This window comes from Eretmochelys imbricata, chromosome 13, assembly GCF_965152235.1.
Source record: "Eretmochelys imbricata isolate rEreImb1 chromosome 13, rEreImb1.hap1, whole genome shotgun sequence".
NCBI lineage: Eukaryota > Metazoa > Chordata > Testudines > Cheloniidae > Eretmochelys > Eretmochelys imbricata.
In genome coordinates, this window is record NC_135584.1 from 26,873,000 (window position 1) to 26,945,088 (window position 72,089).

At 47.0% G+C, this 72,089-nt stretch overlaps 1 protein-coding gene across 1 annotated transcript; it reads right to left on the minus strand.

Moving 5' to 3' along the window:
- Window positions 1–13,772: 13,772 nt before the first annotated feature.
- On the minus strand, window positions 13,773–58,828 carry RALY (RALY heterogeneous nuclear ribonucleoprotein). The gene is made up of 7 exons (XM_077832142.1): window positions 58,573–58,828; window positions 47,705–47,777; window positions 33,731–33,778; window positions 31,402–31,562; window positions 24,999–25,112; window positions 22,110–22,255; window positions 13,773–13,841 (listed from the first exon to the last, which is right to left on the minus strand). Exons 1-7 carry the CDS (start codon window positions 58,826–58,828, stop codon window positions 13,773–13,775), a joined length of 867 nt encoding a protein of 288 aa, XP_077688268.1.
- Window positions 58,829–72,089: the final 13,261 nt, after the last annotated feature.

Below are 72,089 nucleotides of genomic sequence, written 5' to 3' on the forward strand. Positions count from 1 at the left end.
TTTTCAAACTTTTTTCATACATCATTAAAGAACAGCAGCAACATCCCTCCCACTTCCCTTTGTAGGATCTCCTTTAAAAACTGAAGGAAACCAGAAGGTCAGTTTTTAATTCACAGCATGGCTGCAAAGATGCACCTGCCAACTCCTTGATTCACACAGGGACATCTCAAGTCTTCCTGTGTGCTCTATAGGATATGGCCTCGTCACACTATGGTAATTCTGGAGTAAGTCAATTGTCTCCAAGGGCCTTATTCCATATTGACAATCTAACAGAGCAGGCTAAAGAAACGGGAGTTCTAGCTCTCAGACAGACACCACAGACCATATACACATTATCAATACCAACAGAGTTTGCAGAAGACAGCTCTAGGCTCTTGTTCAGACACTACACCCAGAAGTCACACAGCACCCAACAGGAATTGTTGCCTGCTTTTTGTCACCCATAAGTTTCCCACAATAAGTGCACATTGTACAACTCTGAGCTGCAGGAGAATAATGTTATAGAATAGTTACCCCATCCCTTGATTTAGCTTCCCTTCCATTCTTGTGTTTTGACTCTTTCCAATGCCAAATATGGAGAGTTTGGTAACACCACAGTCTTCTGGAAAAAAAACTTTGTATCTGCTCACAGACTGGTCACACCCTCAGTCCCACCCGCATTCACCTCTGGAAACTCATGCAGTTTTTATTCTTCTGCTACCCCCTGCCTTCCTTGGCTCATAACGAGGGACCAAACCCACTGCAATTTGGGGCATGTCTACATTACAATCTTAAATCTACCTAGGTTAGGTTGACTTACAGCCACCGCAGTAATTACTGCCATTGCTGATATTCACATTACCTTTCTGTTCGTGGTGCATGTCCTCTCCAAGCGTGCTTCCACCCACTGAAGCGTGGCAGTGTGGGGGGCTGAGAGCCAGGGCACCATCCCCCGAAGTCCCTTCCTGCCCAGCAGCCCTACCTACTCCATCAGACTGCCTAAGTTCCCCCAGCCCTCCAAACTGTCTCTGGCTTCCCACTTGACTCAGTCTTCTGAGGAGTGCAAGGAATAAGGTCCTGCCTCCCCCCACACTTGCTGCCAATGCTTAGTGGAGCCCTGTATGGGAAATCTAGGCTTAATCTGACCTCTTTCACCAGCACTAAATGGCCACATGCAAATTATTTGTAACTGCAAATTAGAGACTTGACTAAGCTGCAGGAAATGTTAAACGTGGGACTTGGCCAGTGGTGTGAGAATGTGTGTAACTCTTGTGTGCATGTGAAACCTGTCCAGAGACACACAGTCACACTATGAAATTATTCATTCAGTAAAAAAATGACTTCCAGTCCTATGAAACTCTCTTGCTTTGGCAATGATTCTACAAGCAATCTAAATAAATATTCCCGCAATGCTGAGTGAAGCTCTGAGTTGGGAAATGGTCTATACCATAATATCATGGCCGGTGAGCCATTAAAAAGGCAACTGAAAAATCATTTAATAAAACCAGTCCCTAAGTTGTTACCAAAAGCATCTGAAATTTTAGCAACAAAGGGTCAGGGTCCCCTGTCCCTTCCCCTGCTATAAATGCCACAGGCATGATAAATTAGTGAGTGATGGACAACAGAATCAAAAAAATCAAATTTACTTTTCACGAGCCATATCTATTTTCATTCCCCACGGCGAGGACGTTTGTTCAGTTCCACTTTCTGCTTCTAGTCAGTTTTACTTCCAGGTTCTCATAATCCTGCATAATTTGTGTGGGCCACACTGCAGAGGAAACAAAGTTCCTAGTCATTGGGGACTGAGTCAGCGCTGAGTTATGCTGGCATAATTGAGGTTGTTAAGGGAAATGCCAAAGGAGACGAGCCATTTCGTGGAGTATCATTTAAAAAAAAAAACCAACTTACCGTAGGGTGACTGAATTGTGAGCTAGCGCTATAAGAAAGGTATTGTGCTCCTGCTTGTGAATTGAAATGTCTTCTGTCATTGACTCATCCTTTCTTTTCTGCTGGCTTCCCTGCTCCTGAAGCTGTCTCCAAGTATTACTGTTGCTATGACCGTTTGGGACTCCGCTGGTACAATGTATGAATTCTTTGCGAGGTAGGGTTGCCAGATGGCTGGTTTTCAACTGGAAAGTCTGGTCAAAAGGGACCCTGTGCAGTACATCTGACCAGACTCCAAAAGTCCGGTTACCATGGGCCGGGGGAGGCACCAGGTCATCATCCCGTTCCAGGCCCTGCTCCGCCAAGGTCATCTCCTACCTGCAGCTCGTGGGCAGGCAGACTCCATGTTGGGCCTGCAATTCCTGTCCCAGCCCTGGAGAAGAGGGAGCCCAGCTTGGGGGGTGGGGGTGGGTGGAGGTGGAGGGGATTGAGCAACAAGGAAGGGGGAGGAGGGGAGAGCAGTGAGTGGGGGGCAGGGCCTGGGGAAAAGGTGGAGTGGGGGATGGCCTTGGGGGGAAGAGGCAGAGTGGTGGCAGAGGGGGGTTCTTGCTGTAGTGTACAGTTTTCAGACATTAGAGAGTTGGCAACCCTAGTATATTTCTTCACCAAGCTGCAGACTCCATTTTGAACACGCAGCCCTTTGTCTTCTCTTTGCTTCCAGCTTGGACTGAAATTCTAACAGGGTAGAGGGCAAAGGCCTGACAACAGAGTCGTTAAACTTTGATGATAGACCATCAAAATGACAGAAATGGCTGTCCCCACCTCCCTCCAGTAAACTAGTTTTTCAAGGGAAGATCGCCTTGGCAACAAAGTCACCTGGCAGGGGGCTGAAATCACCTGAGCAGAATGTCACCGGACAAAGGGACTGGCAGTTATAAAAGGGTAGGGGTTACTTTGCTGAGGGGGCCATTTTTCTCCAGCTCAAGATGAGGGAGAAGGAAGTCAGCAACTCAGGAAGTAGGAGCTTGATGAGACAAGGGACCTTCCTACCCATTTGGACCCAGATGGGCCCCAAAGAGCTCCTCAGGGAAGGGTGAGCTAGCTTGGGGCATTGCGGTTAGGAAGTTTGCTGTGTCCTAAATGCTATAGCCTCTCTTGTGAGTTAGCTGTTGAGTAAAAGCGCAATGGTGTTAGAATCCTACACGAAATGGCTGTGTGTGATATATGCTACAGCTACTGTGTGTCTCCAGCAAGTGAAACGAGATCCTGGAAGCCTCATACCTTTGAGGTGCGGTTCTAGGAGAAGGGTGCATTTTGGCTACTGGGGGGCTCCAGAAATCATAGAATCATAGAAGGTTAGGGTTGGAAGAGACCTCAGGAGGTTCTAGTCCAACCCCCTGCTCAAAGCAGGACCAACCCCAACTAAATCATCCCAGCCAGGGCTTTGTCAAGCCGGGTCTTAAAAACCTCTAAGATGAAGATTCTACCACCTCCCTAGCTAACCCATTCCAGTGCTTCACTACCCTCCTAGTTAAATAATTTTTCCTAGACCTCCCCCACTGCAACTTGAGGGTAACAGACTGAGAGTTGGCGCCCAGGAAATGTGCCACTGAGGCCAAGAGAAGAAAGAATGTTGTAGCCTACAGAGACCCACGGAAGCTTAAAACACCTGAGGATCCAGAGGCTTGGATTCCCTTCACAGCAAGCTTTTGGGCGGCTGGTGAGGATCCGTGACAGTTGCGTGGTGAGGTAGACTGCCTTAGTGTGAGTTACTGTGAGGCTATCATTTGGCCCATATTAAGTCTTTCCTTAAGTGAATGTATTATTATGCTTTTTGCAGAGGGGAACAATTTGCAGTGACTAGAAAAAAGTGAACAAAACTTGATACGCAAGATGCAGTAGGCGGGAGCTGTATTGTGCACCTGCTTCCCCAGTGATACAGCAGGAACCTAGGATATGTCTACACTACGAAATTAGGTCAAATTTATAGAAGTCGGTTTTGTAGAAAGCGTTTTTATTCAGTCGATTGTGTGTGTCCCCACACAAATGCTCTAAGTGCATGTAGTCAGTGGAGTGTGTCCACAGTACCGAGGTAACCGTCGACTTCTGGAGCATTGCACTGTGGGTGGCTATCCCACAGTTCCCGCAGTCTCCGCCGTCCATTTGAATTCTGGGTGGAAATCCCAGTGCCTGATGGGGCTAAAACATTGTTGCTGGTGGTTCTGGGTACATATTGTCAGGTCCCCCTTCCCTCCCTCCTTCCATGAAAGCAAGGGCAGACAATCGTTTTGCACCTTTTTTCTTGAGTTACCTGTGCAGACGCCATACCATGGCAAGCATGGAACCCGCTCAGCTAACCGTCACCGTATGTCTCCTGGGTGCTGGCAGATGTGGTACTGCATTGCTACACAGCAGCAGTTTATTGCCTTTTGGCAGCAGACAGTGCAGTATGACTGGTAGCCGTCATCAACGTAGTCCTGGGTGCTCTTTTAACCGACCTCAATGAGGTCGGGGCGCCTGGGTAAACATGGGAGTGACTCAACCAGGTTATTTCCCTTTTAAGTTGCGTGTCATGGCGATTGAGTCCTACCGGCAGTGCACTGTCTTTTAATCAGCAGCCAGCAGAAGACGATGGCAAGTAGTCATACGGCACCGTCTTCTGCCGAGCACCCAGGAGATGACGATGGCTAGCGGTCGTACTGCACAGTCTGCTGCCAGCAAGATGTATAAAGATAGATGAAGTGGCTCAAAATGAGAAATAGACCAGATTTGTTTTGTATTCATTTTCTCCTCCCTCCCTCCATGAAATCAATGGCCTGCTAAACCCAGTTTTGAGTTCTATCCTTGAGGTTTTGAGCTCTATCCTTGAGGGAGCCATTCAGTTTCTCGCAAAGCCACCCCCTTTGTTGATTTTAATTCCCTGTAAGCCAACCCTGTAAGCCATGTCATCAGTCGCCCCTCCCTCCGTCAGGGCAACGGCAGACAATCGTTCTGCGCCTTCTTTCTGTGCAGACGCCATACCACGGCAAGCATGGAGCCTGCTCAGATCACTTTGGCAATTAGGAGCACATTAAACACCACATGCATTATCCAGCAGTATATGCAGCAACAGAACCTGGCAAAGCGAAACCGGGCAAGTAGGCAACGTCAGCGCAGTGACAAGAGTGATGAGGACATGGACACAGACTTCTCTCAAAGCATGGGCCCTGGCAATGTGGGCATCATGGTGCTAATGGGGCAGGTTCATGCAGTGGAACGCCGATTCTGGGCTCCGGAAACAAGCACAGACTGGTGGGACCGCATAGTGTTGCAGGTCTGGGACAATTCCCAGTGGCTGCGAAACTTTCGCATGCGTAAGGGCACTTTCATGGAACTTTGTGACTTGCTTTCCCCTGCCCTGAGACGCAATAATACCAAGATGAGAGCAGCCCTCACAGTTGAGAAGCGAGTGGCAATAGCCCTGTGGAAGCTTGCAACGCCAGACAGCTACCGGTCAGTCAGGAATCAATTTGGAGTGGGCAAATCTACTGTGGGGGCTGCTGTGATGCAAGTTGCCAATGCAATCAAAGATCTGCTGATATCAAGGGTAGTGACCCTGGGAAATGTACAGGTCATAGTGGATGGCTTTGCTGCAATGGGATTCCCTAACTGTGGTGGGGCCATAGACGGAACCCATATCCCTATCTTGGCACCGGAGCACCAAGCTGGCAAGTACATAAACCACAAGGGGTACTTTTCAATAGTGCTGCAAGCACTGGTGGATCACAAGGGACGTTTCACCAACATCAACGTGGGATGGCTGGGAAAGGTACATGGCGCTCGCATCTTCAGGGACTCTGGTCTGTTTCAAAAGCTGCAGGAAGGGACTTTATTCCCAGACCAGAAAATAACTGTTGGGGATGTTGAAATGCCTATAGTTATCCTTGGGGACCCAGCCTACCCCTTAATGCCATGGCTCATGAAACCATACACAGGCAGCCTGGACAGTAGTCAGGAGCTGTTCAACTACAGGCTGAGCAAGTGCAGAATGATGGTAGAATGTGCATTTGGACATTTAAAAGTGCGCTGGCGCAGTTTACTGACTCAGTTAGACCTCAGCAAAACCAATATTCCCACTGTTATTACTGCTTGCTGTGAGCTCCACAATGTCTGTGAGAGTAAGGGGGAGACATTTATGGTGGGGTGGGAGGTTGAGGCAAATCAGCTGGCTGCTGGTTACGCACAGCCAGACACCAGGGTGGTTAGAAGAGCACAGGAGGGCACGATGTGCATCAGAGAAGCTTTGAAAACCAGTTTCATGACTGGACAGGCTACAGTACGAAAGTTCTGTTTGTTTCTCCTTGATGAAACCCCCACCCCTTGGTTCATTCTACTTCCCTGTAAGCTAACCACCCTCCCCTCTTCCCTTCGATCACTGCTTGCAGAGGCAATAAAGTCATTGTTGCTTCACATTCATACATTCTTTATTAATTCATCACACAAATAGGGGGATAACTACCAAGGTAGCCCAGGAGGGGTCGTGGAGGAGAGAAGCCCCAGGAGGGGTGGTGGAGGAGGGAAGGACAAGGCCACACAGCACTTTAAAAGTTTAAAACTTTAAAACTTATTGAATGCCAGCCTTCTGTTGCTTGGGCAATCCTCTGGGGTGGAGTGGCTGGGTGGCTGGAGGCCCCCCCCCGCCCCCCCCCCCCGTGTTCTTGGGCATCTGGGTGAGGAGACTGTGGAACTTGGAGAGGAGGGCGGTTGGTTACACAGGGGCTGTAGCAGCGGTCTGTGCTCCAGCTGCCTTTCCTGCAGCTCAACCATACGCTGGAGCATATTAGTTTGATCCTCCAGCAGCCTCACCATTGAGTCCTGCCTCCTCTCATCACGCTGTTGCCACCTTTCAGCTTCAGCCCTCTCTTCAGCCCGCCACTTACTCTCTTCAGCCCGCCATCTCTCCTCCCGGTCATTTTGTGCTTTCCTGCACTCTGACATTGTCTGCCTCCACGCATTTGTCTGTGCTCTGTCAGTGTAGGAGGACAGCATGAGCTCAGACAACATTTCATCACGAGTGCATTTTTTTCACCTTCTGATCTTTGCTAGCCTCTGGGAAGGAGAAGATCCTGTGATCCTTGAAACACATGCAGCTGGTGGAGAAAAAAAAAGGGACAGTGGTATTTAAAAAGACACATTTTATAGAACAGTGGGTACACTCTTTCACGGTAAACCTTGCTGTTAACATTACATACATAGCACATGTGCTTTCATTCCAAGGTTGCATTTTGCCTCCCCCCAGCGTATGGCTAGCCCCTTCCCCCTCCCCGTGGCTAACAGTGGGGAACATTTCTGTTCAGCCACAGGCAAATGGCCCAGCAGGAACAGACACCTCTGAATGTCCTCTTAAGAAAAGCACCCTATTTCAGCCAGGTGACCATGAATGATATCACTCTCCTGAGGATAACACAGAGAGATAAAGAACAGATGTTGTTTGAACACCAGCAAACATACACTGCAATGCTTTGTTCTACAATAATTCCCGAGTACGTGCTACTGACCTGGAGTGGTAAAGTGTCCTACCATGGTGGATGGAATAAGGCTGCCCTCTCCAGAAACCTTTTGCAAAGGCTTTGGGAGTACATCCAGGAGAGCCGTGAATGCCAGGGCAAATTAATCATTAAACATGCTTGCTTTTAAATCATGTATAGTATTTTAAAATGTACACTCACCAGAGGTCCCTTCTCTGCCTGGCGGGTCCAGGAGGCAGCCCTGGGTGGGTTCGGGGGGTACTGGCTCCAGGTCCAGGGTGAGAAACAGTTCCTGGCTGTTGGGAAAACCAGTTTCTCCGCTTGCTTGCTGCGAACTATCTACAACCTCATCATCATCATCTTCCTCGTCCCCAAAACCTGCTTCCGTGTTGCCTCCATCTCCATTGAAAGAGTCAAACAACACGGATGGGGTAGTGGTGGCTGAACCTCCTAAAATGGCATGCAGCTCATCATAGAAGCAGCATGTTTTGGGTTCTGACCCGGAGTGGCCGTTCACCTCTCTGGTTTTCTGGTAGGCTTGCCTCATCTCCTTAAGTTTCACGCGGCACTGCTTCGGTTCCCTGTTATGGCCTCTGTCCTTCATACTCTGGGAGATTTTGACAAATGTTTTGGCATTTCGAAAACTGGAATGGAGTTCTGATAGCACGGATTCCTCTCCCCATACAGCGATCAGATCCCGTACCTCCCGTTTGGTCCATGCTGGAGCTCTTTTGCGATTCTGGGACTCCATCATGGTCACCTCTGCTGATGAACGCTGCATGGTCACCATGTTGCCACGCTGGCCAAACAGGAAATTGAAATTCAAAAGTTCGCGGAACTTTTCCTGCCTACCTGGCCAGTGCATCTGAGTTGAGAGTGCTGTCCAGAGTGGTCACAATGGAGCACACTGGGATAGCTCACAGAGGCCAATACTGTCTAATTGTGTCCACAGTACCCCAAATTCGACCTAGCAAGGCTGATTTCAGCGTTAATCCCGTTGTCGGGGGTGTAAGGAAATCGATTTTAAGAGCCCTTTAAGTCGAAAAAAAGGGCTTCGTTTTGTGGACGGGTGCAGGGTTGAATCGATTTAATGCTGCTAGATATGACCTCAACTCCTAGTGTAGACCAGGGCCTAGAATAAAGAGAGCAACAGGGATTTGGGCCAAAGTAGCATCCCTTTCTGTGCCCAGCCATTATTAGGATGTGGATTTATTGCTGTCACTAAGGGCCACAGTTCCAAAACTGCCTTGCTCCAAGTTAGGCACCAGCATAAGTGAGCAGGTTTTCAGACGAGCTCAGTGTGCCAGGCATGCATTGGGTGCTAGGGATTTTTGAAAATGTGGTCCTTGTTAGGTGCCAAAAATGTGAGCATGAGGTTGTTCTTGTAGGCAGTTTTGAAAATCTGGCCCTTTGGGCTTTCTTGAGCCATAGGAGTAGGACAGGCTTTTCACAAAGGATTAATGTCTGTGGGACAAGTTCTCCTCTCAGTTACACCAGTGTGGATTTACAGTAACACCGGTGAAGTTGCTCCTGATTGACACTGATTTGCGTGAGGTCAGCATCTGGCCCTTCCGTTCTGGAGGAGCTCATGTACCATGATCCCAGTTTGACATCACCTCTCCTCTTGCCTTCTGGAACCTCGTCAGTGCTCTTTCTGAAGGGAAGAGGGTCACTTCGATCCTTCGCTCTATGAACAATATTTGATCTAGTGGTTCATGGATATTCTGACCACGTTATTATCACAATTACTGATTTTTGTATAGTGACCAAAAATGTGCTCAACACTTATGAGAGACTTGAAATGGACCAACCTTTGGTTCCTTCTGTCTGGTAAATCCCTTCTTAGGTGATCTTGAGCAATGCTCTTCTGGACTGTCAGCAACAGACATTTTTTTTAGATGTCATCTCCAGTTTTAAATGTTTCTTTGGGGTCTCGAATAGGATAGGACTAGACGCAGGTATGTCTCTCAGAAGGGAGGCTATTCTCACTGAGATCTGCAACATGTTCCCGCTGCTCTTTGGATGAAACGATTATCTGTCTCACTTTGTATGCCAACCTCATCAGTATTCACATTTTTAACCGATTGACCCAGAATGCAGAGCAACATTAATCATGCAATATGCCACCCTCCAGTCTATACTGTGTGATTGCTTTACCTCCGGATTTGCGTCCCTGGGGACTGGACACCTGGACCTCCAATAAGTCTCAAGAGACATGTAAGGCCCATTTCAACAGGCAACGGGCCTAATTCACCTTTGCATTATTCTAGGTATGGAATTACTTTATAAGGCTGCTCTAACCTATGCCAGGGTTGGGACACAACTGAACAGAGACTCAGAGAACTCCCTGATGCCTCCCACTTCTGGTGCTCTGAGTGGATCCCAGCCACAGCAGTGAATTTGCCCCTTAGTTTCTAAAAAAAATCATATTAACCATACAGGGCCAGGGCCTCTGCTTACCTTGCATCTTGTGCCATCATTTGCATCTATGCAAAACAGGGGATAACAGGACAATGGTGCAAGTGGAAAAAGCATTTCACACTCACTTTGCATGGGTGTAAATGATGAGACATTGTGAGGCAATGGGGACTCAGGCCCATTGCTTTCAAATTCAGCAAAGACATCAATCATCATTCATCACTCATCATCATCAAACGCAATAGTAGATTGTGCAAATGCTACTGAGAAGCCTGCATTTGAATCCCTGTTTGATTCAAAAGATGTTTTAATAAATGCTCTTTTCTGGGACATGGGGGAGGAGGAAGGGAGGAGACAGGCGAGGACACATACTTTAGATTTAGGGCTATAGCAAAAGTGTTTTTTTTCCAATTCACAACATGGAGATGGTGAGACACGACGTATGTTCAATGTGCAGTTACAATGGTTGCTTTTCTTCAAAACGCTAAGTTCTGGAGCTGACTTAAATGGTCTCCTAGGGGGAAAGCAGAGAGAAAGAATGGGCACAAAGGTCATGGGGCATGCTATTAGCAAAGAGCTGGGGATAATTCATGGGGAGGTGAGAGGAGGGACCACAGCATGAGAGATCGGAACATGGAGGAGACAGTCAAAAGGAAATTGACTTCTGGAGAGCTCAATACCCACATTTATTTATCCAGGAGCTAATTATTGACTGAGCTGTTGCCTCATGAATATTTACAGCACCTTGAGGGACCACGAGTCTTAATATTGACTGAAACTCAGTTAATGTATGTACTGTTATTTTGTGCAGACTACTACCTTGTACAAGCAGAGTATCTTTTAAGGGATGACAGCAGGGTTGTGTAGTTAGAGCTCTGCACTGCTGACTCTGACAGAGCTACACTACTGCTGTGTGACATGATTTTTAGCTCGAGCAGACATACTCACACTAGCTCTGATTGGGCTAGCATGCTAAAAATAGCAGTTTGGTCGTGGTGGCATGGCCAGCAGCTTGGCCTAGCCAGCCAAGTATTACTCTGGCTGAGCTCCGAGGTGCAATCACAACTCAGATCGTCATGGCCTGGACCTGTAAAAACTGGAAGCACTGTAGAGCCACCAGTATGCTGATGCCTTTGTGCTGTTCTGTAACAAACAAGGAGCCGTGCTGATTCAGGTTCGGTGGGACAGAATGTGTTCTAAACAAGACCATCAAAATGATTGGGCGGGAGGGGGAACCCGAGGGTTGACCATGACCAGCTAATGCATTTTTAAACACCGCTCGCTTTGTCTACGCTAAATACTAAGAAGCGTTTAAAAGCTGATTAGTTAACACTTTAGATATTTGCCAAACACTCCTAATTTTTCTAGTCTGGACAGGATGCAAAGGGCATTCCGGCCCAGCTGTCGCCAGGCAGGGAACTGCACTCTGCTGGGATTAAAAGGTTCTCCAATCTCCTGATTAACTTGAATGGGTCAGAGTCTCCTCTCACTTACACCAGTTTTACATCTGCTACGCCAAACCTGGCCATTGAATTAGGACCCAGAAATAATGAGACTGTCTTGAAAAATCATGAGATTATTAAAAATAATAATACATTTTGGGTTCTTTGTATTTGCCTTCTGGTTTCTGAACCTTTAGGTGGCTTTTAGTTCATTCACTCAAGTTTTTCTCTGCAACCCAGAGGCCTACAGACTTACTTTAAAAAAAAGCAAGATGAGAGTCTCACCGACTCATATGCCTCCAGGAGGTGGGACTTTAAGAAGAACATCAAATGTCATGAGATTCTCAATAAAATCATGAATTAGCAACACTTGCTTAGAGACCATTTGTAACCATTGCAGGTTGGCATAAATTAGAGCAGCACCTAGCCTGTCCTAAGCTGTTGGGGTTGGGAGCCGGTGCAAATGTGCCATGAGATCCAAGGAGCTGTAACTGGCTCCTGGATGGCTCCTCCCTGCTGTCCTGCACTGAGTGGATCTCCATGTGGAACAGAATCAGGGTCTTACAGACAAAACATCCTCTAATCCAGAAGAGTTTTTTTCAACCCAACAGACTATGCCTCATCCCAGGCAAAGCAAACCCACTGGCAGAGATGAAACAGGAAAGAGTGAATCCAGAAACACCAGATGGGTCCCAGAGGTCCTGAAAAGGTGAGAGAGAAGACAGCAGAGGTTGGAGTAATTTCCTTTTTTTTATTATACAGGATTTTATATACAAGGCCACCTTCTTCCCACATATTAGCATCATGGTCAGTTCATAGCAAAAAATTGCAGCTCATCTCTCAAAGCCTAGACAACAATGCTACAACGGCTCGGCACAGCACAATGGACAAACAAATAGTACCAGAACTGAAACATGGAAGGAAGAGGAGAAGGAAAAGAAAAGAATGGTCGTCCCTTTTAGCCCTCATGATTATTTCCAACGACGAAATGCAAGTAAAACGTTGTGCTTCAAAAGCCATGCTTACAAGCAGGCCAGGCTCTTTCGGGGAGGGAAGCACGGCCCCATGGCTTGCTTTCCACTCTGTCTCCCTCCTAAAGACTCTGTGAGAGGCCTGGGTTTGAGTGCTGGAGCAGAAACCAGGATGCCGCTGGGAAACTGTTCAAGCGGCTCTCTGTGGTTCTGCTTTGTTTCATCCAGTTTCTTGGAGTTGGTCAAGGAGAAGACATGGGCAGCACTCGAGAGGGTGCGGGGGGGCTCCGGTTGGCATGGCAGTGTGGACTGAGTCTCAGCCCCATCAACCTCTGAAGCCAGAGACTAGGAATAAGCCCAATAAAGAGGGAATCTGTGACCGTGCAACAGATGGGGAAGTGGGGGTCCTTTTACAGACTGTTTCATTTGAAGAAACCACCCATGTCTGCTGACCTTTGTCTTCTGGGCTGTGAGTGGGCTAAGGGCAGTGTGAATTCAGGAGTGGGGAGGGAAGTGGATGCTCTAATTCCCTCAGGCCCAGCATGCCGGACACTAACCCTCACAAGTCTTTTATGCTCAGGTGAGTTACTATACCCCCCCCAGCCCCATTGCAATACACATCGATGCAGAGTGGAGCCTTCAGGGTCTGGTGCAGGGACCAGCTCATCCCTCCCGCACCGCCTCCCAGCCAGACCTTGAAAGCCCAGAGGGAGGCTGGAGCGAGGGATTGTGTGTGACCATGTTGCCATAGGGGATTGGGCCAGAGGGGAAGAGGTGGCATCGCACCCCTCAGCCTGAACTGTTTGATTGTCCAATAAAAGGGTGTCACACTAGCCACCTGGGTCCACTTTCACCCACACCCCCTTATTCCACAGTGACTGTTTGCCTGCTTACCCTTTAGTTACACATTGTCAGTCGGATGGCTAAGAAACCAGACCTCTGAAGACTAAAGGTGCTCTGTTTCTGCTGCTCTGGCTCACCTATTCTCCTGTCGATGGCTTCCTTCTCTCTCTTCGTGCTGACATGGTGGTCCAAGGAGCCCAGTGCAGAACAAGGGGTATGGTACCAATTCCCTTACACTTGGAGGTGACCGTGCATCCAAGGTGGCTCATGGGGTAAAAAGGACTCGGAACGAGGTGATCGGTCCGAGGAGGAAAGGTGCCCCTCTGCCCCATTCATGAACATGATCATATGTGTGAAACTACAAATTGTCCAGACCAACATACTCATTTCCCCAATTAACAAACACGCCGGCCCCTTCTACCTCAGGAACTAAATTCTTTATTGGATTACGACTAGCTATGTCTTCCCGCCTCTAAGGACAGCTCTGCAACATCCTCGATTCATTTTACAATACAACCTCCATCCCAGAGAGTGGTCAGTGACGGTCATGGAGCGTGTATTTGTCCACTGCCTAGGCCAGCAGCAGGGCTCTGAGGAGCAGGGATCCACTTGGATGACTGGTTTTCTTTGTTTTTGCTTTACAGATGGGTTGAAGATGTCGGTCCATGTTTCTCCTTTGGAATGCCAGGCGGAGATGACAGCAGCCCTGCATTTTATGCTTGTCCGGCTCAGCATGCCAGTCCAGGGTATAACCTCGTGCTCTCCTCACACTGGTGTTCATCGCTGCTCTGAATGTGCTACTACGAGAGAGGAGGGAGAAAAACAGGAGCGTCACTCTCCGTGTGATTTAGGAGATGAACTTAGGGGTCAATCCAGAGCCCAGCTGAGCAGCCAGGCTTGGTGCTGGGAAAATGCACAGGGTTTGTTGGGCGACGCATCTTCCAAAGAAGCTAAGACACATAAGGGGGAAACGTTTCCCCCGAATCCAGCATGCAACCCTTGGAGACTTGAGAGCTGCGCTAGCTGTACCTGCTTACTGTAGGCTGGCGTCCTCCATAACTCTGTAATGGCTGTTCTCCTGGTGGGAGGGAAAAGGCAAAGAGAAACAGAAACAGGAAATCAACATTAGCCCCTCCTCTTGGGCAGTTCCAGCACGGGGAGTTCAATGATTAGCTCAGACCATGGTGGAAAAGATGGAGGGTGGGGAAGGTGTCAAATCATCCAGGAACATGGATGGAATATATAATGTCACTGGGAAGCAGCAACAGTTGGGGTCCCTAGCATGGATATTCACACACAGCACTGAAAGCATGCAGGGAACATAGCAAACGGCCAGATCCTACAGGTGGTTGCTTGTTGTTTATGTCCTCTCAGTCTCTCCTGTTGAAGCTGTTGCATTCTGGGTAAATTAGAGTCGTTGGAGCAGGGGGACTGGATCCTGGGGCTCCTACCACCCCAGGGAGTGCTCTAACCACAGATCTAGCTCTCTCAGGATGGTGGGAGCTTCTGAGGGCGATGCTATGTTTGTTGCATGCTGTGCACACTAACTGGGCTTCTGTTAGTCTGTGTTTGTTTCTGTTTTGTTACTTGCTGTTTCATTGTTTTAGGGGTGTTGTTGGGTCCCTGACCTTCTCCTTGGGCATCGTGGGGGTTTCAGATCAGGTTCATGGGATCGATTTCAGATGGGTTTAGTGGTTTGACCCGCAAGCACTAAGTTTGGTGTGTGCCTGCTATCTCCTGCACTGGGAAGTGTGTTGCTGAGTGTAGGTGAGGTTATTGGCCATGCTAATATAAAAAATGCCTCTTGAATGAACAAATCTATAGTGATTTTACTGGCCGAGGAGCAGTTTGTGAATAATTTGGTGCTGGAAGGACTCCGATCAAGGAATCTTTTGTTCAAGTTTTTCCCTAGTTTACTCCTGTAATGTCCCCACTTTCTTCAGAGTGAGACGCTAGTATCTGATCTCTTCCATTATGGGATGGGAGTTTCTCCTGTTAGTATGCAGATGTGAAATATGTTATGTCATTCTGCCACTAGGTTTAGGTGGTTCTAAACAGCCTTGAACCTGGTTTTAAAGCACCCTATAGATGGTGTTTCCTGTGAGGTACTGCTGGTCACTTGAGGGGTTCCTGTCCATGCATGACTGGCTCGGGGGTTCCTGATTAGAATATGGGACCCCCGGATAGTGTGGAGGGTGCTGGGACATCAATTAACTTGCATCTGTACTGCCAGATTCTATCCCCTCACTCAGCATATGTGGCCTGCCGTTGTCCAGGTAGCAGCTCCCAGAGAGGAACCCTCTATTGTGACCCTGTCAATTGCAGCTGGACAGATGCGAGTCCAGGAGATTGAGGAGCACCTCCCTTGCAGGAAGCAGAAATAGGTTCTAGAGATGGGGGTGAAGAACGGATTGACGAGATCGACTTTTGCAGGGCTGTTTCTAAATGGGCTAAGACTCTGACGGCCCTTGACCTGCTGGCAATGGCTGAGGATGGAGCTGTGTACCCCGAGAAGGAGGATAGCATTGCACTGGATGGTAGCTCAATGCCTGGAACTCCCAGTGGGGTGCTGTCTTCCCCTGGCCTGGTGAGTCCTCAAGCCCCCAATCCTGCATGCTGCACTGATGATGCTGGGTCCCAGCCTGGGACTGCACTGCCTGCCACTCTTGGACAATTGGTGTGCCAGCTGCTCCCACTGAATCTCCCTCCTTTGTGAATGGTGAGAATATTAGAGTGGTGGCTCAATGTTCTTCTGAGCTGATGGAGCATGAGGGAGATGAAGAGGACAAAGATCTCTCTGAGTCCTCACTGATTCCTGATGTCCCAGCCAGTCAGCTAGATAGGAAGTGCGCTAAGAGCCATTCAATCTTATTGGGCTCTTGCCAGTGTTGTGGTCCCCCTTGGTTGACCCAACAGTTGCAATGGGGCACCTCTGGGTTTAATGGGTTGGGGGTCTTTTTCAGATCTGAAATGGCTCCTTCCTGGATTCTCTTTTCAGGGATGGGTTTTGATTGCCAACAGTCTTGTGTCCACAGGTGGCCTGGGCTAGTGTCCCCCTGCCCCGGGCCTTTTGGATCAGATTCTGAGGCATATTTGTTTGAATAATTACCACTGGCTGCACCCTGCTTTGTTGTTCCTGCCATTAGATGCAGGGGGCCAGGGGCTCATTGATTTAGTCAGCAGAGTGGCAGCCTTTTGCCTCCAGTCTGTTCAGTGGTTGCTATATTCTGTCTTCCCGCTGGCCTGTATGTCCCTTGCTTTTTCTCTCCTCCATCCTGCTGCAGGGATGGGCTTTGACTTTCTCCTGTTTTTGTTGGACCTGTTCTAGATTTGCCTTCACTCTATAATGGTCTTTTTACCGCTTGTTGCCTTCTGCAAAGTGCATGGCCGGACCAGATGTTTTCCGTTTATGGTTCTTGTAAGAGCTGCAGTTTTTTAACCCATCTTTTCACGCTGCAACTCTCTCCTCCAGGAGCCTGTTTTCTGCCTTTACTCAGCCATCAAAACCAATAACACTATAGTATTCAAAAGTAATATTCAAAACAATATGGGTTACATTAATGTGACTGCCATTTTGGGGGCAATTACTGTATAATATCATAGCTTTTGTAAATAAGGGGGTATGTATTTTTGTAAGTTTCCCCCCAAGTCACTATTTTACAGTATATTTAACTGGCAACTCTTTCTAAAATGTAAATGCTCACCTGTAGTGATTTATATTCTTGCACATACAGTGGGGGCTAATGCTGCTGTCTTTACCTAATCTTTACTCTGGTAAAACACCCAGTCAATGCAATGGGAGTTTTGGATTAATTGAGTCTGCAGGATTTAACCCTCTATTCTGAAATCAGGTAACAATGACCCCGATGGTAATGATTACGTGCTGGGGGGATGAGTGAAAATTTCATGTGGAAAATGTAGTTCTGAATTCCCAGACACCTGTGCAATTAAAACGGCAACCTCAACACTGCATTAGCAGAGAGCCAATCCCCAAGAAAGACTGCTTCCTCACAGCTCCCATTGCTTGCAGTGGGAAATGCACCTCACAAATATGAGCCAGGGTTAGTTTGTTTTAACAGTCCTTGTTTAGTTTTTCAAAAAATAATTCTGATAATAAATAGGGAAAATGCATTTTTCCATTTGACCAAAAATTGCCTTGGCAAATATTTAGGGTCCAATTCTGATCTCAGTCACTCTGGGTATCAATCAGAGTAACTCCACTGAACTCAGTAGAGAACCAGCCTTCTAAAAGCTCTGTAAGTGAAAGGAGAATTGGGTCCGCAGTTTGCCAGAGCAGCTGCTGAGGTCTTCTCCAAACACGTTCACCTTCTGGGTTGAGAACAAACATGTTCTATTTTTGACCCCAAAGGGAGTTATTTCAGGAAATTATAAGCTACTGAAATCAGAGGCTGAGAATGAAGAGGCCACCTTGACAGTAACTAGAATCAAAACAGCAATGCATAAGTGCATTCTGGCTAGAATCAGTGCCCATTGCAAAGCCTAATGTGGCTGGTAGTGAATGCAGAAAGGTATGCAAGTGAATACACATCAAATCAGTGGTGCTGGAACTAGGAGTGTTGGGGGTGCTGCTTCCCCCCCACCCCGGCTTGAAGTAGGAAAAACAAACACCAAATCCATGGTTTCCATCAGCAGCACCCCCACTATAAAAATTGTTCCAGCCCTCTTGCATCAAATGAAAGATCATTCTTGTGATGAATATGTGATAGCAAGAAATGGTGCCACGGGATCTCTTTATCATGCATAGCAAAGGCACCAGACCTCATCAAAGTAGGCACAAGCCGGAGAGAGTGAGGCCTTGTCTACACTAAAGGGAAAAGACGATATAAGCTACGCAATTTGAGTTATGTGAACAGAATAACTCAAGTTGATGTAGCTTAGATCTACTTACCGCAGGATCCACACTATGTGACGTCGACTCTCCCGTCGACTCCCCCTACTCTTCTTGATCTGGTGGAGTACAGGAGTCAACGGGAGAGCGATCGGCGGTCAATTTAGTGGGTCTTCACGCTAAATCGACCGCCGATGCGTCGATCGCTGCAGCATCGATCCTCCGGTAAGTGTAGACAAGCTCTGAGAGAATAACTCTAGAGCTCAGTGGTCTGGGCACTCACCTGGGATGCGAGTCACATTCAAATCCCTGCTCCAATGAACATTTAAGTATTTTAGACAAAGTGGAACAAGGCTAGGGCACTCATGGGAGATGGGAGACCTGAGGTCTGCTGGGCAGCAGGGGACGTAAAGTTAGCCATTGCTAAGGTAAGCCTAAGTCCCCTTTGTGGATCTAGCCTCGAGGGCCCAAATTCGCTGTTCAAGTAAATAAGCCAAATTCCATCAAAGTCCATGGAGCTGCAGCCATTTACATCTGCAGGGAATTTGGCCCGAAACATGCAGACTGCCTCTCCCTGCATTGCCATGCTCGCTGCTTCTCTGGCACCCCAACCAAGCCACGCTGGCGGCTTGGCCGTGCAGACCTGCTGCAGGCACCCATCCTGCTCACCTTCTGAACTCTACAGGGCTGGAGATGCCTCCTAAGGCCAGGGCATCTAACCCATTCCGTGAGAGGGCCCAGTTCCATTTCTATTTGAGGTCTGTGGACTGGGGTATTAAATTTAGGGCTCGATCACCCCAATCCCGCCGGGGTCCAGGAGAAACTGGCACAAACACCACGGGCAGAATATGGCATTTGTGTAGTTACTAAACTTCTATTGTGGGATTTCCACAGGGACAAAGGAGGTAGGTGCCCTACTTCTATTGACTTTCAATGGGTGTTTGGTGTCTAACTCCCCTAGGTTCATTTAAATGTTACAGCCTTAGCCAATACCATTGTTAAATATTTCCATACGCTTTTTGGCAGTGTGGCCTAGCGGATAGCGTGCACTGAACTGAGATTCAGGAGATCTGAGTTCATTTATTCGTAGAGTCCAAGACCCAAAGGGACCATTATGATCATCTAGTCTGACCTCCCATATAACACAGGCCAGAGAACTGTCCCAACATAATTCCTAGAGCAGATCATTTAGAAAAACATCCAATCTTGATTTAAAAATAGCCAGTGATAGGGGGTCCACCACAATCCTTGGTAAATTGTTCCAATGGGTTCTATTCCCAACTCTGACCTCTAATCTTGGACAAATCAATTTACATATCTTGCCTCAGTTTCACCATCTGTAAAATGGGGCTAACACTATCAACCTCCTTTGTAAAGCATGTTTGCAATCTACTGAGGAAAAGTGCTCTATAAGAGCTAAATATTCACTTCTTAACCTATACATTACTTATGTGGCTAGTGTCGTCCGTTTTATGCATCAAATTTAGATGCATGAGCTTTTGCTCAATGAACTCCTCGCCTGAGGAGATGGATGGTCACAAGAGATGCGCCCTCACCTTAGGAGACATGCAGGGGCAACTCCTGTATTGAGCATCTTGCGAAGTCTGCAGCAATGGAGCTCCCCTCCTACACACCTTCTAAGCTATGTAATACAGGCCTGACCCAAAGCCCATTAAAGGCAATGGAAGGGATCCCATCCATTTCCATGGGCTTTGGATGAGACCCTTGGAAGATGCTTCTCAAAAGGTGTGCAGAAGGGCAACTCATTCGGCTAAAGCTTATTTGTATCTGCTGAGGCATAAAGTGACTGGCTCATAGACTCAGATTTTAAGACCATAGCAGATCATGATGATCATCTACTCTGACTCCTTGTATAACAACGGTCATAGGACTTCACCCCACATTCTCTATGTAAATGACATATGCAAAAGAAGCTACATGTAAAGTTATGTGTCAAACAAAGAAGATGCTTATTGCGGTAGAGAACAGAGGCTCCAGTCAGGATCAAGGCCTCATTGTGCAAGGTGCTGTACACACACAGGAAGATTCAGTCCCTGCACCTCACGAGCTAACAGTTTAAGATATGTGGCCTATCTGAACTGGGGTTGCATCCATCTGGCTTTCACCCAGACAATCCAGGTTTTGGTTTCTGGGTCTGGGTGCCATTTAGGGTTGCCTGATGCCTGGTTTTTGGGGACCTGGCAACCCTAAATGGCACCCAAACCAAAAGTCTGGTTATCGCAGGGGCAGGGGAGACACAGGGTCATTAACCCATGCCAAACCCTGCTCAGCCAGGGCCGCTTCCTAACTGCAGGCAGGCTCCTTCAGACAATGCAGCAAGCGATGGGGGGATGGGGGAGAGGAGCGAGCGATGGGGGCCAGGCCTCGGGGAAAGAGGTGGCAAAGAGGGCGGGGGGGGGGGAGAGGGGGAGTGGGGGCTTCAGGGAAGAGGCAGAGCAAGGGCAGGGCCTCAGGGGTCCGGTTACCAGAAATTAGAAAGGTGGCAAACCTATAAATCAGACCAGGGGTGAATAACTTTTTTAGGTATGAGAGACTTCTGAGAAAAAGTAATAAAAGGCCCCGATCTTCAGGGACACCAACAGATGAGGACTGTTCTGGTTAAAGTGGTGTGAATACCTGTATTTTTTTTGGTTCACTGGCTGTTTAAAAAAAAAAAATTGTATGTTTTGGGCTGACTCGAAACAATTGTTTTTTGAAAATTTTGGAAAACCAAAAAGAAAAATCATTTGTTGCAGGTCGAAGGCAATGTTATATTCAACATGAAACAGAATGCTTTGTTTCATTTTCCAGCTTTTTTAAACTATACATTTTTTAAAAAGAAGTCCATTTCTGAACAAAAAGTCATTTTGCACTGAAAAATGGAAACATTTTGATTTTTTTCAGAATTTTTTTAGGCTTCTTTTCAACCAAAACAGTTTGGCGAAATCAACATGAATTCATGAAATATTTCAGTTGACATGAATCTGCATGTTCAGCAAAAAAAGTTTCAGATGAAAAATTTCACCTGGCTCTAGTTCTGATGTTTGTAAGTCAAGGGATACATAGAATGGAAGGAGCAAAAAAAACCCATTGGAAGTTATTGCAGAAATGTTTAAACATTGCAATTTTGGGATTAAAATATCTTGAAAATGGCATTTGTGATTTAAAGTTTGTGCCTTAAAGTTTGTGAGAAAATGCCATCTGGTGGTAAGATGCAGCCTGACAAGTGGCAGGGCCTTTGAGAACTTTTTCACTAAGTTAGAGGACTGTGTGTGTTCATTATCAGAGTCTTGCTTTAACCTTAATTTGGGGAAACAACTGAGCTTTCTCTAATTATAATATGCATTGCAAAGGCTCCTATCACGGTAGTATCTAAGCAGGGTCCTAATCTTGCAAAGCACTTAAGTAGATGCTTAACTACTACTGGGCGAATAGCCCAGTTGGCTTCAATGGGAGTAGTCACAACCCCAGATCCATACAGCATACCGTTAAACATGTACTTCATATTAAGCACATGTTTCAATCCCACTGAAGTCAATGGAACTTAAGCACATGTGTAAAGTTAAGCACATGCTTAAGTGCTGCCTTTAGTTGGGATGGGAATAAGTGCATGCTTCAGTGCTTTCCTGAATCAGAGCCCACATGCTAAAACTTAAGCATGTGTCAATGTTTTGCTGGGTTGAGGCCCAGGACCTGTGCTGAGAAACAGCTGCCATAATTCCCCAGAGGTGGCCACATTTCAGTGGTGGGTGAAGGCTCTGCTTCTACAGATTTTGCAACCTGCTGTGAGAATTTGGGCTCTGTCTGGATGAAAGACACTCTGCAAATGCAAATCATTATGAATGTGGTGCTGTAATAACATATCTGTGCTACATGCTCCAGCACATCTCAGAATCATTTATTACGGAGCAAAGCAATTTGTACAAACCAGGGATTAATTGTTACAAAAGCACAAATAAACATGGCCTGAATATGCAAAGCTAGCCATTTTTCTACAGCATCTCTGCGTACTGCAATTAATGTAATGCTTTCCATCATGGAGGAAGGGCTGGGGTAGGGGAATACAGCTGCAAACAATCACAGCATTAAAGATAGTGATTTATTTTTAAGAAGGAAAAATGAATTTTTCCAGTGGTTTTAATAAGCACCAGTAAAATTAGAGCTGGTTGATTAATTCCCTTAGCAGGGTGGGGGTTCCTCTCCCATTGTTGCTTACCAGTTCGTCTTCACAGTCATCTCGTGTGAGTCCCTCCTCTTCTCCCTCCTCCCCGTTCAGTGGCTCCTCCGTATTGATTTCTGCCTCTGATGCTGTGTCGTCCTGGGAGATCTCACTTTTGTTCCCATCTGCCTTCTTTCGTACCTCTGAGAGACAAGAGCCGGGGCAGCAAGGTCAGGAGGATGCAAAGGAAATGGAGGCGAAGGAACAGTTTGGAGTTACACTCAAATAGTCCAATGGGGGTCAGATAGTCAGAGCCCATGAGGAGCAAGTTTATAAATAATCGGCATGCGTCTCTTCCCACACTGGGATAACTCCACTTACTCGGGTGGAGCTAACCCACGCCGGTGTGTGTGTGTGGGGAGAACTGGATCCAGTGACTCAACTCTGACCTTCAGGAACCACTTCCACAAACGAGGATGGGACTCCCATCCAATCTTCAGTGGTGATTTTGTGGGGTGGATGCCTGTCCACTAGGATCTGCACTGAGACCCGCCCTATAGCTCCTCACAACTCTCAGTCATTACATTACCAACCTGGGCTGGATTTGAACCAGCAAAATCGGGGGATAGCAGGATCCATGTCCTGTTAGCTACTCTGAGAATCACCCAGCTCCACAGCTGTGGGTATTTTAAGCATTCTCCCCCCTTTTCCATGATCCAATGTCCGTTTGCATGGGAATAAGAGCAGGAGTCTTCTCCATTCCAGTAGCTCAGGCTGAGCTACAAAGGGCCTATTTTCCAACACCATAAACATTCTCCTGAAGTTTGTACACTTAAATTCACCCTCTGCACCACCCAAGTCCTCACATAGGGTTTAAGAAGCGGTGACTAGCCCATGTGCTTGACCTCTGCAATAGGGGAGAATTCCGTGCCTTAGTGAAAAACATAATACAGCAAACCAGTCGAGTAAAACAACTCTACTGGCTGTAGCTGGAATCACCATGTCCTATCATCAGAGGAATACAAATTGACTAAGGCGCTGTAGCCTGGGCACTTATACCGCACCCTGACAGTCAGGGCGTTTACCAACTGGATTGTAGTGTCTGTTTAAGAATTTGGAATCTTACCCCTTTGGCAAAGAAGTTGGCTGTCTCTGCTGCTAACTCTGAAGGAGAAATCGATTAGTGCCTATGGCTGGGAGCATGCTTCCCCTAGACTGAGGCCCTGACCATGCAAAGACTCATATGCCTGAGTTGACTTGACTCGTCCCTTTAAAGTCAATGGGGCTATTTGCAGTGTGTAGGGTTAACCCCCCTGTTTAAGTCTTTGCAGGACTGGGGCCTGAATTGTTAAAAGTAAAAGCAAGCGAGATCACTGAGTGCTTGGATGCACATTGGCTCTGCCTCAAGCTAAACCAACTCAACAGAGCCAGCTCTAAGGGCGGGCAGGGCTGTTGCATTGGGCACCAACATCCAGGGGGCACTGTTGCGCGGTGCCTTTTTTTTCTTGCTCTGCTCTGATTGGCCAGCCTTTTTCATTGTTATTTTTCTCGGCTGATTGGCCAGCTGTGGGGTTTGTTGGGTTGTTTTGTTTTGGGTTTGTTTTCTGCTCAGCCACTGTGGGGGGTGGCTCTGAAAACTTTTTCCAACCTGGCCAGCTACATAGCTCAGGCCACTCTTGAGAGCCAGGTCAGGGTTATCAGGGCATCCACACCCAAATCTTTGCCAACTAGGGTTGCAAACCCTCCAGGATTGTCCTGGACTTTCCAGGAATTAAAGATTAATTTTAAATTAAAGATGATGTCATGTTATGAAACCTCCCGTAATACTTACAGCCGAAATTGGCAACCCTGAATGCCAACTCAGGTGGGAGCGTTAGCAGGGACTGGAGGCATAGGAACATTTAGCAATGAAATTTGAAAGGATGACTCAGCATTGCCAATTCTCACAATTTTATCACAAGTCTCATGATACTTGAAGCCCCAGCTCCTCGAATCATGTGACGATGAGCTAGATTGTCAAAGGTATTTAGACACCTAACAATGCAATGGTGTCTAGCAGGATTTTCAAAAGTGCCCATGCTTTAAAAGGCATTTAGGCACCTCTCTGTATCTTTAGGCACCTAAATGTCTTTAAATATTTGGTGAATATCTCAGCTTTCTTTTAAAATGGCAAGTTTGTTTCTAGCCATCTTGGCTACATAGAAAAGCTTGAAAACATGACCCTAGTGTATCCCCAGGGCTCAGAAACCAGAAAGCTAGGAACCCCTGCCCCCCAATTCATTATTTTTGAAATTTTCCTGATTTAAAAGTGAAGCTCATGATTTCTGGGGACCTGACATGCTTTCTGAAACTTGTGGGGTTGGCAGTGCTGGATTTCAGAATCAAGATTCACCACGTTTTCTTGTGATTTTTAAGGGGGGTCCAGATTTGTGGATGGTGGGCGGGGGGGGGGTGAGAGGAAGGGGAAGCATACCATTTCTCTTTTTCCTTTCTTTTTTGCTTGAAATAGGACAATTTTTGAGTGAGCATGGATTGAGTCTTCACTCAAACATGGATCAAGTCTGAAGCTTAAAGCCCACAGAGTTGTGGATTTCAATTTCAGGCAAAACTGAATTTACACCAGAAACACGCAAAAACCATTGTGTGCGACAATTTCACCAGTTAGCAGAAATATGGATTTCAAACTCCTCAGGGCAGGCACCTCATATCCATTTTGGTCTGCAGTGTACCCAGCATGCTCTAGGTGCTATATAAACACAAAATAACAGCATCTTAGAAAGTGGTGATCCAATGGGGTAATAACTTAAAGTAACAGCCAATACAAGAATACAGGCCTCAAGTGCCCAAAGAATGGCCTGCAAAGTCGAAATAACTGGTTTTGAAATGGGCTGCTCTGCGTTTGAGCTCCTTGCCCTCTCTCAGTGCCATTATGAGCAGCTAACTGACCTGTGCATGATTTCTGTTCTTCAGCAATCTGCTCCAATCTGCCCAGAAGAGCATCAATGTTGGATTTGATCTGTGTCAGCTCGGTTTTGATTGTCTGCAGCTCATTGCATTTCACTTCAAAGAAGAGAGGGAGAAGGACAGGCTTTATTCCATGTTGTTATTTTACATATTAGCGTTTGATTGGTTTTTAAAAAAGATTTTGGATTAGTCACAAAACCTTCAGCCCTAACAGAGCTTGGCAGCCACAGCAACACTGTGGAAATCTCCCAGTGACTGGGATGGTGGGGATGCAATCAGGGATAATCTGGGGTGTCAACACGGAAACTGTTCGGAGCCACTGAAGAGACGGGGGACTGCTTAAATGGGACATCCTAGGAAATGAGATGGGATATAACTGGGGCAGCTAGCAGTGCACTCCCAACAGGAGTTAGAGCTGGAGGCTGTTGTAACTGTATAAATATTATGCACACATGTAAACCCACTGCATGGAAATCCTGGGGCTGCCCGCCAGCCTGCTCCACTCACTGGGGGCCAGGTGGAATTCCAGGGGCCCTGTCCAAGAAACACTGACTACTGGCAAGTGGGACAGGTTGAGACTTTTGGGAAAAGCCCATTGCCTCTTTGCTGTCCCAGCAGTAACCTGCTCCCTCCTTCTCTGGCCTGCCTTTCTGACGTGATTCACTTCCTGCTGCAAGTTACTGATCATGCCATTGGGCGAGGTGGTACCAACAATAAGGGGGAGACAGGAGGTTAGACTGTGGCCTGGGTGGAACTGGTATGAAGCCAGCATGAGCTGGGAACCACTGTTGTAAGGCTCAAACAGTTCCTGGCTAGCAGAGCTCCCCTCAGTCTCCATGTTACACTCCCCATTCCCAGCCACTAGCCAGCAGCACTGTAACTTTCCTTTCTCGGAACAAATTACTGTGTCCCATTCCTGCACACAGAGCTTTGATTGCTTAGGCCAGCAGAGTCTGGGAGCAGGGCTGCTGCTGTCCATACCAGAACTCACAGGAGCCCGCTGATGTTCCCAGCGCAGGCCTGCAAGTCCACATCCCAGGACAATTACAAAGTCCCAAACTGACTTTGGATGTTGGATCTGTATATGCGGACCCTGTGTTGGCATGTGCCAATGGGCATATGTGTGAACACTTGGGCAGCTTTGAGCACCAACGGGAGAGGTGCACATCTACCGAAATGGCATGCACGAATGTGCTGCCAGCAAATCTGGAGGGGGTACCAGATGCAGTTGCACATTTACTAGGTCTATTTTAGACAGAGCCTTTGAAAATCCAGCCTGCATCTTCACCCCTTGACTTTGGAAACCACTGAGAAGGCTTGGGCTGATTATGTCAGGACCCACTTGCTGCCAGTCCCCTTAAGGCAGGGAGAGGCCCAGAACCCACATGCTGGCGCCCCTGGAACAGGTATCGTGAGGGTCACATTTTGTACCTTACTCAACTTGCAGCAATGTCTGCCCCCCTGATTTTGGTTTATGTCGCCCACACCTGTCAGCAGGTAGCTGTGCTAGTTCCAACCGGGACGGGTCATCACGGTATCTTGGCCTTACCCACAGAGCCCAGGTGCATGGTCATTTCATTTCCCTTGTAATAATTTCCTCAAGCGGGAAGCTCCATACTTCACCCTCAGGCCCCAACTTTAGAGTAGCAGCAGGGCTGGATTACCCAATAGGCAGACTAAGCACGTGCTTAGGGCACCAGCAAAGCAGGGGGCACCAAAAAAAAAAAAAAGAGATTTCTTTTGGAAAAAATGTAATATTTCAAAAAAAGCGTCGAAGTAGTCATCATGGGAAAAACCAGAACTTTGTTAGACTTCCTTACACTCCACTCCATACTCTTCCCCCATTTTTCTGTTCTCTTTTTATTACTTATCCCCACCTAAACCAGGGGGGCATCCTACTAACGTAGATTGAAATAATGCGAGGAAATCAGATCCTGTCATGTATTGCAATAAATTTATGTTTTATTATTGTTATATTCTTCTGAGTTATATGTACTTGATTCATTTTTTCTTTCCTATATATATATATTATATATATACATAAAATAGTGTACATTGTGTAATTTTTTTTTTTTTTTTTAAGTTCAGATAACTGAGATAAGGGGCAGGATGAAACGTAACGAACTGAGTGGAGCACAGAAACATAAACTGGTGGAAGAAAAGAAACAAAAAACTAGTGAAATTTTCCAAAATCTTCCAAAGCTGACATCATTTTTCAAAGCGAATCCAACAGAAGTAACATCTTCTCTCAGTAGCACAGACATTGTTCCAAAAGCTGTAGGTGTTTCAGAGACTGACCCTTCTTCTACTGGTGAAACAAACCCCATTCCAGAACATGGGGATGTGTCAGAGACTGTAACTGATCATCCTACTCCTGGTGGTAAAACAGACGTTGTTCTAGAAGGTATGGCTGTGTCAGAGACTGAACTTGCTCATGCTGTAAATAATAGGAGAAAAGATCCTGGCATGTGGGTTGATTTTAGTACCGATGATGTTGCTTACTGGATAGATCATGGACCAAATGACTGTCAACACCACACCGGGCCATTTGAGAAATCACGTCGGACTTTTACCAATGGCAAACAAACAAGATATTGTCCACAAAAAATACGTTTTGGCATGAAAGTGAATGGTGAGAAATACACTCAAGAATGGCTACTGTATTCACCATCAACAGGGTCTGTGTACTGTTTTCTTTGCAAAATTTTTGCATATAAACCTTCAACATCCCGGTTTGCTGCAGATGGATCTAGTGACTGGAGGAACACTGTTTTAATTGAACAACATGAAAACAGCACTACTCACAGAGATTCAATGTTGACATATTTAAATCAAAGACAGTGCTTTGGATTGACACAAAAATTGGAAGAACAAATTAAAGGGGAGCATGAATACTGGCAACATGTCTTGCAGCGTGTTATAGCCTTTATTCAAACATTAGCTGAATGTGGTCTGCCTTTCCGGGGATCAAATGACACATCTGGAACATTGCATAATGGAAATTTCTTGGGATTGTGGGTCAGTTTGACCCATTTTTAGCAGGCCATATCTCAAAATATGGGGATGCTGGCAAAGGTAACCCATCATACTTATCCAAGACAATATATGATGAACTCATTGGTCTAATGAGTGACAAAGTTCTTTCAGCTGTTGTGGATGAAATAAGTACTGCTGGGTACTCCAGTTTATCTGTTGACTCTACACCTGATCTTTCACATATTGAACAATTGAGTATTGTACTAAGATATGTGTCTCCCACAGATCGAAAACCAGTTGAACGATTTATAACATTCCTCAATTTGAAAAGCCACACTGAACTAGAGTTTGTATTCATGTTGACCATGTGGAATGAAATTTTACAACACTTTTACCACACAAGTCAAGCTCTCCAAGAAAAAGAATTGGATTTGAATTGGATTTGAAAACATGTGCAGACATCTGTCAATCATTAGCAGACCACTTACATACTTTGAGGAATGATTTCGAAAGATTTGAAGACATATCAAAAGATATCTTGCCTGATACTAACTACAAAGAAGCCCAGTCCCGCAAGTGAATCAGGAAAAAACAAGCAAATGATAGCAGTGCAACAGAAACAGCATTGAATCCTAGAGGCAAATTTCGCGTATCTACTTATTACGCTATAATTGATACACTTGAAACTCATATGAAGAGGAGAGGTGAAGTGTACAAAGAAATATCACATAGATTTTCTTTTCTAAACAATATGGACTTATCTGACGAACAATATTCACAAGGTTCCCAAAAGCTAGTTGACTCATATCCTGTTGACTTGAACATGAATTTCTGTGGAGAAGTACGGCAGTTCCACTGTTATATGAACGCAAAGTTTAATGAAAGAGGAAAAATGAAATTCAGTCACATTGATCTTCATGACACAATATTGAAAGAGGGAATACAATGTGTATTTCCAAATGTAGAGATCGCACAACGTATTTTTCTAACATTGATGATTACTAATTGCTCCACAGAACGCTCTTTTTCTCAGCTGAAAAGAATAAAAAACCCTCAGAGAACAACAATGTATCAGGACAGACTTGATTCACTTTCCCTATTGTGCATGGAAGCGGACATGCTTCATTGAGTCAGCTTCGATGAACTTATCCAGAATTTTGCAATCAGAAAATCTAGAAAGAAGCTATTTTAATTTCAGCATACATGTAAGTTTTGAGTCATTTCAAAAAATAAAATTTTATTTTACAGTATAGTATTGTTTTTATTTTGAATTACATATGGGGGGGCACCATAATCTTTTCAGTGCTTAGGGCCTCTAAAGGTCTTAATCCGGCCCTGAGTGGCAGGGAATGACATTGCCATAGGTGCTGACTCTGTGGGTGCTCCAGAGCTGAAGCAACCAGGGAAAAATAGTGGGTGCTTAGCACCCACCGGCAGCCCCCCCGGTTAGTGTCTCCCCCTCCTCTCAGCATCTCCTGTTCCCCCCAGCTCCTCCCAACCACCGTGATCAGCTGTTCCGCGGCATGCAGGAGGTGTGGGGGGGAGGGGCAGAGTGAGGGCAGGGCATGCTCAGGTGAGGGGTGGAACAGGGCGGGGTGGGGCGGAGCGGGGGCAGGAAGAGGTGAGGTGGGGTGGAGCGAGGGCAGAGCGGGGGTGGGAAGAAGTGAGGTAGGGCTTGGGGGAAGGGGTGGAGTGGGGGCACGGCCAGGGGTGGAGTGGGGGTTCAAGCACCCCCAGGCAACTAAGAAAGACGCCGCCTATGGACATTGTCCATGCAATCAGAGCCTGTGAAATCCTGCATGCTGACGGTTTAGTGAAGTCAGTGCTGCTGATTTACATGTAGCCATTGACATGCAGGACAGAGTATATCTCGGGAACACCCACTCCAAATTCCAGGCTGGCACTTTACAACGACCAAAGAGGAGACGGCCTGTAAAGCGCTAGTTTTACGCTAAGCCCAGTGCTGCTGGAACAGGACTTTGGGAGTTAAATCAGCTCTCTTGGCCCCTCATGCAGGAGTCTCAGGTCTCGGTAATCTGGGACATTTCAGTGCACAATGTGCCAATACTGCCCATCTTCACTGGCGAGCAGTACGAACCTGGAAATGGCGAGCAAGGAACAGCCTTTGGCTGAGTTCTTCGGAAGGACTGAGTATGCTCAGATGGAGGATTGTAAAATAGGGAACCACGTGCAGCCTTAGGAGAAAGTGTAACCAACAAATAATAATATCAAATCAATCCTTTGGGTGAAATCCTGGCCTCACTGAACCACTGACTCCCGGGATTTCACCCTGTGTACAACACAGAACCTTGCTAGCTTCTCTTAATTCGCCGCTTGTCAACTACTGACTGTTGTATATCGGTGAGTGAAAGTGAAACAACAGGATTTAAAAGAAAGGAAGGTCAGTGCATCCCTGGATATTCGCCCTTGGTTTGTTTGGAAAAGCAGCTGAATGTTAATTATTTAGAAGACTTCACAGTACACATTGCACGGTATATTGTGTAAATGTCTTAGAAATATGAGGCCTCATTATAGATCTGTGCCAATGAGTCCAGGTTGAGACGTGGGGTGAGTCTGACTTTATGACTGTGCATGATGGGGTGTGCAAAGTAGCCAAGTGTGAATTAGAAGGGCTTGCCTGTATACACACTGCATTTCCTCTAGAGATTTTGCAGATCCTTATAAAGTACGTTGGTGTCATTATCCCCATATTACAGATGGGGGAACCGAGGCACAGGAAAGGGAAACTGACTTACCACACAGTAGGCCAGTGGTAGAATTAAGAACAGAACCCAGTTCTTCTGAGTTCTGCTGCCTTGATCTCATGTTGCTCCCTATTATTGCAGCTGCCGTTATATGTGAGCAGCTAGAACTCCTTCTTACTGGTGAACCAAACCAAAGACCCATTCAGTTACTCTATCGAGCAGGTACAAGTAGAAGCATATATTAGGTTTTCGTATTTTTATATTTTATTTTAATCTATGGTCCCTGGGCTCCTGACAAATTACCAATATGGCCCTTGCTCTTCCAAAGAATGAGCACCCTGCTCTGAATTACGGGTCAGCTCCAGGTGTATTTAATTAGTGTAATTAAGGAGGAAGCACAATCTAATGGTTAGAGCATGGGACTGAGAGGTAGGACACCTGGGTTCTATTCCCAGCTCTATCAATGACTTGTCCACTGATTTAGGGCAAGTCACTTTCCATCTCCATATTAGAGAGTTTCCCCATCTGTAACATGGGGATAATAATATTCACAAGGGGGCTGTGAGCCTTAATTGATCAGAGCTTGGGAAACACTTGGAGTTTCTCAGTTGGCCAGTGTTTTATAATCTATCATACACGTGATCTGATGGGATGTTGGCACCTTGTCCCTTGTGTTTGATCTACCTGCGTACATAGGTACTCACATTTTAATTTGGCAGAGCTGTTTGCAATGGCGGCTGATCTGGCGAAAAGTTTGACGGGGAGCGTTGCTTTTACACGTCGGACTAAGGGGATGGTCACCCGGGGACGCTTCACAGGAACCACCCGGGGGACCGGAGAGACCCGGCCTCGATACTCGAAAAGCCTGTGTGTGTGAAAACAGGTTACAGTCTGCAAACAGTGGAGTGAAAGCCGCACTTTCAGCATGAAACAGGACTTGGGAGATAGGCCAGCAATAGACACAAAAGGGAACGGTGCATAATCATGCCGCTAGAGGTTGCTGCCGCTACACACAAATGAGCTGCTGCTACATGACACCATGAAGAGTGAGACAAGGTGGGGGAGGTGATATCTTTTATTGGACAGACATGTGTTGGTGAGAGAGAGAGACAAGCTTTCAAGCTTACACAGAGCTCTTCTTGTCTCTCTCACCCACAGAAGCTGGTCCAATAGAAGGTATTACCTTGCCCACCTTGTCTCTCTAGTACCCTGGGACGAACACGGCTACAACACCACTGCAAACACCCTGACTAGTGACAGAAAGGAACCAGGACTCTGGCATACAGTTTGATGGTACACGTTTCAGCCCTTATGCTGGCAATTTCTCTGCATGCTGAGATCACTCTCGCTAAATGCAGTGGTCTGTTATGTAATGTTTTGTTAACCTGCCCCTGAAGGCTTTTGTTCTCAGAAATAATTGAGGGGATCAAGACCCTGTAAGGGCTGGGTGCATTTACAGGGGAAGGACCTTTGGTTCCTCTCCCCACTTCCATTCTTCCCCTTCTCCTTCCTTTGCATTTCCTCTCCCCACCCCCCAACCTCCCAGCCATCCCTGTTTATACCCTGTGTCACAAGAAGCTGGCAGGACGGAGGGGGCAAGTGACCTTTGAGATTGTCCATGGCTTCTACCATTGTGAGATTTGACATGAGCAGAGGAGATGCCTTTACATTTATCAACGCTACATCCAGACAGGTGGATGCCCTGTTCCCTCCTCTCTGCCACCAAACCATTGCCCTCCAGCCAAATGGCATCTTTTCAACATGAGTAGCCACTAGCTTCAGCAGTGCTGAGCAAGCCAAGGATAACAGGAATCCCCAAGGCCTGGCTGGGGGATGGCAAGCTGTGAGGGGGAAGGGGAAGGCAGGCAGCAGAGGAAGGAGAGGAAGGCTGGACTGCAGCATAGGCATAGACACAGAGCCCACTATGTAGAAACGCTACCTCCTTACTCAGCAGATCTGTGTAGGAGTCCTAGCTGCTTCCTTTACTGACGCAAACAGGTGTTTGCTCCTTGGTCTCCCTGCAGCTCCAGCAGGGCAAGCTGGAGTCTGCCCTGCTCTGTGTGGTGTTTGGCAAAAGTGTTCGTTAATTTCTGATCCCAGAATATTTATTCCCGAGAGAGGGTTCAGCTCCATGGCTGAGGGTGAAACTCCGCCCCCTGCCCATGCAGCCAGCCAGCACAAGGCCTAGGCGCCACCGACGGTGAATGTTACATACCTTTCTGGAAATCACAAAGAGTAACAGATGGACCCAAAAAACCCAAAGGTCCAGACTCAGCTCGGCTTCTTTTACACTGCTGCTGAAGGGCTCCTAAGTGGTTCCTAGGCCTTGTGCTGTCTCTGCACAGGGAGGAACGTCACCCCAGGGCTGCCATTTAGAAAAACACACCCTCACACCTGTCTGCTGAGCAGCTTTGCGCTCAGGACACAGAGGGACTGATCCTGTGAGGAACTGGGGGCATGAATAAAGTCAGTGGAAGTTGCGGGGGCACTCACAGCCGCGCAGCAGTCCCTGCCTGAGGACAGCAGCACATTAAAAGCTACAGATCTGAGACAGGGAAATAATTTGGTCTGTTTCTCCCTCCCTCACTGATTTGCAGAGTGGAGTGTGATATTCACCCCCTTCCCACCTTCCCAACCTACGCCCCTCTTGTGTGGTATTCATCCACATAACATCCCCCACCATTCCCGGGGTGGGTTGACTTGACCCAGCTCAGAGCCATCTAGCTCAGCCTGGTCTGGGAAGGAAACATGGAGAGGGCTCTTCCTCTCACCTCTTACCTGCTCCTTCTGCTTATCTAGCATGGCCACCTCTCAATCTCACCCCACTTAGTGCCGCTCCTGTCTCCTGTACCTCCCCAGCTGGTTTCAGACCTCATCTGAAAACTCCTCTTTTCTGCCACTGCCTCGCCTTTGCCAAGTCTCTCTCCCCCAGCTCTGCTGTTCTTTATTCTACTCTGCCCAGTGTTTTGGGCTGTGGCTCATGGAGAAGCACACACAGAATACAGCACTGCTGGCGATCGCTCCTCCGCTCACCTGTCGTAGAAGTCATCTCTGTAGTAGTCATAGTCAAAGTCGTATCCACTGTAGAGACAAGAAGATGGAAAGCTCTGATTAATTAGCATTGTTACTAGCACTATTGTAATTAATCTATTCCTGCTGCAAATGAAACATTTTATGTTGTTAAAAATCCCAGTCCTTTAGCTTCATCGTTTTCTAGAGCCATGTTTTACAAGTGTGAATGTAACCAATCATAGATTCATAGATTCATAGACATTTAGGTCAGAAGGGACCATTATGATCATCTAGTCTGACCTCCTGCACAACGCAGGCCACAGAATTTCACCCACCACTCCTACAAAAAAAACCTCACACCTATATCTGTGCTATTGAAGCCCTCAAATCGTAGTTTAAAGACTTCAAGGAGCAGAGAATCCTCCAGCACGTGACCCGTGACCCATGCTACAGAGGAAGGCGAAAAACCTCCAGGGCCTCTTCCAATCTGCCCTGGAGGAAAATTCCTTCCCGACCCCAAATATGGCGATCAGCTAAACCCTGAGCATATGGGCAAGATTCATCAGCCAGATACTACAGAAAATTCTTTCCTGGGTAACTCGGATCTCACATCATCTTCCACAGTGGGCCAGTTCTGGAGCATAGGAACACAGGACCTGCCAGATTGGGTCACCCCTGGGCTCCATAAAGCCCAGTATCTTGGCTCTGACAGTGACCAGCACCAGTTGCTTCATATGAAGGCTTTAGAACCCCATAATAGGCAGGCACTTGTGGGATAATCTACCCCCATGAAGGTCACCTCCTAATCCCTACCAGTTACACTGGGTTAAATCCTGAAATGTGATGTTTTTATCTCTTCCAGAACTGTTTGTCGGCATTCACTGTTGTAACTGGGTGTTCATGCTAACCAAATACCCATTTCATTGAGTTATTTGCCTCAGCATCATCATGTGGCAGTGAGTTTCACAGGCTAATTATGCATTGCATGGAAAAGAATTTCCTTTCATCAGTTTCAAATTTGCAACTTGTCAGTTTCACTGAAGGTCCCCTTGTTCTTGTGAGACAGGGAGAGCAGAAGTTCCCAATCTGCTTGCTCTGTCCTCTTCATTATTCTACATACTTCTATCATGATGCCTCTGACTCATCTCCTGTCAGGTAAACAATCCCAGTCTTTTCAATCTCTCTGTGTATGAGCTATGAGGGACTGATTCTGCCCTCACTTACATAGGTAAGTCAGAGGTGATGCTATTAAAGTCATTGGAGTTACCCCCCAGTGTAAAATTGGTGCAAGTGAACTCTGAATCAGGTCCAGCATTCGCTGGTGGGCTGACTTCTCCCAGCTCAGAAGGATCTGGGTCAGCACAGCCTGGTCTGGGAAAGAAATATGTAGGTTGCGCCATCTGCTTATCTAGCCTCTCTTTCTCATCTCAGGTTCTCCCCAGCTGGTGCAACAGCCTCCTCCTGCACAGCCCCATCCTTCTAGGGCTGGCTCTGAGTAACCCCCTCTTGGGAGTTCAAGCCAGTTTTCCACTAGCTTTGTGTTTATTCTCCCCCTTTGCGTCCGCTGCTCTGTGGAGACCTTCCTGCTCTTCCGCCTAAGAGATTATGGACCCTCTCCCAAGCTGCTGCCGGTGGCTCTGGAATCTCTCTCCATGCCTGCACTTTTCTGCACAGCTGCCCTTTGCCACATTTAGCCTTAACATGGATCAATTTCAATTTCCTTCCTCAGCCTTTGTCCCTGCTATTTTAATACGTACAATGCTTATTATCGAGGACATGCAGTTCTGCTCCAGCACCCTCATTACACCTGCTCCTGATACCTTTATAAATGATATTGACCTTTTCTCTGATAATCCTCCTCTTTGCTCTCCCCAGCACCGTCTGCTAGGAGCTACAGCTCCTCAAAGGCAAGACCCACTTCTAAATGCTTCTTTCCTCCCCACATCATGGGAAATACTAGGCAGGCAGTTTTCCATACCAGGCAGCCCATCTGCTTAGTTTCTGCAAGCATGAAGTCAGTTCCCCCCAGAGACAACACCCCTCACATACACACAAACGAGCAGGCAATGTCTGCACTGGGGAAGAAGGATGAAAGTGGCTGTCTGCCGACACTAGGCAGGTAGGTCAGAGTTGGGAGGGTGATCTGTACTTGGGAGGAGGGAGGCTGGGGAGCTGAATGCACTGGACAGGATGCTTGTCTGCTGCGGCATGTGCTTGCAGCACAACCCCCCAGCCTGCATCCCAGCCAGTGCACTCCAGCGAGGACTTGCTGCATAAGTATTCATGCCAAAGCATCCATGCACTTTGTGCCCACTCGACTGGTGCCCAAGCATTGTCTGAGTAGCGCGTGCAGGTTGGGGTGTGGCCTGTATGGAAAAGCGATTGTACACTTTTACACCCGCACTACGGAAAACATAAGTGCTTTAGCTAGGGTATGAGGCTGGATAAAGTGGGAGCCAATCCGAGCATTCATCTCATGTTCAGAACCAGCCCAAATTCTTTCAGAAGTTCAAAGCATGGTTAACTTATTTTCTTTGCAACACAGCTCTGCAATTACTGCTTTGAACCATGATCAGAAATACTCCCTGTCTGCAGTGGTACCCATCTCGGATGGACATTAGTCTATTCTCAGGGCTGAATTAAGGCATAACATTTATAGCACTGTGTCTAGCCCTGTGTCTAAGGCCCCAGCTTCTGAAGTCACAGAATTACATCAGAATTTTAGCTCCACCTAAAACAGTACGTTTCTAGCCCTCCTTGTTGTGAATAAAAGCTTGAAAATGTAACCTGAGTGTATCTGATGCAATGATGTCTGCCTGAGTCTGCAGGCAGCACTGTGAGGTGTGAACTGCTCACTACTCTGAGAGGCCCTGCCAACATGACCCTAACAAAGAACTCTGTGTGTGACAGGGGAAGAAAAGTCCTTCAAGCCTATCCCTCCTAGCCAAGCAGATTTACTCCAGCTGCAAGGCAAAGTATTGGGATGCCCCAGTTGCTAGTCCTTGGGGGAGAAAAGAGGGTCCCATGGCACTGCCTCTCTGGGACAGAACCTTGGGGAGTCCTGTGTTGTAGTGTCAGGAGGGATCCAGGTTACCTTTATCTGGCCCTGTCTGTCCTAAGATTTCTATCTCTCCTTCTAGACTGCAGAGCTTTGAAGAAACACATGAACTTCTGGATGCTTATCTGAAAATCTCCTTTCAAAACATTCTGCCCCTAGTTCCAGCAAGAGTTTGTGGACTAAGTTAGCTCTAGGGCTGGTCTACACTAGCTTGACCTGGCTATGTTGCTCAAGCGCGTGAAAAATCCACACCCTGAGTGACATAGTTAAACCGACCTAAGTCCCCATGTAGACAATGCTAGGTCAAGAAGAATTCTTCCATCGACCTAGCTACCACCTCTCAGGCAGATGGTTTAACTACACCGATGGGAGAGCCCCTCCTGTTGGCGTATGTAGTGTCCACACTGAAGCACTACAGCAGCACCCCTGCAGCGTTTCAACTGAAGACGAGCCCTAGTGTGAGTGAAGGGAAATAGAGGAAAGAGTCCTAGATCTCGTTGCCTGTTGGCCCTGGTTACACTCCTGCGCTCACATGTTTCATCATCTCTCTCTAGCATCTAATTCTCCTTGTTTCTGCATTACACAGTCCTCCTTGCTAGGCTCATTGAGAGAGTAAATAAGCGTGAAGCTTGTGAAACAGGAAAGCAGTAGGATTCGGCAGTCTGTTACGGTGGAACCATATGGACACAGGCTGGTATTGTCCAAGGAGCCTAAGGGAGTGAGATACCCAACTCCTTTTGAATTCCAGTGGCATCTGGGCAATTCCTTCCTGTATTCTTCATGTATCAAGACATCCCCGGAGGAACAAGCCTGGCACTTTGGGCTAGATTCCCAGCTGGTGTAAACTAGCCCAGTTCCTTTGACATCACTAGAGCTGCTCCGATTTACTCCTGCTGGGAGGATGAGTAAGGGGCAGCGGCAGCTAAGAGAATGTTTAATACACTGCTTCCCCAGCTGGGATACCGGCCATGGTCATCAGAACCAAACTGGTGCTGTTCTCTTAGGCCTGAATTTCGATCAAGATGCGGTGGTTTGCTTGGCCAGAGAGAGAGAGAGAGCGAGAGAGCGAATGTATGCACGTGCACACCAGAGGTGTCACTATTACATTTCTTGTCTTTAGTACACCCTGGAGACTCGATAACATTCTCTCCACCCTGCAGCTGTTTTTCACAAGAGGAAAACACATAAGACGCGCAGAGGACTTTCAAAGCACTTCAGAGACAGTGACTGCTTTGCTCAGGCCAGATATCCCAGCATGCCAAGGTCCATAGCACAGCAAGGAAAATGCAGCTGCTGAATGTACCAGGATTGTCCAGGTAAAACACAGCTGCTGCCAAATGTATCTGGTGAGCACCCGCTGTGCTGCTGATTAACACGTGCATCCACAGAGAAAGCAGCGACTATGCTCTTGACTAACTATAGCAGGTTCGCTTTAAGTACGGAGAGGTGAACCAGGCTGGATAAAATAAAAAATGATTCTGGCAGAGGTTCATCCATCTGTGCTTCCAACGTTCTCTTGTATCTCCACAACAACACTCTGTGCTCTCACACACCCAGCGTCTGTCCTGGGGGAACCCGGAGCACTCTGTTTGCGGGGGGGCTGGAGGCGTCATGGGGTTTGTGGTTCAGGGTAGGTTTGGGAAACAGACTGCAGTCAATGGGGCAGTGCTCACTGGGGTTTCAGATTCTGCTCTCTGAGATGGAAGGTTTCATAGAATCGTAGGACTGGAAGGGACCTCGAGAGGTCATCTAGTCCAGTTCCCTGCACTCATAGTAGGACTATTATCTAGACCATCCCTGACAGGTGTTTGTCTAACCTGCTCTTAAAAACCTCCAATAATGGAGATTCCACAACCTCCCTAGACAATTTATTCCACTGCATAATCATCCTGACAGTTAGGAAGTTTTTCCTAATGTCCAATCTCAACCTGAAATTTAAGCCCAGTGCTTCTTGTCCTATCCTCAGAGGTTGAGGAGAACAATTTTTCTCCCTCCTCCTCTTTGTAACAATCTTTTATGTACTTGAAAACTGTTATCATGTCCCCCCTCAGTCCACTCTTCCAGAGTAAACAAACCCAATTTTTTCAATCTTCCCTCGTACGTCATGTTTTCTAGACCTTTAATCATTTTTGTTGCTCTTCTTTGGACTTTCTCCAATTTGTCCACATATTTCCTGAAAGGTGGCACCCAGAACTGGACACAATACTCCAGCTGAGGCCTAATCAGCACAGAGTAGAGCGGAAGAATTACTTCTCGTGTCTTGCTTATAACATTCCTGCTAATACATCCCACAATGACGTTTGCTTTTTTTGCAACAGTGTTACACTGTTGACTCATGTTTAGCTTGTGATCCATTCGGACCCCCAGATCCCTTTCTGCAGTACTCCTTCCTAGGCAGTCATTTCCCGTTTTGTACGTGTGCAACTGATTGTTCCTTCCTAAGTGGAGTACTTTGCATTTGTCCTTACTGAATTAGCTGTAGTGGTCCATGATAATGGATGGGATGAACACAGATGATGGCCCACAAGAAAGTACCTTACAAAGTTAGGCTGCACCCATTCAACAACTACTTACCACACCACTAACTGTGGCTAAAAACATGGGCGTGGTAAGAGGCTTTGACCTCACCCCCTCTTCAGCAGCAGAGTGTGGCATGGCTGAGAACCTGGCCCACAGATTGTGTCCTCACAGCACATGATTTATAAGTGGTTACTAACCAGTGAATTTTAACCATCTACCCACAGTGCTGAACAGACCTGGACGAAGTCTGTCTATTGCGCTCATATAGAAGAATCACCTATTCCAGCATCTTCCTATCCCTACCTATAAAATGGTCTGTGTTCTTCTCCCTGGACACCTTTCTGTACCTGGCAGTCAAAGCAGATTCCAACCATACCAGCTCTTGCTGGGATCCTGTTCCCAAAGGTTAGGAGACGGGTGACTCTACAGAGGGAAATGTTCCCACCATCCATAGGCTGGGGAGGCAGGTGGTAGCATCTCTGCATGGCCCCCATAACTCCAACCCAGAGAAATCACTCTCTTTAGTCACCGCAGTAATTCATTCCATGTGCATGCTCACTGCCAGACCTTGCAGGTGGGAAGCTTGCAGTGGCTGGGGTAGAGGAAGGGAGGTTACACTGGGAATCACAGGAGGCAGAAAGTCCAGTACACTCAGCACCTCTTTGAATCATTCTTGCTTCTCTCCTTTCCTGCCCAGTTGATTTTTCACTGCTCCTCTCAGATCGCTGTCGGCCTTTAGTACCTTTAGTTACTAATCGCGTCCTTGAAGCTCGCTCTGAATTAGCGTTCCTCTAAGGCCCTGATCCTGCGGTCGGAACCAGGCGGATGGAACTAAGGGCCCTAGGGGTTCCACATACGCACAGGGGCAGCCCAGGTGGATCTCGTTTTAGGACCTGAGTCTATTTTGTTGATGGGCCGAATTAAGTCTCCTCCCAAGGAGGGGAGCAGCTAGGGGGGCACAGTTCCAGTGCTTACAATAATGTCACCATTTCTACATATGTACTAGTGAAAGGGCATTCCTCCCTTTGTTAAATGGTTACCATTCAGCCCCAGATTTTCACTCCGGGATGCTGCATAAAATACCTGTTGCTCCTCTTTCTTTAATCAGAGTCCCTCCCCTGAGGGATTAGTGGTCCTGACTAATGACTTAGAATACAACACGGTGTAATTTGACAATGAATTATTCATTCAAGGGAAATAATCTGTGTAATCCATGGAGCCAAGGTGGGGAGCCAGGCACTACATAAACATATCTCATCATTATTCTCTGTAAGGAAACACTGTTCTCTCTCTTTGATAGCTAATATTATTGTTACACTAACCCACCCTAAGAGAAGTCTTTGTAAAACCCTGACTTGCCCAGTATGCAATGAGTCCGGGGCAGAATGAGCAATAGAATGCAGGTGGTCTGATGTTTTAACCAATAAACTATACTGTTTCCATAGTGTTTGCCAAGTCAGTTATCTTTCTTTCTTTCTTTCTCTTTCTTTCTTTCTCATCCATCGATCCATCGTATCATTCTCATCCCTGTGGCACTGGAGCACCTATATGACTCATTCTCAGAATCAGAATTGTGTATTCTTGGATAATCCATGTCTAAAACACTTATGGATCCACCCTAGCACAGCCAGCTGGAAGGATGCCTTTTCTAATGCCAAAGACAACACATTTGTAAAGAGTTATGCCTATCTTAGAATTGTCACACCAGTAAATTGGTGTTTTAAGTGGCCTGTGCTAAAAGTTGAAATATTGTTTTCAGTGATGAACACCTCTCAGTGCCATTTTGGGTATTAGAGATGGAAGGGCAGATTTGGAAACCCTCCCATTTTGGTGGTGGAAACATTTATGAGAACAATTTTGCACCTCAGTATTTGCAGGTATAATTGATGTTTTGAAATTTACATATCTGATTTGGAGGTGCAGTCAAGTACACTGACATCTATAAATAAGTGGGAGTACAAAACCAGAAGCTGGATAAAGGCTGGGCTGAAAACCAGACCATTACTCTCTCGAATGCTGAGAGTCCAACTTTAGGGTAGGATGGGGAGCTGGTCTGGTCTCAACATGGGTAAATGCTATGTTCAACACCTGCCAACCATGACTGATGGAAGGAAACTGGGCTAGTCCAGAGATTTTCATGTGGCTCTCCTGGTGTTTACTCTCATGGAATCCCATTTTAACTCTGTGATCAGAACTTCAGATAAAGTAGCCTCCTGAGTGTTAATGGCCCTTGAGTAGCTCAAACAATGGTACAAACGCTGGAGATGGGAGAGACTGTGTTTGTGCCGCATAGGATCATCTGCTATCAGACATGCTGCCAATAGGCATGTACCTAAATCCCACCCTAAAGCTGCATAGACCTCATGCGGGCTCTGTGAATTCTGCCCCAATAGGGAGGTCTGTAATGTAAATGAGAAAATAGACAGACCTTCCTCAACTGCAACCTGGCTATGAATCTTGAACCTGGCCATTTAACAATTGAAAATTGGCTTAACCTGGAGAGAAGGAGCCTGATCTTGTGAGCTGTTTAGCACCTTATAGCATCATGCTCTCATTAGCTCAGCAGATAAAGAATTCAAAACCCTTATTTGCTGATGTGCAGACGTCCCCATCAGCTCATTGCTAACACGCTTAACAGAGACTCAAAGGTATTTAGGTACCTAACTTCCATGGGAGTTAGGCAACAAATACCTTAGAAGAACTGGGCCTTAGGCACCTCTTGAGAGATGTGAGAACATGGGCCTGGGTAACCGAACCAGCATCTCTGGAAACTGGTCTCAGTGCATCAGACATATATTTTCTATCTAACTGCAAACTGCACTGATTAAAAGAGAGTGTTGTCTTGTGCCCTAGATTGAGCTGTTTAGCTGCAAGTTGTGCGCTCGGTAATTTCACAGCTCATGATTCCCTTTATGTTCAGGGATAATTGTTGCAATTTTCCAATCAGTAGGTAACAAAGAGGGCTATATAGTATTTAAAAAGTAATACGTACGCTGTTTAAGAGAGAGAGCCAGCACCATTCCTGAATTCTATGATAGGCATAGTCTCCAGTTCAATTCCTTTTTTCAGCTTTAAATCGCTAAATAACCTATTAATTATTTATGATCCACACAGGTTCATGACTAGCAAATTAAAAGGGATTGAGGAGAAAATCTTTTTAGCCTTGTGGGTTCATTTTGCACGTGCAAAGCTTGTGTTACCTTTTTTGAGAATGCACCTGACCTGCTGGTGTGAATCTGAGTGGTTGCACCTTTAGTGACCTGTCTGAGGGCACATCACAGGCAGTGAGAAGTGGCATGCTGTGCTGACTTACTCCCTGTATTAATTGTTGTAGTGTCATAATTATTCCAGCAGTAGAGAAAGTATCAGCTGAAAAGATAGTTTGGTAGTCTTGAGTTGATTTCACTGCTGAGCTCCATTAGTTCCCCACATATGGCACGAAAGTCCCTTCTCCAACATAAAGACTAAGGCCTTGTCTACACTAGTGGTGTAATTTGATCTAAGTTAGGCTAATTAAGTTACATAAGTTATGTAACTTAAGTCGACGTTACATCTACATGTCTACAACATGCTATGTCAATGGGAGATGCTCTCCTATCGACATAGCTTCCGCCTCTCGTTGAGGTGGATTAATTAAGTTGACGGGAGAGCACTCCTCCGTTGACTTATCGTGTCTTCACTAGACCCGCTAAATTGATGCCCACTGCATCGATGGTAGTGGTGCCAATTTAGTCCGTAGTGAAGACACACCCCAAGTAACTGGACACTGTGCAAGAAGTATGGGAGGGTGAGGGAAGTGGAGTCCATCTCCTGATACAGTCAGCAAGGCAGTTACGCCTATTTATGGGCTGGAATACTGGCTTCAGTCCCTTCTTGCCCTGTGCATATGGTGTTTGGGGCCAGAGGAGTTGCATAAACACAGATCCCAAAGTCCATCCCCACTCTGTCCTGATAACCGCCCTCCATGATTGGCTGTGTGGAGCTGCACCGAGAGCTTTCCTATGGCTACACTGGTGTGTAGGCACCTCCGAGAGGCTACTTGGCCTGCAGCTCCCAAGCACAGCCGCAGTGGGACCGGAGCTGCCAGGGTCCCTTTTTGACTGGGTGTTCTGGTCGAAAACTGGACACCTGGTCACCCTACTTCCTCAGTAGCTAAAGAACGATTTTCCACCATTCAGAGCCATAATCTTTCCCTCTATGCTGAGTTTTATGGCTCTGAAATCACGGTGCTATAACTCCGTAATTCCCTCTCACACCCTCTCCTTCCCGCCCAGTCTGACTTGCTGGAATTTCATTTCCTTTCCATTCCAGGGGACAAAGGTTTAGAACAGACCACAGACTTTAATGGCATCCACCCCATAACTGTCTGCAACAGTTTATAAGCCCGTGGCAGACAATATGATGCCATCATAGATCATATTCTCAATGAATATCCCTGTGGGTAAAGGCACAGTATGCAAAACACAGTGCATTACTATAACGGGTTCTCTGCTGAGTTTAGATGCTAACTACTGGGCTCTGAACTTAGAAAGGTCTCAGCAGAAGCTATTCTCAGAAAGGGGCATCAGATACGCCCACCATTACTGAGACTGGGTGGGTTCTTTTCTTTTCGGGGTCTATAGTACTGATGAATGATCTTGGATTGACAGGCCTGGCACCTGAAATCTTCTATAGCAAGGGAAGTGGCAGCGCAAACTTCTTCCAAAGTAACTTTCTGATGTGGTTCAGCTTTGACTTGGAGGTACCATCTCTGGACACTGCCTGACTCAGGGGTGGATGAAAATAGCGTCCATGGGAGCTTGAGACAACAATGCAAAACTGTCTGTCTTCTGGAAGTAGACGATCAAGGAGCTCATCTAGCAGGGTTAGGGAGAAAGTGAATTGAGAGGAAGATGCTGTCCAGGATTGGGAACAGGGAGGAAGCAAGGGAAAGAAGATTTAGTTGTCCAGAGGACAGCATCTGTAGGAGACTGATCAATCTTTGGGATGCAGGCAGGGACTCCTGAAGTTTTGGTTAGCGTGGTCCCTATGTAGGGACTTGTTACCAGCAGGGAGGTGCCTCCCATTTCTGGACACAATCTGTGCCACTGTTGAACTGCCGGGGTGAGTACGAGCCTCCACCTACTGCACTTCACTGTGGACACAAAGAGAGTGATCAGAGGTGCGAGCGCTCAGATTTGAACCCTGGCTCGAAACTCAGATTTCTGAAAGCTTGGCCCATAGCATCCACTTCAGAGACATGGCACCATTTCCCTGGGGAGGGAAGCAACAAAGACAGCTGGCGGTAACAATAACAAAGGAGCTGCAAGCCAGAACATACTTGCCATTTAACCTCACTAGCCAGAGCACATAGCCAGCAATATTGATGTACCTTAAATACACAGGATCAATGGGAAAACTCCCACGGACTTCAGTGTGGCCAGGATTTTACCCCAGAGTAACCAGAATCTCCAAACACCAGGCGAGAAATACCTCGTTGGGCCCTTTCCCCATCCGCTTGGTGACCGGAGAAGCAGTCTGTTTCCCTCTGAGCTGCCTGTTAGCAAACTGGCTCAGATCGTCCCCACTGTTCTGTTTCCGTCTTAGGTGTTTCTCTTAATTTTGGCCTGTTCGTTATTTCAGGGTGTTTCTTAGTGTCCTAAATCAGAGGCGCTAGGCTCAGAAGAAATCCATTGCCCACCACTGTTTCATGTAATTAAAAATAATAAATAAACGCCTGCCCTACTTTAACAGCCACCAAGTAATAAAACTCAAATCCCCAAAGCAGCATCATTCTGTCGTCCTCTCTCCCAACAATTACAGAGCAGTGGGATGCCTGCCAGGTAAATATCAATAAAATACAGCTACAGGAAGCAACAGAAGCCAGTTTACACTGGGTTAAATTCCTGCTAGGGCAGAGAGGCAGCAGAAGTCCCACATAATGCATTTAGTTCACCATAACCAGAGTTATGTTTTCTTCCTTATTTTTCCATTTCTCCTTTTCTTTGTTCTTCTCTTTTGCTCCATCTCCCTGTTCCATCACCTCCCTGTCTCTGCATTTCCTTTCTTTCCACTCTCTCTCCAGCGCTTGTGTTTTCCCTTTCATGTACCTCTTGTTTTCCCTTCCTCACCCCCCCCACTTTTTTTTCATGGGAAAAAACACTATTCTCTCCTAGTTCCCCTGTCTAAAAAAAAATCCCACCACATCTCCTTCCCTTGTTATCTGCAGGTGTTACCAACACCAAGCAGTCAAAAATCACGAGTCAAACCCCATAACATGACTAGCATAAAAATCATGAGATTTTATAAAAACCCAACACATTTTGGGGTTCTTTTTATTAGCCTTCTGGTTTTTGAGTCTTCCCTTGGTCACATTTAAAAGTGTTTTCTTTGCAACCAGAAACCTACTGTATTTTCAAACAAAAGCTGAGTTTCTCCCATATTCACATGACTCCAGGCGCAGGGGCTTAAGAAAACCATCAGTAGTAATGAGATTCATGATAGAATCTGGAGAGCTGGCAACGCTGTCTCATTCCAATTCACCCCACACTCCTTCACGTGCCTCAGGCCCTGCCCCCATGTCCCATGGCTCCTCCCATTGTCCCGTTCTCTAGCCTCCTTGTCTTTCTACAGCTCCATGCTCCCTCCTTATTTGCTCTCCTTGCATTTTTCCTTCCTTCCCCCGGCTCCTCCGTTCTGCCCTCTCATTCCCCAGTCTCTCCTGGTTCCCCATGTGTCAGGGTCCCCGGCACTGTTTGCCCAGCCCCCTCACTCTCTTCTCTTTCCCCACTGTATCTCCTTCTCTCCCTCTCCCCATCATTATTTCTTTCACCCTCTCCCCAAGGTCTTCCCTACCAAATTTCTGCTGGTACTCCCCTCCCTTGTCCCCCTACACCTGCTTCCCCACCCTTCAAGGTCCCTCTGCCCCCACAGTCTCCCACTCTGAAGTCCTCCCTGCCCCTCCATTTCCCCCACATCTCCTCTCTCCAAAATCCCCCCAACAAAGCCCCCTCCACTGTTTAAGGCCTTCCTGTCCGTCCCCCCACCCCTGTCTCTCATTCTGATCTGGAGGGAAGAAGAGGAGGAGGACCTGTGGGCTGGGTGACTAGCTGGCAGCTGGGTTTCCCCTGGCTATGTCCATCTCATCCACGTTTAGCTGCCAGGGGATGAGGGTTTGGCAGGGGGTCAGAGTGGCCATTAGAGGCAGGGTGCTGCATTGCAGCTGCCTCCTTCCTGCCTGCACCTCTTTGGCTTGACAGAGCTGAGCCTGGGATATTCAGAGTGGCTGAATGGAGCCTGACACCCAAATGCCATTAAAGTCAGTGAAAGCTGGGCTGCTCCTAAGTCCCTTGGACCATTCTGTCTATGTTTTTTAAAACTGACCCGCCCACCTGAAGAAGCGCTCCTAGAGCCCTCTCCCTCCTCCTGCAGCCGTGGCTTTCAGCTGCTGCCAGCACAGTCCATGTGCAAACTGCTGCTCTAGCAGTGAAAGGCTCTGTACCTCACTCGGGCCACCCAGTGCTTTCTGACCTGAGGGCTCTGGGAGTGGAACACCTCGGTGGACTGTGCTAGAGAGCGGAAATGTCCCCCCGCAACCTCAATGTCTCCATGCCATTATCAGGAATGATTATCCTGCCCCCCCCAACCCTCTTTAATGCAGGCCCCACAGCACTTGATGCGTCTCTGGCTGCTGGCAGACACTGTCACAAAGACTGCACCAGGTGCCTGATCTGGGCAAAGACGAAAGCCCTGGGATAACCACTTGGCAGAACAATAGCTTGTTTCCCTTTCATCTCCAGATGGGGCTTTTCAAGGTGTGGAAGCAGGGCCTAAAAGCGGCCGCTGAAAAGAACACGGAGATTTGCTTAAAGCAATTATGTGACTTGAAAGCAAGTTGCTGGGGGAGGCCGGGGAGGGAAGGTTCATTAACATGAGAGCTGGTATCAAAAGCGAGCGAAGTTTTATGGATCCAGCAGTGCGGGATGGAAACCTTTGAATTTGCCAGTTGTTTTCTTTTGACTCACGCTGTGTCAAAACTGAATAGATCATTTATTCCCTCCCTCTGGGGGCCTGATGAAGACTCCCATAAAGCTGTTGCTTCCCCCTTGTATCGTCTGGCCAAACCTAGGCTATGCCAGCAAGCATCCTTGGCCCATCATCCCTTGTGCCACTGTAGCCTACCGTGGAAGTTGGGCTGCTTCTGGTACAAGCCTGGGGTTCAGAGTAGCCCAGCTCCATGGTGGACTGCAGCAGGAAGAACTGAATGGGTAGTTGGCAGCATTAGGGCCTGGCACTGAGATTTATGGTGCAGCCCAGGAGTGGGAGCTCGGACAGTCCAGCCAGAGGAGCATGACATATCAGCCCTGGTTGGGATCCCCTGCTGAAAAGCCATCCCCCCTGCTGTCTCACTCTGGGGAGGTGATGTACTGAAGACGTACCTGTACAAGGCGGAGGTTGCTCTCTTCAGCCCTTTGGGTCTGTTAGGTTTAGGTTCTCCAGCCATGTTGATATCTGCAATGAATCAACCCCCTGAATTAACGTCAGCATATAAAACTCATCTCATACAGCGCTGGCTCTCTGAGTACATGCAGCCATCTTGTTGACACAGATGCAATCCCCACATCATATGGTTCAATTACCTGCCCACACAGACTCCTAGCAGGGAGCTGTGTATTGTGTTAACCAAACAGTTTTGCTAAGCTTCTGCTGCCTCTGCTAACACTTTGGGGCTCCTGCTGGGCCTTGTCCACATGTCCAAAGCAGCTGCTCTCTCTACAAGCCTCTTTCCCCTTACCTACAGCAGCTGGCAAACAATCAGCTTCTAATCAGAGAACCCACTGGGCGCATGCTAATCCTGGCTCCTAAAGCCCCTTGCAGCTCATGCCTTTCTAGGATTGGCTTCCAAGGAGAATTCAGTGCTCTCTTTACGAAACATGGAGAATGTGTAAGCCCTTCGCCTCTGTTGGCTGATAGATGCAATTTATTTCTCTTCTTCCAAGTATAAAATTAATACTAAATATAGGACACAAAGGAAAGGTCTGAAGTCCCCTTTGAGGTCTCCTCTGGTTGGCCTGTTCTAAAAGCTGCACAGGGTGCAGAAGCATGTCTGCAGTCACCCCAATTGATCTCAGAGGCAGGTTTCATTCCACTGACGGTGAGAATGAAATTTTCTGATCGGCTGAGGAAATCTCTGTCCTGAACCTCCACGCTGAATGAGCGCATTGGACGTGAGAATAGAGAGATATGGCCAATTTCATTATATCTGCGCAAAGCCTAAGCAAACTAACTCTGGGCATGGACACAAAACTGCACAGAAACAATCCATCAGAGAGGTGACATATTGCACTGTCCTACTTTCCCAGCCTGGGAGTGGAGCAATTCTCTTCTGCCTGGCAGAGCTTCCCAGGACTCTCCCAATTCTTCATGACTTGTACCCACAAGAACCAGTGCACTGCCAACCAGTCCCCTCCTTTGAATCCAGGGAATGCAGCCAGATAGCTGGGTGATAGGTGCTTTTGATCAGTGTGCTCATGCTTGGAGGGGTGAGAGGATGGAGGGAGGGAGCACATGCAGCGTGGGCAGCACTCCCAGGAGAACGGTGCTAAGTTTGCTGGGTTTGATTCACACTGGGTTTCTACTATTATTATTATTGCTTATCTTTATTACCATCGCTGCCAGGAAACCCAGTCCCCGGCCAGCACCCCATTGTGCTAGGTGCTGTACAAACACGGGTCTGTATCCCAAAGATTTTACAATTTGCTTACAAGACAAGATGGTGGAAGTGAAATTGGCTAAGAGAAACCCCTTAGTTAGCCTACCCTGTACAATTCCTCCTCTAATTCTCCTTGCCGCTTACACATTCAATCCTTGTGGACGTTTATTGTGTCACCCTTTCACTGTCATTAGGTCACACTGCCAACAAAACCGCTGCACTTTTAAGTTCTCTGTGGGTACGTCTGCACCGCAAAAAAAAAACAAACCCTGAGGCCACGGGTCACAGAGCCCAGGTCAACTGGCTCAGGCTCGCGGGGTGTGTACTGTGAGGCTAAAAACAGTCGTGTAGACATTCCTACTCGGGCTGGAGCCTGGGCTCTGAGACTCCCCGCGGGCCAGATTTCAGAGCCTGCGTGGGACCCTCTACACCGCTATTCTGAGCCCTGTAGCGCAAGCCCCAGTCAGTTGACCCAGGCTCTGAGACTTGCTGCTGTGTTTTGTTTTGTTTTCCAGTGTAGACATACCCTGTGTGGTATGGTATTGCTTAGGTCTCCCGGGGGCTCACAAGGATACAGCTGAGCCTAGAGATCTGTGAATGATGCATAGCGCCAAATTTTGTGCAGTTCCACACGTGCCATTTATGCAAATGACTGAATGGGCTAATTTGGGTATTTGCAAATAATTTACCTATATTCATAAACTTCATCTTATGGTCAACACACCCTGGCTCGAGCAATGACAGGGACAGGATGGGGAGCTGCACAAAACTTGGCAGCTGTGGTACAGTAGGCGGAAGGGTGTGTGGCTGGATGGCTTGGGGGGAGGTGCTGGACGGTGCCTGGAGGCAGCCTGGGAGGTACCTGGGTGGGTGAGGGAGGCTGCGGGGGTGGCCGAACACTGGGACACCTGCAGCGAGCGGTGGGGGAGTGGTGGGTGCTGGACGTCTGAGGGATAGCTCAGTGCTGGGTGGGGGAATCTGAGGAGGAAGCTGGGGGACAGCTGGGAGGTCGCAGAATGAATGAATACTGAGGCATCTGCGGTGCCCAGTGGGGTAGCTGTAGATGCTGGGTAAGTTGGAGCTGGGTGTCAGGCTGGCTGTGGGTGCTGGGTTGGAGAGCCTGGGAGGTAGCTGAGTGGGTGGTTGCTGGGGCATTGTGGGTGGGGGTGGGGTGCTTCGGAGCACTGGGGTACCTGGAAGTGCTGGGTGTGTGGGTGATGGAGTAGATGGGAATGGCAGAGTAGCTGGAACTGCTGGGGTAGTCATAGGGGTGAACATACGCTGGCTGCCTTCTCAGGAGTGAGTACTGTGGTGCACGGGGCATGTTTGCTGGTGCTTTGTGATGGGGGAACTGATGCAGCTTGTTGGTGGGGCCAGTATTGGGTCCCTTACTTTGTACTGCTGTCTCCTCCCACCCCCTTTTTCCTGGTGGTGATCCAGCAGGGTGAAGAACGGAGAGGAGAAGCAGACAGCTCATATGACTGCAAGGAGCCTTCCCCCAGCAAAGCTGGAAGCATGAGGAGCCACTGATCTGTGGGAACATGATGGGATGGGCTACCACAGGCATGAGCGTCCCTGGAGCAGCCCTGCTGATGCCAGCGAGATTTGGCAGGAAACTAAATCTTGAAACATTTGTGTCTTTAGACTAAATTTGTCAGGACCCATTGCACTTTGCATGAAATGCAGTGAGTTAAATTTCTGTTCTTATTTTTTTCCATTATTTATATAGTGCAAAAAAGTGTGCTAGGTACTGTACGGACAAATAAGGATCCACAGCCCCGTCCCTAGGAACTTACAGCCCAAATAAACAAGTAGCACAACCCACAACCCACAAGTAGCTGAATTTCAAGTTAACTTGTAATCATTTTCAGGAGCTCCAGGCAAGCTGCAGGGCTCATAAACCCGGAAAAAACGGTGCCTAGGCTATACATACAAAATATGGCTGTACAAGAACATATGAGGGTCACGGACAGAGAACCAAATGCAAAATGGGGTCCTCCATACATGTATGCCCTAGATTGGCACTCTTGAGAACTTCGAGGGTGGGCATTCTGGCTGGTGGGCTCTCACTGGCCAACAGGCTTTCGATGGCATTTGTCCAACCCCTTGTTTGGTGGCCTTCAGGGTGCTCAGTTCCGCCAGACACTCAATTTCTATGGAATCTAAGGCCTGTAATACTTCACAGCACTGGGTTTAGAGTCCAGTGCCAGGCTCATCTACTCAATCAAGCATTTGTCTGACCCTGGACTGAGGTTACGGAGATTTGTTTCATCTTGTGGGGTGGGGTGGCTGATACGAGGGTTGGTTGGTATTGCAGCACCACTGAGCCTATGGCAGATTGATGTTTCGTCCATGTCAATGGAGACATAGTACATTATGAAATAAATTAAAATGAATGAGCCTGAATTTTCCACTGCCTTGCACCGTCACTTATCCCTGTGCAAAAGCAGGTGTGAAACACTACTGAATCAGAGTGGAAGCATTTTATACCCACTGAAACATGGTCTATTAGAGAGGGGCTTGAAAGGTGCCAGGGGGATAAGCAGAATACTGTAGCAGCTCAGACAAGAATGGCAGACACCGAAGCACTGACATTCCGTGCAGAATATCAGGGGTTTTCAACAGCATTTAATACAACTTCTTTGGTGTTAATTCCCTTTCTTGTCTGAACAATGGCAGCAGGAAAGACCCTGCTCCCTGGGAAGGGCTGTTTCATTCACAGAGTACCTGCGGTGTTTCCTGCAAAGCCAGTATGGTCATTATTGAAAGCGGGCCGGGCTGTTCAGAAACCAGTGCACCTGGGTGACCCCCTAAGGGTGGAGGTGCCAATCTGATCGAATGTAACAACAGATCCAAACCTTCACCTCCAACTCAAACTTGGAGCCTTTTTCGAGGCTTGAACTTCTTGTTTTAATCGGTGCTTCTGGTCTCAGCCAGAAGTAAAAATCTCAAAGTGTATTGGGCCAGATCCTGAGCGGATGTAATCAGCACAGCTCTGCTGAAGCTCTGCCGGTTTACCCCAGCTGACTATCTGGCTCAGTGAGAGTGGCTGTCGTTAAATGAACAGTGTTGCCAACTCTCATGCTTTTATCGTGAGTCTGGTAATAGTGCTTTTTCTTAAGCCCTAGCACGTGTCATATGATTAGGTGAGATTCTCAGCTTTCCCTGGGAGAAAAAAGAAATGTGTAGCCCTCATGGCTGCAGAGAAAAGCCTGAAACGTGCACCTTAAAAATTCAAAACCAAGAAGGAAAATAAACAGAGCCCCAAAGTTTTTGTTGTTGTTTCTGTTTTATGATCTCATGATTTGTAAGCCAATCTCGTGATTTTGGGAGCTTGACTTGTGGTCTTTGAACACTTGGGGCTGGCAGTACTGGAAACCTGCCAAAGAATGACTGCTCTTGCTTTGACTTCCAGGCCCATTTCTACATCATATCGGCCTGAGTCTAAGTTTAGAGAACCAAAGCTCTGATTTCTTTGAGGTGCCGTTTCACTTTCGTAGGTGAATCGAGACTGTCCTGAACCTCAATCCGCCCCAAATTTGCCCCCACCACTAAAAAATAAAATATTATAAACCCTTTGAAGAGGCAACACTCAGACAATTCCCAGTCACTGCTCATCCCCCTGATCATGGCTCAGTGTGATGTGACATGAGAAGATCAGGGGGAAGTGGGAAGGGCCACTCATAGAAAAAGAGGGAAAGGGGCAGGGAAGGGGACAGTGGCTGGACGTGGCAACCAAGGCATGCTAAGTGGTGCTAGTGGTGGACGCAGCTCACCTGTCCTCTGCCCTCCCACACCCTGTTGTCTATGGAGGTCTAGGAATGGGCATGGACGGCACAAGGAAGTGGCTGAATTTCACTGGCAATTAGCCCTTCCCAGCTGTGTCTGTGGAGACAGCTGTGCCAGATGAGGTGTTCACCCCTGGCGAGAAAGCAGATGGTGATGGCATTGCTGCTCTCTGCCAGACGCAGAGGCTATATCCTCTGGCTGGGGCTCTACAGAGGTCTGCCAGTGGAAAGCGAAAGTAGCGCCATCTGCCAGGTGCCTTCCCTGTCTACCCCTGCTCACCTCTTGGGAAGAGGCTTTGGGGGCTATTGGAGCAGCTGCAACTTCCCCTTTTTGGAAGGCCTTTCCACGTGCAGGTGCCAGGCAGGGACTCTGGTCCACTGTCCCATGGGACTACACTTTCTTTCCACACAGCCTGCTGTGTGTGAATTTGCAGGATTCCCATGGTCCCCCGATAAGGAAGGGGCGTGAGCTGGAGTTTGTTCTGGCTCTCACATCACCCGCAGACCTGTCAGCTGAGTTCTAATTGCAGCAAGCTTGTTAGTGGGGATGAGGTATGAGGGAGACAGTTTTCAGTTCCTAGGTAGAGCTTGCAGTGCTGGCCGCTATAACAATAGGCTGATCTGATTTGTGGGGAAGTCGCTGAATGAGAATAGTAACTAGAGAACCCCGGAATGTCCCAATTTGTGAGTTGTTCCTCTGCTCTGACCTCCTTGCAGGAAACATGGCTGGGAAACTTTTGCCTATTCGTAGTAATTCTATGTAATGGTTGCTTCCGATGCATGCATGACCTCCCTTTCCCAACAAGGTCTTGTCCATGCAACTGTGAATCTGGTGACCATCGGGGTGACATCTGGAACGGGAGTAAGTGACACTGCAGCTGCATTTCACCTCTGACCTTCAATTCTGCTTCTGCTTCAAAGGGAAGACACACGAAAAGCAGTTTTCATTGCAGGCCAAAATCTGTCTGAACAAACCCAAGATGGACTTTCACAGGGTAAATAACAACACAGCCTCTTTAAAACATGTCCAGCAGTCATGTTCTTATTTCAGATTGTCATCCTCAAATCAGAGCAAGGTGGGAATGGCTTTCAAATCTCTTATACTCGGTGTCTAGCACAGCTGGTACCCTCAGCACAACCCCCGCTTGCTGGAGGCTCAGAATTGCCAATTTTTGATTAAAAATGTTGTCTGCAACTCCAATTCTCAGTTTGTACCTGGTGACAAGAGCTCCTCAGCATGTGGCATTTCAGAGCAACGTGAAAAATAAGGATGCAGCTGGAGACGGTTTGTCTCAGGCAACTGGTAATGCGCTAGAGTAAAGCCTGTCAGTGTGGGAGAGACGGAACTTTCTCTGGGGATGGTCCAAGACTGTGGAAGGAACTCCCTCTAGAATTCGGGACCATCACAAACCTCACCACTTTCCTTTCCAAGGCCAGGTGCATTTCTTTGACCTTGCCTTCTGTAACATGAACACAGAGCAACAGGTATATTTATTTTTTAAAAAAGCAACTACAAAACAAGACACTCCCCTGCACACGCTTCTCCCTCTGGGGAGAAGATGAGAAAACAAACAACATGTGACAGATGTGCAGTCAAGTTGATTGATGAATGGCTGGAAGGCGCCCAGAGGCTATGGGGATGAGCTTGGTATAGGGACTTATAGAGAACAGAATAGAAGAATAAAGACTTTTACATCTGTCTGTCACTGGCAGAAGCACTACCCTAGACCTGCTGCTGGCATCTCAATCCGTTGGTCAGAGCAGGTCAGCACGATTTGGTGATTAAAACACAAGTGGCTGCTAGTGCCTTTACTATGCTAGGGCTCCCATGGCTGCACCAGTAAAGCTACAACAGGCAGGTCTCCAGCGGAAGTTTTTAAAGAAAACATTGACACCTGCAAGAGGAAACATGCTCCAATGGCCAGGGCCTGGGACTCAGGAGAACGGGTTTCTATTCCTAGCTCTGCTGCTTCTCAAATGGCAAGAGAGGATAGCCAAGGCCAGATTAATGAGCCAGGAGGCAGCTTTGGAAGAGTCTTGGTGTAACTCTGAAATGCCACTGGCAAGCGATCGAAGCAGGGACTGATTTACAATGTGGTCCATAGCTTGTGACTGCTGCCCAGTCACATTATGCATTGTCTCTCCTCTTCCAGAGGTGTAGGAGATGACAGCACTTGCCACAGGCCATTGCTTCTGGGGTACGTTGAAACCCGGACATTATTTTGAGGGGTCAGCAATTAGTTGTTTGTTTGGGAGATTAGCATTATCCCACAATTCTTTCCAGTGCACTTCGGGATTGAATGAGGACTCCTTAAGAGCTTTAGCCTCATCCCAAGAAGACTTGGGGGATTTCAGCTGTGTCTTTGGAAAGTTCTGGAGGTGCTCATGAAATGGTAAATCCAGGTCAGCCATGGTTCCATTGTACTCACAGGCTGTGTGTGTGTGTGTGTGTGTGTGTGTGTGTATCTCCAGATTTTGGGTGGGAGTATATGTGCCAGAATGTGCAACCATTGGATGTGTGTTCATTTAAATGTTCCAGGTTTCATACTCATTGCAGTATTGAGCTGCTTGTCCAGAAAATTGGTATGTGAGCTGCCTGCTCAGACTGGCGTGCAATATTTAGCGGGCAGGTATACTAGTCAAGAGTTTCTGTTTGAAGTGTGTGTGCATTGGCACCCCATGTTGTGCTTGTGAGTTTTTGGACAAGGCTAGTCCTTGCTTTTACTTTTTCACATCTTTTCCAGATGAGCTTTCGAAGTCAGACTTCTATCCAAGGTTACACTCAAGTACTTCAGACAGGGCTCATTTCAGACCATTGATTGAGAAAGGAGACATAAAGTGGTTCCTTGGTGGCTTTGTTGTTTCGGTGAAAGACTATTACCAAGGTTTTGGAGGCACTGGGATGGAGTTTCCAGTATTGAGGTTGGAGGAGAGAATGTTGCAGATGGTGGTAAGGTCTTTGCCTTGTGGCACAACAGCAATGCCATTGGCACAGATGAATTTATGCCAAGTTTTATCAGGTAACTCGCTAATGTAGATGTTGTATAGTGAAGGAGCCAGCACAGATTCTGGAAGTAGACTATCACAGAAGGTGCATGCTTCGCTGATATACCCATTGACCAGGAAATGGTATCTATGGCTGCTCAACATAGTGGCCAGGAGTCATATAGTGCTATGGCATTTGATAACCTTTGATGCCTTGAGCAATAAATAGCCCATGTCTCCATACCATGTCATACGCAGAAGAGAAAGCTATCAGCACGGTTCCAGTTTTTAGATTCCATCTGAAGCCAGCCTCAATGTGACCAGTAATGGTGAAAACCAAGTTGTGGAAACTTCGTCCCAGTCTGAAACCAGCCTATTGCTTTGGCAGGATGGCCTCAACCAGAGGGGTGAGAAGGCCAGTGAAACCCTATCCATTAACTGGTGAGTTGTGGAGAGGAGTGATATTGGGCAACAGCTGGTTTCCCATGTTTGTGATGTCAGTGACTATCACCTCACACCAGTATTTTGGGATCTTCTCTGTCAAATATATGGCAGTGAATACATCTGCCAACTATCCTCTTCTCTTTGCTCCCAAATGCTTGATGAATTTGGAATATATCATCCTTGCCAGAAGCCTTCCGACTTTTAGTGGTGATGTGGGCCTTGATTATTTCTTCTTGAGTGTCTAGGGCTGAGAGTGAAGTACCGGGGCTTTGTCAGACATTTTGAAAGTGCTCTCTGCACCTTCTGTCTAGTCAGTTTGTCAGTTTTGGTCGTTGAATTCCAGAGAAGGTGTGAGGTGACAGCATTAGCCGTCATTTTTGATGGATGGTATTTTGCTGGGTCAGCAGCTGCAAGCTCACGGAGGTGTGCCCAAGCTTTGCGACCACAATGAGTGAAGTCAAGACCCTCCACGGTCTCATTCCATCTTCTCAGGCGCACATAGTTCAATGAGTCTACTAGTGCTTTTGCTGCGTCCGGATCACTGCTCTTCTCACCCTTTTTAAAGAGTGCCTCTGTCTCTGGCTGCCAGCAAGGAATACAGACCTCACCATAGCCACGAGGAATGTGTTTCACAGCAGCTTTGATAAGAAGATGAACAAGGTGATAGTATTCTAGGGAAAACTTGATATGCTGCATCCTGTCTTCAATGGCTGCGGTTCACGCAACCCAGTTTGCTTTGCAGAAATTCCAACACCGTTTCAGCATTAATTCAATCAGCAGAACTCCACAGCTGACCTGCAGAATGGTGGAGTCAGGTTGGCTCCAAGAAAAGTTTCCAAGCACTGTTTGTAAAGCTTGCAGGGGGACATCAATATTGTCCTTCATCAGAAAACAGAGGTCTGGGTTGTGTTTAGTGTTCCATGTGACTGAGTGAAAATTCCCTACTTGTTTAGGGTTGTAAAAAGGTAGACATCTACAAATGAGGCCCAGTTTGTGAGCTGCTCACCATTTCTGCTGTAGCCCCATTGCGAGTGGTGGCTATTAAAGCCACCAGGGTACACAGCTGGGAGGGGAAAAGATGGTAATGTGGGCTCCTGCCATTCAAGATTTGGAGGTTTGTAGATGTTTGTTATGGTCAGTCAGTTCTCTGATTCTCATTGCAAGCAGTAGAGTTTCCCATGGTCTTGGATTCCTCCAGGACTGCGACATCTCTAAGACCACGGATGTGGCAAGGCTGTACTTCGCGTTGTTCATAGTGGCAATGAGTTCATAGCTATACATTTAGGATCTTGCAGCTTGCTCAGACTCTGCAGCATGAGTTTCTTGCAGAGCAGCAACATCAATGTTATTCATCTAAGAACTCTTCAAAGATAGTCACCCTTAGTATGTGACAGACCATCCACATTATGTTGATCTACACATAGAGCTGATCCTGCAGTTCTTCAAGGCCACCCCAGATAAGGACTCTTAACAAATGACACAGGACAAGACAACAGCCTTCACGTGGTGCTCTGTTCCATGTTATTGGCTAACATAATGTATTTCGCTGACCTCCTGGTATGATTATCTCTGCCACTGGTCTCCTGTATTACCTTGGGTGAGTCACTTTACTTATCTGACAGAACAAGGAGTAGTGGTCTCAAGTTGCAGTGCGGTTGGTTTAGATTGGATATTAGGAAAAACTTTTTCACTAGGAGGGTAGTGAAGCATTGGAATGCGTTACCTAGGGAGGTGGTGGAATCTCCTTCCTTTGAGGTTTTTAAGGTCAGGCTTGACAAAGCCCTGGCTGGGATGATTTAGTTGGGGATTGGTCCTGCTTTGAGCAGGGGGTTAGACTAGATGACCTCCTGAGGTCCCTTCCAATCCTGATATTCTATGATTCTATGATCTGTGTCCGTGTTTCCCATCCCACCCTTTCTCAGTTTAGTTACCAAGCAGTTCAGGACAGCTCACTCGGTATATGTAGAGTGCCTAGCACAACAGAGCCCTGATCTTAATTTGGGCCTCTAGGTGTGTCCAGAATATAAATAATAATAACAAGGTCTTTTGCTTCTATGACTTTTAAACTCTATTGCTCACCCACTGTGATAAATAAAATAAAATAAATACAGATAGATACTAAATGACACACACACGGATTGAGAACATCTATTTTTCTCCAGACAAACTCTCTGACAGATGTAGAATGAATTGCATATGCGATGCAGAAGTTATTTAACATCAGCTACAGTAGAAAAATATATTAAAGGAAGACATGTGATTGTTCATGGGCCTGTGCTTTCAGGACTCCCCTCTGACAGCTTCTGCAGCTGCAGCTCATGACATGAGTTTGTGCCTTGATTACAAGGAGTAGAAAGAGGACATCAGGACTCCTTACCTAGCGTCTGCCCGGCAAGTATTCGTCCGTTCTCCCCCAGGACAGCGGCCCGTGCATGCCTCTCATTCGAGTACTGTACGAACGCATAGCCCTTGTGAACGGAGCAGCCCACCACTCTGCCATACTTGGAGAAAATGGTCTCCACATCTGATTTCTTGACGACGGCTGTGTTGAGATTCCCAATGAAGACTCTGGAGTTGATGGACTTGGGGTCGTTCTTGTTTGTGATGTTACTTGTCTGCACCTTCAATGACATCTTGAACACCTGAGTGAACAAGTCAGGAGGGTCAGGAAGGTTGTGTGACATGCTAGAGGGAATAGCATGAATGTAATAAAAATGGGGGGCAGAGAGAGAGGGATTTGGGGCTTACAACCCTTCGTCAAACTGCAAACCAATAAACAATCCCATCACTTCATTGCAGCAGTTTGTGGGGGTTGCAGGTGCCCCCAGATGCATGGCTGGAATAACAGCTGCAGAAGGAAGAGGCTACACTGCAGTTCTGCACCCCAGAATTGTATTTGAGGGGATTGCATGTGACAACCCCACCACCTGGGCCCATCCATGTAAACTTTGATTACTCCAGCTCCCCGTGGGTGGAGTAGATTGTCCCCATGCCATTTCTTTCACCCAGTTCTGGTCCTTCTCATTCAGACAGACCTAAAAAAGTCAATGGAAACTTCAGCCTTCTGTCTGCCGTGCCTATTTTGCTGAGCTGCTGTAGAACTACGCTATTCAGCAGGATGCTTTTGTCTGCCACTTAGACTGTACCTGAACATGCACAGTAGTATTGAAAGCTATTTTTAATATGCAATGCGGTGCCTGCCTTGGAACACCACTGGGCCTGTAAGATTCACATTTCCCACTCTCTCTCCCGACTCCTACATTATTCACTCCCCCAGATCAATCTGAACAGCTTTGTACTGTGCATTAGAAAGCCAAACAGAGCTGGCAGCCAGACTTTCACTTTCATTTTCTTTTCAACAACACAAAGCCAACGTAACCAGTGCCAGCTCAGCTCTGTGCTGGTGTCACTAAAACCAGTACCAGGGCTTGGCTCATTTTTCCTCCAGTGCCCTACAGCCTCCGCCTTCTCTGGGGCATCCTGCTCCAGGCTGGTGCAGAGATGTGGTGAAGCCAATCCCACCTCTTCTGTTGGCTGGGTGTCTGCAAGTGTTTACAGAAGCCTGAAGGAGACTCTGAGCGCATCTGAGAAAGCACTGAATGCCCGTGGCTCTCACTGGAGTTACGTAGATACATAGTGACCGAGTTCTGGTTGCTCAACGCTTCTCAGGATCAGGGACTAAAAATCACTCACCTAGGCCAGTGCCAGGAATATTGCAGTTTGCCCCAGAGCAAGATTGCTTTGTGTGTAAGATCCTGCAAGCGTCGTTTCCTAGACTAAAGGTTTGATACCAGTTATCAGAGCTACAAGCTATAATCTGGGAATTTTAGATAAAACGTATCTAAAGTTCACTTTCTTTCATCTATAAAGACTGTACAGGGGTATCAGGAGATTCCTCTGGCTTCTGGTAACCCATGGGAACAGGGTCTGTGATGTTGTAAATACCCCCCTAAGATGTGTGTGTGTTCCGATTTAGTTTTTCTGCACTTTACTTTGCATGTGTGATGGTTTATTAATTATTTCAAATAAAAACACAATCATTAAAAATAATGAAAGATCTCATTGTAGGATTCTGAGTAGCAGCCGTGTTAGTCTGTATTCGCAAAAAAAAAAAAAAAAGGAGGACTTGTGGCACCTTAGAGACTAACCAATTTATTTGAGCATAAGCTTTCGTGAGCTACAGCCCACTTCATCGGATGTTGTTCCCTTGCATGTTGAGTCTGATTTCAAGTTACCTAAAGAAAAAGTCACAGCAGTGTTTTCACAACTAGCTCAAAACGAAACGCCAAGGGCCAGTTTTTGAGTGCTCTCAAATGGATGCTCTGGGAAGAAGGTGGCTGTGACTTCCCTCTCTCATGCACCTGTGCAGGGGCCACTTATTTAGGTCCCTACACATGGATTTTTGCAGGCAAACTTTAGGCTTTCCATTCTCCTTTGGCATAATTCCTTCCTGTCATGCAATCCCTGCCCTGAGTCCTCATGTGCTGAACAAAGTGAAGTTAAGTGCTCCATTCTGGGATCCTGTAGCTGGAATAAAACACAGGCATTCCATACCACAGCTAGAATCGCTCAGCAGTGCAAATTATGAGACTGTGTGCTGAAATCCCCAAATTCTCCTAATTGACTCCGCTACCAGAGGTACCTGTAATGCCCAGGTGAGTCCTGCCAGTCACACAGTAGATCCAATCCAGGTTTTGCACAGTATTTAAATGTCTCTGGAGGCACAACTAGGACCAGATGGTGTCATCTAGGCACAGGCCTGAACTGAGGGTGTGAAACCTGCTCTCCATGGCATTTCCAGCCGGCTCTGTGGCTGAGGTGAAGGGGAGGGAACAGGGGAGGGGCCCCTCCTCCTTTCCCATCCCATTTGCAGTGATGTGAGTCTGCACGCCCCCAAGCAGAGGGACTCTGCTTGTTACAAGCCCCTGTGTGATGTGTGTAACAGACAGGAGCTGCCTCCCTCCACAAGGGTCAGTCTTAACGTGACCCAGAGGAGTCAGACACCTCTTGGAGCACAATGTATTAAATGTCCACCAGTGAGTTCAGTTGCTTCTCACAGCACAGGGGCGAGTTTTTTCCCCTTCCTGAATCCTGTGAATGGAAAACTATCTGAGTCCCGATTCCTAGCCAGGTGAAATATAAGAGTCAGCTAGTAATCCGGTTGTGCATATGTTATTTGGGTAGAGCATATACCAGCATCACACCAGACATTCTCCACTGTGTGACAGTTTCTTCACTGCTTGCTCACATTCTTGTAATGAGCTCAGATACCAAAATGATGATCATGGTATAAAGACAAAATAGATAGACAGAAAGCATGGTGTATACGGGGATACATAGACAGACAGACAGCAATGTGTATATGGGGATGGATGGATAGATAGACAGACAGATAGATAGATTTATACATTTATCCATAATTTTTGCATCATAAAGAGAAAAAAACCCAGCAGATATAAGTAGCTGTATGAGAAAACATACAGGAACTGAACATATTTGTACACTCTTGTAATACATCCCAGTAACTTGGCTGACAGGACAGTCTGGCTTGGAAGCCAAAACTACTGGTTGTAGTAAATAATTTGTAAATTCAAAAGGTAGAATTTAGACTATAATGGGGTTAGCAGTTTATTTTGGTTTCCCATCCTATCAGTCCTGGCCCCTTTGAAATTTGATTTGATTTGGATTTCATTGAACACAAACTGCAACCTAGTCAAAAATGCCTGGCATCAGCTGATTTCATGACAAGTTTTGCATGGTTTTGAAATCACAGCTCAGCCCCTTGTCACTCTGGCCCCGAATCAGTAGGGTGCTTAAGCATCTGAGTAGGGAAAGTTAGGCAAGTGCTTAAATTCATGCTGAATCCAGATTGATGACCTGGGTCTGGGTTTGCCTGGAAGGCTGCAAACCTTACGAAGCTTTGGCTGAGTTTGTAACGAGACCTGGGATGTTTGGCTTGGTTTGGGGGTTTGTAATATATATATTTGCAAAGTTCGACTCTGAATTTTCTTGAGGCTGGAAACAAGAAGTCCTTGTGATGAGCCCAGTTAGCTAACTACCCTCACGCACAGGCCATGGGCTGGGGCTACAAGATTGCCTGCAATGCTCTTTTTGATTTTGGGTGAACATGTCATTGATTCATCTGTTGCTTTCCCAGCACATCTGCATCGGGTGCCATGTCCCCATTATAATCTCTGTCTCAGCTATTCTTGAATTTCAGCATCTGATATGTTTCCATTCTGTCTTGTCAGCCTTATTCCTGTGACACCCTGTATGGAGCGGAGCCATTTCTCACTCCAGGAGCTTCTCTTTTCATCCTTCTCTGAGCTGATTGATTGCAATCCACTCCTGGTCACTTGTAAAAAGCCCCAGTGAATTTGTTGGCCTTCACTCAGTTCCTGGTGAATTATAGTTTACACCACAAAACAACAGCTTTCTTCTTACAGGTCCAGACAAGTAGCAATCTCAGCTACACAACAACATGCAGCATGGAATAAAAAACAATACCATAACATTGCTTCACTGGATAATGGATTTTGGCCACCGAGGGTGAAATTTACCCTCTGCAAAGGGTAGCATGAGTACACTAGGCCCATGTACATTTCACATAAGCTCTAGTTTGGGGAGCTAAGTGGTGAATAGCCCTTGCGTGGATGCTCTGCACAAGGGTGAATTTCATCCTAAAGGAACAGTTATTGTTGCACTTCCCTGCCGTTAGGCTATCTGTAAGTGTGGGATTGTGGAAAGCGGTTACCATATTCTACTGCTGTTCAGTGGCCCACCTGGAAGGAGTTGGTGACTGAACTCTGTTCCCCAATGGGTAGGTGTTAACATTAGTTATCACCTCTTGCCCTACAGTGCCAGTCTCCTCAGAGAGACCAAGGGTTCAATGTGCCATGGACCCCTGAAATCCTCTCCTAGCCCAAGAGTTGGTCCCTTTACAGCAGGACTCAGGCACGTTTCGGGGATGGAGTCAGGTTAAGATTACACGCCAGCTGCCTGTGCTGTACCTGCCCTGAGGGCTCCAGTCTCCAGCGATGTCGCCTGTACGCACTGCAGAGTTTTGCCAACACGAAATACATTTAGAAAAAATGGTCTTAAAAAAGGAAAGACCGTTCCCAACGAGCACAGAGCAAGCAGACCCTCTGTACATCATCACGCTCAGTGCCATAGAGTGGGGATCGGGTGGCCCCTCGTTGCAGGGTTCAGAACCTGTCTGTGAGGGAAAGGACTCTGCCCCAGCCATGGGGGAACTGCTGCTAGCTATACTGTGCTTACCAGGATTCTAATCTGACACTTAGGGTTTCAGTGAGATGCTCTGGCGGGGAATCTCGTTCAATATTGAAATCCATTTTTATTCATAAACCAGAGCTTTAAAAATAATACAGAAAAGCTTTTACCTGCTGGTACCTAATGAAAGTTCTAGGGCCCCACTTGTAAAGTGAAAAGAAAAGGAGGACTTGTGGCACCTTAGAGACTAACCAATTTATTTGAGCATAAGCTTTTAGGAGCTACAGCTCACTTCATCGGATGCATTCAGTGGAAAATACAGTGAGGAGATTTATATACACACAGAACATGAAAAAAATGGGTGTTTATCATGCACACTGTAAGGAGAGTGATCACTTAAGATGAGCTATTACCAGTAGAAGAGTGGGGGTGGGGAGGAGAAAACCCTTTGTAGTGATAATCAAGGTGGGCCATTTCCAGCAGTTAACAAGAACGTCTGAGGAACAGTTGGGGGGGGGGGGGGATAAACAAGGGGAAATAGTTTTACTTTGTGTAATGACTCAACCACTCCCAGTCTCTATTCAAGCCTAAGTTAATTGTATCCAATTTGCAAATTAATTCCAATTCAGCAGTCTCTCATTGGAGTCTGTTTTTGAAGTCTTTTTGTTGAAGAATTGCCACTTTTAGGTCAGAAATCGAGTGACCAAAGAGATTGAAGTGTTCTCCGACTGGTTTATGAATGTTATAATTCTTGACGTCTGATTTGTGTCCATTTATTCTTTTACGTAGAGACTGTCCAGTTTGACCAATGTACATGACAGAGGGGCATTACTGGCATATATGATATATGATGGCATATATTACATTGGTAGATGTACAGGTGAACGAGCCTCTGATAGTGTGGCTGATGTGATTAGGCCCTATGATGGTGTCCCCTGAATAGATATGTGGACACAGTTGGCAACGGGCTTTGTTGCAAGGATAGGTTCCTGGGTTAGTGGTTCTGTTGTGTGGTGTGTGGTTGCTGGTGAGTAGTTGCTTCAGGTTGGGGGGCTGTCTGTAGGCAAGGACTGCCTGTCTCCCAAGATTTGTGAGAGTGATGGGTCGTCCTTCAGGATAGGTTGTAGATCCTTAATAATGCGTTGGAGGGGTTTTAGTTGGGGCCTGAAGGTGACGGCTAGTGGCGTTCTGTTATATTCTTTGTTGGGCCTGTACTGTAGTAGGTGACTTCTGGGTACTCTTCTGGCTCTGTCAATCTGTTTCTTCACTTCAGCAGGTGGGTATTATAGTTGTAAGAATGCTTGATAGAGATCTTGTAGGTGTTTGTTTCTGTCTGAGGGGTTGGAGCAAATGCGGTTGTATCGTAGAGCTTGGCTGTAGACAATGGATCGTGTGGTGTGGTCTGGGTGAAAGCTGGAGGCATGTAGGTAGGAATAGCAGTCAGTAGGTTTACGGTATAGGGTGGTGTTTATGTGACCATAGCTTATTAGAACCGTAGTGTCCAGGAAGTGGATCTCTTGTGTGGACTGGTCCAGGCTGAAGTTGTTGGTGGGATGGAAATTGTTGAAATCATGGTGGAATTCCTCAAGAGCTTCTTTTCCATGGGTCCAGATGATGAAGATGTCATCAATGTAGCGTAAGTAGAGTAGGGGCATTAGGGGACGAGAGCTGAGGAAGCGTTGTTCTAAGTCAGCCGTAAAAATGTTGGCATATTGTGGGGCCATGTGGGTACTCATAGCAGTGCCGCTGATTTGAAGGTATACATTGTCCCCAAATGTGAAATAGTTATGGGTGAGGACAAAGTCACAAAGTTCAGCCACCAGGTTTGCCGTGACATTATCGGGGATACTGTTCCTGACGGCTTGTAGTCCATCTTTGTGTGGAATGTTGGTGTAGAGGGCTTCTACATCCATAGTGGCCAGGATGGTGTTATCAGGAAGATCACCGATGGATTGTAGTTTCCTCAGGAAGTCAGTGGTGTCTCGAAGGTAGCTGGGAGTGCTGGTAGCGTAGGGCCTGAGGAGGGAGTCAACATAGCCAGACAATCCTGCTGTCAGGGTGCCAATGCCTGAGATGATGGGACGCCCAGGATTTCCAGGTTTATGGATCTTGGGGAGCAGATAGAATACCCCAGGTCAGAGTTCCAGGGGTGTGTCTGTGTGGATTTGTTCTTGTGCTTTTTCAGGGAGTTTCTTGAGCAAATGCTGTAGTTTCTTTTGGTAACCCTCAGTGGGATCAGAGGGTAATGGTTTGTAGAAAGTGGTGTTGGAGAGCTGCCGAGCAGCCTCTTGTTCATATTCCGACCTATTCATGATGACAACAGCACCTCCTTTGTCAGCCTTTTTGATTATGTTGTCAGAGTTGTTTCTGAGGCTGTGGATGGCATTGTGTTCTGCATGGCTGAGGTTATGGGGCAAGTGATGCTGCTTTTCCACAATTTCATTTTCAGGGAGTTTCTTGAGTAAATGCTGTAGTTTCTTTTGGTAACTCTCAGTGGGATCAGAGGGTAATGGCTTGTAGAAAGTGGTGTTGGAGAGCTGCCGAGCAGCCTCTTGTTCAGCTATCTTTGAGACACCACTGACTTCCTGAGGAAACTACAATCCCATTTTTTTCATGTTCTGTGTGTATATAAATCTCCTCACTGTATTTTCCACTGAATGCATCTGATGAAGTGAGCTGTAGCTCACGAAAGCTTATACTCAAATAAATTGGTTAGTCTCTAAGGTGCCACAAGTACTCCTTTTCTTTTTGCGGATACAGACTAACACAGCTGCTACTCTGAAACTTGTAAAGTGATCTCAGTCCAGCTCCTGCAATTATGGCTGTATCTTTAATGCACGGCGAGCATCTTTTAAAAATGGTTATATCGCTCAAAATAAATGAAAGCCAGCATTTGCACCCAGGGTTTTGCCCTTGCAATCAGCCAGGAGCTCAGTTTCGTGGCTGCAGATGATGACATTTAGGTGTCAAACTCCCTGTTCTGCAGCCTCAGGCAGTCTGCTGGCTCTCTAGTCTTGCTTTTACATTTCAGTGGCAGAGCTTGTGAATTCAGCCTCCCTAAATGCCTAGCGCTGCAACGAGCTGAGTTTCCGATGAACAGCAGGTGTCACTGTTACCTTGGGAACAGATAGGCTGTCAGCCACTCAGTGACTTGGCTATTAACTAACTCCAATCCCTTTTCCATAACCCTAAGCCATGCTGTTCCGATTGCCTTGCCTGTGGTATTCCAGAGACAGCAGCTGAGAAAAGGACTCATCTCTCAAAACAAGGGGGGAAGGCTGAATTGACAGTTCTGTGAAATCAAATCTCTAGTCCTGCTCTATCCGCCTGACATCACGCCAGTTGCGGTGGTTGCTGAGCACATAAGAAGATGACAGCAGTCCGGTGATAGCCTGGTTTTTCCCTCCCTCTTTCCAGAAGCAGGTCTGATTATGAGGAACACATTACTGCATGTTTCATACATATTGTATGCTACTTCCATGGGAAAAGCTAGCTCAGAGAGATGGAACATGAAATCTCTGTCTCAGAATTTCACTTTAGAGTTCGGGGGGCAGGAAATGTACCTTTGCTACGTATGCCAGACTGGTGATCTTACCTGGACATTGCCCCTTTCCTCCCAAAGCACTTTCCAAACCAAACACTCTGCTACAAACGAGACAGCAACCTCCACTGAAACGCAGCTGCCTCTCTGCCAAAATGCAGCGCCTGCTTAGCAGAGCCCACCAGCTCCATGCTTCCTTCCTCTTCCTATGTTGTCCAACACTCCTGACCCAGCCCTTTAATCTTAAAAGCACAAAGGAAGAGACGGTCCGGTCCTTTCATTGTTTAAAACCATATTATACCAAGCGCTTGGAAATATGGCATAGGGAACAATCCTTTACTGGGTGCAGTGGGAGGCACTTGATGGCCTAATACATCATTTCCATCTCGACCCTCTTTGATTCTATTAACCCAACACTAAGACTGGAAACACTGTGCCTGCTAGATTCCACTCTTAACAAGCTGGACGTAGTTTGGGTTTGCTACGATTAAATTTCTCTTTTCACTCCTGGAGCTTAAAATAGCCAGAGGTTTGTTTTCTTTAAGAATATAAGAACGGCCATACTGGGTCTGACCAAAGGTCCATCTAGCCTAGTATCCTGTCTTCTGACAGTGGCCAATTGTCAGGTGCCCCAGAGGGAGTGAACAGAACAGGTCATCATCAAGTGATCCCTGTCATCCATTCCCAGCTTCTGGCAAACAGAGGCCAAGGACACCATCCCTGCCGATCCTGGCTAATAGCCATTGATGGACCTATGCTCCATGAACTTATCTAGTTATTTTTTGAACCCCGTTATAGTCTTGGCCTTCACAACATCCACTGGCAAAGTGTTCCACAGGTTGACTGTGCATTGTGTGAAGAAATATTTCCTTTTGTTTGTTTTAAACCTGCTGCCTATTAATTTCATTTGGTGCCCCCTACTTGTGTTATGAGAAGGAGTAAATAACACTGTCTTATTTACTTTCTCCAAACCAGTCATGATTTTATAGACCTCTAGCGTATCCCCCCTTATTCGTCTCTTTTCCAAGCTGAAAAGTCTCAGTCTTATTAATCTTTCCTCATATGGAAGCTGTTCCATACCCCTAATAATTTTTGTTGCCCGTTTCTGAATCTTTTCCAATTCCAATATATCTTTTTGGACATGGGGCAACCACATCTGCATGCATATTCAAAATGTGGGCATACCATGAATTTATATAGAGGCAATATGATATTTTCTGTCTCATTATCTATCCCTTTGCTAATGATTCCCAACACTGGTGACAGAGACGAGCTTTCGAGCTTACACAGAGGTGTTGAAGTTCTCACAGTGCTTTACATAGGTTAGCATCATTATCCGCATAGAAGAGTTGGGGAAACTGAGGAATAGAGACGTTAAGGGCCAAACCTTTTCAAGTGCTCCCTAATTCTGGGGCCCCAGTTTGAGATATCTAGGGCCTGCTTCTCAGAAAGTACTGAGCAGCCACTGAGACCCCTTTGGAAAATTTGGGTCCTTAGGCCTTCTCCTACTTCTGCTGCCTTCCAAATCAAGGGCAAAACTGCCTTTGAGTTGAACAGGGTGACAGTTGGCTTCTAACAGGTCTCACAGGAGAGGCACATGAGCTAGGAATCAGGGTTGGGCTGAAAGGAGCTGGTGGTTTCTGAGGCCAGTTTTTGATAGATAGGCGTGCATGTTAAAACCAAATAACCAGCCACTGATTGGCCCCCATATTGGCGTGTCAGCAACAACTCCCAGAACATGGCTGAAGTGTATTGGTGGCCTGGGATGGGGGAAGCTTGCATGACCACTGCTCTTGTATATGATTCCTGTTGCTAAACAGCAGCTTGCAGTCTCCAGGAGCTGCCAAACTCAATTGAAATAATATCCCTCCTCCTCCCGTTTTCACCGAAGTTAATAGCAAAACTCCTTATTGACTCTACAGCCCAAACCGAGCACTCTGGTCATGAACAAGATCTGATGAACAAGGGGCCAGGTGCTGGCCTCAGTTAGCCTGGTGTAATTCTGGAGTGTCTCCATCGACTTCCGTGGAGTTATTCCAGAATTGCACTGGTGTTTCTGGTATCAGAAACTCAGTGTTGGTTACGCCTGTGATTTTGTGATCAGTCTCACAATATTTGTTCTTTTTCAGACAGCCCCAACTTGGAGTCGTGATTCTGGGCGGCCCAACTCATGGTTTTTGAATGCTTGGGGTCCCGGAATACATCCTGTTGTCTTTACTCTTTGCCTACTCCAGGCTTAGAGCCTGATTCTGATTTCACTTAAACCATCATAAAACTGGAATCAATGGAGCTACTCTTGATTTACCCCCTGTGTGAGAGGAAAACCAGCCCCCAGGGCGAAGAGTTTGAATTCACTTAGTTTTCCACTATCGGCTGGCACTCTGCCTGTGAACTGTAGGTTTTAGCTACTCTGCCCTAAGCAAAGCAGAACCTGGTTATTAGCCATCGTCTAGGATTCCTGGAGAAGTGAAGGGAAGATGCTGATAATTTGGACTAGGTAGTCGATCAGCCTTTTTTAGCCTCTGGCCCTCATAAGAAGGTCCTGCCTTAGGAAAATGCCTTTGGCAACTGCAGGGAGAGAAAGAGTTTTCCTCACATGCCAGAAGTCCCGGGGATTGCTGATCAATAGGACTTCCTCTGCTAGGGAATGGGGAGCACAAGGGGCCACAGGGACTAGTACATGATGAACTGTGATTTTCACCATGTCCCATGCACTATAGCGTGACGTGCTCAGACACTCTCCGTGGAAGGAGGGAGGTTATTGTCTTAATACAGCTCCAGCTCCAGTATGAATGGCTTTTCTCCCTCTGTCACATTCTTTTCCCAGGAAAGCAAGCTTGCCTTGCCTTGGGCCTGGTCTACACTGGGGCGGGGGGGATCGATCTAAGATATGCAACTTGAGCTACGAGAATAGCATAGCTGAAGTCGACGTATCTTAGATCGACTTAGAATCATTTACTTTGCGTCCTCGCGGCACGGGATCGACGGCCACCGCCGCTCCCCCATCGACTCCACTTCCGCCTCTCACCCCGGTGGAGTTCCGGAGTCGACGGCAGAGCGATCGGGGATTGATTTATAGCTTCTACACTAGACGTGATAAATCGATCCCCGATAGATCGATCACTAACTGCCGATCCGGCGGGTAGTGTAGACGTGGCCTGTTCCTTACAGCTTGGCAGCTGCTCAGTGGCCTGAGAGAGTTGAAGGGGGGAAGGGTGGTCTCAACCTACAGATTGCTGGAATTACTCTTACCACCAGCATTACCTAGGAAGACAGGAACAGCCAGACTGGATCAGATTAATGATCCAGCCAGACCAGGTTTCTGTCTCTGACAGTGGCGAGCACCAGATGTTTCATAGGCTTGGTCTACATTACAGACTTATGTCGGTGTAACTACATCACACAAAATCCACTCCCCTGAGCGACAGTTATACCATCCAAACTCTTGATGTGGATTGCACTATGTCAATGGGAGGGCTTCTCCTATTGACATAGCTACTGCCTCTCGGGGAGGTGGAGTACCTACACACTTCACAGTAGTGCTATATGTGTAGAGAAGCACAGAGCAAGGTGCAAGGAACCTTGCTGCAGGTTGTTGTAAGATAGCCTGGACCTGGAAGGGAAAGTTTCTTCTTAACTCCCAAAAGCTAGAGATTGCAGAAGGGTTTATGACCCATCCGAACTTCTTGTTGATTTTTCTTTTGGTATTTACTGTTATAATTCAGTACTTTTGCTATCCAGGTAAAATTTCTGATCCCATTGTAATCCTGCTAATCTTTTGGTTTCAATGAGATCTGGTGGCAGTGGGTTCCACAGTCTAACTGTACATTGTGTATAAAAGCATTTCATTTTTATCAATTGTGAATTTGCCACTTTCAATTGCATTGAATGTCCCCCACAACCCCCACCATGTTCTTGTGCTGTGATATGGGGATAACAGAAGTTCCCAACCTCCTTTCTCTGGGCTGTTCATTGTTTTAGATATTTGTACCATGTCCCCTCTTCTCCATCTCTTCACTAAGGTGAACAATCCAAATCTTTCCCATCTCTCTTCACGTGACAGTTTAGTCAAGCCCCTGCTCATTTTCATCTCTGAACCCCTTCTAATCCTGAGAGGATAAAGGAAGAAAGAGGCCCTTGAGCTCCCGAGCCCAGGAGACACCTAAAGTTAGTGTGTGTGTGTGTGTGGGGGGTGCCTGTTCTGTTAAGGGTGGGAAAACTTGCCGGAGATAATATAACGTTGAGTTCACCTGGGGCGTTCTGAAAAGCCTGTATGCCTGATCTAGCCGCATGTACCAGCACACACATAGCTAAAAGCAATCCAAAAGCTCACGCTGGGTGCTTGCAGCAGGTTCCACATGCCCCCATGTTAGATGCGCTTGCTTTTGTGCATGTACTTTTCAAAACCTGGTTCAGGAGTTGGGCAAGCCTGAAATCCCTCCGGAGGGAATCTAATCCACTTGCTTGGGTTTGCCAGGATCCAATACCATCACCCACCTCACACCAGCGAGGTGTGTGAAAAGGTCACTCTTGGGTTTTGCACAGGCAGGTAGGAATCTCATTGCATTATGCAGCCACTTGGTAGAAGGGGCAGAAAACTAGTAGTCCATTTGGTTGCTCTTATTAACAAATGCTCCCCCCATCAGTGTTTCAGATTAGCTTTTAGAATCAGATGTTTAGAATTTGCATAGCATTTTATCTGGTTTATTTTAGCTCCCAACCTGCTCAGATAATGTCTCCTTAGGTTCCCTGCTTCATGCTATCTTGGTAGAGCCAGGCCTTTTCGTTCTCCTCTCTCTCAGGGATCCTGGGAACCCTGGTTAGGAAAAAAACCCACCCAAACCCTAGCACCAAATCAAATAGAATCCTGCCTGCCCTCCACCCCTCCCCGCAGCATCTCTGAAGAACGAAAATGCCAATATCTCAGGTGCGGTCTTAGGAAAGCTTCAGCCTGCTATTAGCCTAAATGCTTTCCAAATTCTAATGAACCCAGAACGGTGATATTTACAAATGTTTGAATCTCGGACCAGCTGTTTGTGTCTGTAAACACTAAAATAACGTCAGCAAGCTGAGCTCTCTCAGACTGTGTAGGAGGAATGTGGGTAAAGCTGCCTCAGTGCAGC

Coding starts and splice junctions, on each gene's coding strand:
- RALY (XM_077832142.1), bottom strand. CDS start 58,828: ATGTCATTGAAGGTGCAGACAAGTAACATCACAAACAAGAACGACCCC. Junction 33,779..47,704: donor GCAACCTCCGCCTTGTACAG/GTACGTCTTCAG, acceptor TTGTCTCTACAG/TGGATACGACTTTGACTATG. Junction 13,842..22,109: donor ATGACTGTGAAGACGAACTG/GTAAGCAACAAT, acceptor CTCTCGTAGTAG/CACATTCAGAGCAGCGATGA.